The sequence below is a fragment of the Salmo salar genome, chromosome ssa13 (assembly GCF_905237065.1).
Source record: "Salmo salar chromosome ssa13, Ssal_v3.1, whole genome shotgun sequence".
NCBI classification, from domain to species: Eukaryota; Metazoa; Chordata; class Actinopteri; order Salmoniformes; family Salmonidae; genus Salmo; species Salmo salar.
In genome coordinates this window covers 29,829,579-29,901,667 of record NC_059454.1, presented here as the reverse complement: position 1 = coordinate 29,901,667, position 72,089 = coordinate 29,829,579, and the positions used below count along the sequence as shown (strand labels likewise).

The 72,089-nt window shown below is 41.4% G+C and overlaps 3 protein-coding genes across 4 annotated transcripts; 1 reads left to right on the top strand and 2 right to left on the bottom strand.

Moving 5' to 3' along the window:
- Positions 1 to 21,202: 21,202 nt before the first annotated feature.
- On the top strand, positions 21,203 to 23,802 carry szrd1 (SUZ RNA binding domain containing 1). Its single transcript, XM_014135536.2, has 2 exons — positions 21,203 to 22,515; positions 22,826 to 23,802. Exons 1-2 carry the CDS (start codon positions 22,301 to 22,303, stop codon positions 22,962 to 22,964), a joined length of 354 nt encoding a protein of 117 aa, XP_013991011.1. The 5' UTR covers positions 21,203 to 22,300; the 3' UTR covers positions 22,965 to 23,802.
- Positions 23,803 to 24,870: 1,068 nt separating this feature from the next.
- Positions 24,871 to 63,435, bottom strand: atp13a2 (ATPase cation transporting 13A2). Of its 2 annotated transcripts, none has more exons than XM_014135348.2 (29): positions 63,288 to 63,435; positions 55,765 to 55,847; positions 55,350 to 55,517; positions 55,205 to 55,263; positions 54,865 to 54,937; positions 54,661 to 54,740; positions 54,463 to 54,540; positions 54,215 to 54,284; positions 53,799 to 53,933; positions 53,504 to 53,570; positions 53,174 to 53,305; positions 52,771 to 52,932; positions 51,411 to 51,521; positions 51,195 to 51,241; positions 50,851 to 51,039; positions 50,347 to 50,553; positions 50,121 to 50,231; positions 49,241 to 49,397; positions 48,951 to 49,062; positions 48,674 to 48,798; positions 48,217 to 48,401; positions 42,900 to 42,992; positions 42,671 to 42,750; positions 42,255 to 42,407; positions 42,040 to 42,136; positions 39,839 to 40,062; positions 33,629 to 33,780; positions 33,124 to 33,296; positions 24,871 to 25,841 (listed from the first exon to the last, which is right to left on the bottom strand). In XM_014135348.2, exons 1-29 carry the CDS (start codon positions 63,298 to 63,300, stop codon positions 25,674 to 25,676), a joined length of 3,504 nt encoding a protein of 1,167 aa, XP_013990823.1. In that variant the 5' UTR covers positions 63,301 to 63,435; the 3' UTR covers positions 24,871 to 25,673. The 2 variants fall into 2 exon arrangements, with proteins under 2 accessions (XP_013990823.1, XP_013990825.1); XM_014135350.2 differs by lacking the exon at positions 63,288 to 63,435 and adding an exon at positions 56,881 to 57,180.
- A 107-nt stretch (positions 63,436 to 63,542) lies between these two features.
- On the bottom strand, positions 63,543 to 68,198 carry LOC106566856 (succinate dehydrogenase [ubiquinone] iron-sulfur subunit, mitochondrial). Its single transcript, XM_014135351.2, has 8 exons — positions 67,941 to 68,198; positions 66,626 to 66,759; positions 66,408 to 66,493; positions 66,075 to 66,211; positions 65,785 to 65,901; positions 65,308 to 65,409; positions 64,942 to 65,064; positions 63,543 to 64,719 (listed from the first exon to the last, which is right to left on the bottom strand). The coding sequence occupies exons 1-8, from the start codon at positions 68,004 to 68,006 to the stop codon at positions 64,615 to 64,617; spliced, it is 870 nt and encodes a 289-aa protein (XP_013990826.1). The 5' UTR covers positions 68,007 to 68,198; the 3' UTR covers positions 63,543 to 64,614.
- Positions 68,199 to 72,089: the final 3,891 nt, after the last annotated feature.

Below are 72,089 nucleotides of genomic sequence, written 5' to 3'. Positions count from 1 at the left end.
TTCAACGAACCATTGCATTTCTGTTCAAAATATTGTAACAAGACTGTCCAAATGTGCCTAATTGGTTTTGTCACGTCCTGACCAGTAAAAGGGGTTATTTGTTATTGTAGTTTGGTCAGGACGTGGCAGGGGGTATTTGTTTTATGTGGTTCAGGCTGGTTGTGTTAGTAGTTGGGTGTTTGATTTATTATTCTGGGTTTTGGGCACTGTTCTATGTTAATGTATTTCTATGTTTAGTCTAGTCATTTGTATTTCTATGTTTAGGTAATTGGGGTTGGACTCTCAATTGGAGGCAGGTGTTTTCTAGTTGCCTCTGATTGAGGGTCCTATAAATAGGTATGTGTTTGTGTTAGTATTTTGTGGGAGATTGTTCTTGTTTAGATATGTGTGCCTGACAAGACTGTCAAGTTCGTTTTGTGTTTTGTATATGTTTTTGGTGTTTTTCCTTCTTCACTTTAATAAAAGAAGATGAGTGTACATTTTCCCGCTGCATCTTGGTCTCAACCCTACGACAACCATGACAGGTTTATTAATACACTTAAGTTTATAACTGTGCACTCTCCTCAAACAATAGCATGGTATTCTTTCACTGTAATAGCTACTGTAAACTAAACTGTATTTAATCTTTCTGGCAATATCAGATATGTCTATGTCCTGGGAAATGTTCTTGTTACTTACAACCTCATGCTAATCACATTAGCGCACGTTAGCTCAGCCGTCCCGTGGGGAGTGGGGGGTTCACCGATCCCGTAGAAGTTATTCAATAATTTAATCTAAACTGCTCACGCGCATCTGCTCAACCAGGCGCTAAAATAGAATTTGGTTCTATTTTTAACGCTTGATGCGCCGCAAGTCCCGCCTCTCCCATCTCCTCATTCGTTTTTAGGAGCGTATACCCATGTGGGGGATTGAAAGATGAACTGAGGTACTCTCCAGTCCAGTTGGTGGTGGTGATGCACCTTAAAGTTGGTTGCCAACCACCATTTATAAAGTCCAAAGAAGAAGAAGAAGAAGCCTGAAGGAGGAGAGATTACTAGAAACTAAGTAGATTTCCCCTTATCTGTGGATTAGTTGTCTGAGTAGAGAACACACAATTTTGTGACTCAAAATGGGTAAAAATTATACAAAGATCCAGAAAAAAGGACCTTGTGCATTTCAGGTAAAATAACAACCCAATGTTTATATCCCTGGACAAATTAGCTAGCAACAGCAAGCTGGCTAGCTAGCTAAATGTCCATGAGTGTTTCACGTGTTTCGACCTGTCCTCAACTCAATATAAACTCAGCAAAAAAGAAACATCCTCACTGTCAACTGCGTTTATTTTCAGCATGTGAAAATATTTGTATGAACATAAGATTCAACAACTGAGACATAAACTGAACAAGTTCCACAGACATGTGACGAACAGAAATGGAATAATGTGTCCCTGAACAAAGTAACAGTCAGTATCTGGTGTGGCCACCAGCTGCATTAAGTACTGCAGTGCATTTCCTCCTCATGGACTGCACCAGATTTGCCAGTTCTTGCTGTGAGATGTTACCCCACTCTTCCACCAAGGCACCTGCAAGTTCCCAGACATTTCTGGGGGAAATTGCCCTAGCCCTAGCCCTCACCTTCCGATCCAACAGGTCCCAGACGTGCTCAATGGGATTGAGATTTGCAGTAAATCACGCACAGAACGAGCAGTATGGCTGGTGGCATTGTCATGCTGGAGGGTCATGTCAGGATGAGCCTGCAGGAAGGGTAGCCTATTGCGGACAGTCTGAGCGCTCCCTGTAGCGCTGTCTTAGGCGTCTCACAGTACAGACATTGCAATTTATTTCCCTGGCCACATCTGCAGTCCTCATGCCTCCTTGCAGCATGCCTAAGGCACGTTCACGCAGATGAGCAGGGACCCTGGGCATCTTTCTTTTGGTGTTTTTCAGAGTCAGTAGAAAGGCCTAATTAGTGTCCTAAGTTTTCAGAACTGTGACCTTAATTGCCTACAGTCTGTAAGCTGTTAGTGTCTTAACGACCGTTCCACAGGTGCATGTTCATTAATTGTTTATGGTTCATTGAACAAGCATGGGAAACAGTGTTTAAACCCTTTACAATGAAGATTTGTGAAGTTATTTGGATTTTTACGAATTATCTTTGAAAGACAGTCCTGAAAAAGGGGCGTTTCTTTTTTTGCTGAGTTTAGTTGGTTCAGAGTTAATTTTGATATTAAACCTGCGTGTCCTGATCGCATCTGGTGTGGAGCACAAAAATCAACATGTGTGCGATTGCGGATGCATGTCTGTCTTGCCTCATAGTTGCACACAGTGTTTTTGTTGACAAACAACCAAAACATCTATACAACATGATAAAGACTTTTTTCTGGTTGAAATCTTGTCGGGACGTCTTATAAGCAAATCACATTTTGGTTGAAATCTGATTGAACTACTGATCAGTTGCCTAAATGCTACTCACTTAATTGATAACAATCTATATAAACATGTGTAGGGCTGTACCCGACCCAAAAAAATATTGGTCAACTGAGAGTCAATCGATTGGTTGAAATGGTTTTACTTCTGTTTTTCCATATATAAACACACCCTATGTGTTTTAATAAAATCAACACTAACTTTTGAGCTTGTCTCATGCTTTAAGCTCACTGTTTGATGAAATAATTAAGACACAATGACTCAGAGGGAGCTCGACGGCAATTGATTTGGGGTGGACCGGGCTCAGACTTACCGCTCTGTTAAAATTTTTTTTAAACACAGCGAGTTCCTGTGACTAGCGCACGTTGTCTTTCTCGCCTCCCTGCTAGAGTAACCAGGCAACACAGCATAGCAACAGTGTTTATTGCGCTGTCTGTGGTGCTAAAGCTGCAACATAATTACATCCATTTCTAATTTCTTGTTGTTTCTCTGACTGAAAAGTTCTGGTACCAAAATCCCTAATTTGTTTAGGAAAAACATTCCCTATTCCCTCAACCCTTGCTCTCTTTACGTGACACATATGCATCGCATGCACATGACCAATAGGGTCTGACCTATAGCATAATCACAGCAATAAATTGTTTTTTAAATTCCAACACTATAACACATGACAGCATAATGGATGCGGAGGACGTGAAAAAGAAACTCGAAATGGGGGAATGTTTACTGGTTGCTCAGGAGGGAAATAGGAAGTCAGATGTGTGGAAGACATTTGATTTAGGGAGTTTTCACACAGTTTTGAGGTGTAGTTCAAATCAGAGTAAGATTATTTGTTACATTGTATTTTTTTCATCTGGTCAGGTTGGTTTCAGAATGCCAAATGTAAAACACCTAAACAAATCCACTTGTCCATACAAGTAATTTCTTTATTGTACAAAAATGCTAATGTTAAATCATCTGTATAATGAAGCATCACTTGTGTCCCAATCTTCATATTACTTTTGCTATTTAGTAGCCTATAACCCCGGTATAGCCCCGTCTCCCCTAATCTGCATCAGGTGTGCTCATAAATGTGCTGCTATACTCAATGTTTCAGAGATAAAGTTATGATGCTGTATTTCATCAAATACTCATAGTCAAATAACCAATAATAAGCCTGCTGTGCGACTCTGGTTCTTTTCCTGTGTTTGGTCTGGACTGCGTTCTCGCCCCATTTCAAGGCTTCCTTGTCTAGCTAAGATTCTTGAGTCCTTGGTAAATTTACAACTTTGTTCTTTATCTGAGGAATGTATTTTGAATGTAAACCAATCAGGGTTCAGGCCTGGGCATAACACTATTACAGCAACCACTTCAGTTGTTAATGATCTTGTCAAAGCTTTAGACACTAAAATGAAATGTGCTGCTAGGTTTGTGGACCTGTCAAAAGCTTTTGATACTGTTGATCATGCTATTTTATTGAATAAGTTGTCCTTGATAGGCATCAGAGCTCAGGCCTGTTCATGGTTTCATTATTATCTTAGTGACAAAACTCACCCCCTCGTGATTGATTGGGTTAAGTATGATTTTCTTGAAGTACATAAAGGTGTTCCGTAGGGATCGATACTAAGACCTTTTCTTTTCACTATTTATATACATTTTATTGGTCAATCTGTTCATTCTAAACTTCATCTATATGCGGATTATACTATTATGTATGCAATTGCCCCAACTGCTGTGACAAGGCTACAGTCAGATTTTCCAGTTGTGCAGGAAGCCCTTAATGACTTAAAACTCATACTTAATACGGGCAAAACTAGGTACATGTTGTTTAAGTCTTCATAAGATTGTCTCAGATGGATTAGATCTTTACTCATCGGATGGTTCTATAATAGAACGAGTCCCTGCATACAATACCTTAGTATATGGATTGAGGTCAATCATTTAAAAAACATATGACTAAGCTTGTTAAGAAACTAAGATTTAAAGTAGCCTTTCTTTTCATAGAAACAGATCTTGTCTCTCCCTAGTCAGCAGGAAGCAGATTGTGCAGTCAACCTTTCTATCAGTTCTTGATTATGGTCATACTATTTAACAAAGTGCAGCTGCCTATACTTTTTAATCCCTGGATGCCGTTTTTCATAGCGCCCTTTTTTATCACAGGAGACAGTTTTATTACTCATCACTGTATTCTTTATCAAAAGGTTGGCTGGACCCCTTTGAAGTCATGTAGATCACATAATTACACACATTTTGTTTACAAAGCCCTGCTCCACAAACTTCCGACTTATCGAACATCACTGTGAAGATTTAAAATGGCAAGTTATCAAATCCGTTCACTGGGCTGGTTAACTCTGGAGACTCCTTTGGTGTCTAGAGAGTTAGGTACATCAGCTTTTCCTTGCACCTTACATGTGGAATGACCTACAATACACTTTAAAATGGGAGGAATTGGTGCCTCTAGGGCAGGGCTCTCCAACCCTGTTCCTGGAGAGCTACCATCCTGTAGGTTTTCACTCCAACATTAATCTAGTACACCTGATTCTAATAATTAGCTGGTTGATAAGCTCAGTCAGGTTTGTTACAACTGGGGTTGGATTGAAAACCTAAAGGAGGGTAGCTCTCCAGGAGCAGGGTTGGAGATCCCTGCTCTAGGGCATTTCAGACAGTTGCTAGGGGACCTTTTCAACTGAAGAATGTCTTTTTTATATTTGTTTTACTATTTGTGTATAATAACATGTATTATGTGTATATGAATGTGTAGTTTAATGTGTATTGTATTTTGATGTGTATCGAGGTGCTATCCAGGGCTCATCTGGAAAAGAGACCTTGGTCTCAGCATTGACTCCCTGTCAAAATAAAGTTTAAATTAAAAAAATATTATACATAATTTATACATACCTGCTCTGTCAGCAACAGTCTTCTTCTTATAAAACAAGGTTCCAGATAGAACCAAAAAGGTTTCAATTGCTTGCTTCCTATATGGCACCCCTAAAGGATCTATATAGAACCATTTTGTAGTGTTCATTGATCACAACCCCAGGGGTTCTTCTTCACTGAACCAAAATTGGTTCCATATATAACCCTTGGGTAAACATATAGGGTTCTATATGAAACCAATTTTGGTTCTATACTGAACAAAAATATAAACAAAACACTACATGCAACAATTAACGATTTTACAGAGTTACAGTTCACATAAGGAAATCAGTCAATTTAAATACATTAATTGGGCCCTAATCTATGGATTTCACATGACTGGGAATACAGATATGCATCTGTTGGTCATAGATACCTTTTAAAAAAGTAGGGGTGTGGATCAGAAGACCAGTCAGTGTCTGGTGTGACCACCATTTGCCTCATGCAGTGCGACACATCTCCTTCGCAGAGTTGGACTGTTGATTGTGGCCTGTGGAATGTTGTCCCATTCCTCTTCAATGTCTGTGCAAAGTTGCTGGATATTGGCGAGAACTGGAACACGCTGTCGTACATGTCGATCCAGAACATCCCAAACATGCTCAATGGGTGGAATATCTGGTGAGTATGCAGGCCATGAAAGAACTGAGACATTTTCAGGTTCCAGGAATTGTGTACAGACCTTGCGACATGGGGCTGTGCATTATCACACTGAAACATGAGGTGATGGCAGGTGATGGCAGAGGATGAATGGCATGACAATGGGCCTCAGAAATACGTTTTTTGTGTGAATGGAACATTTCTGGAATCTTTTATTTCAGCTCATGAAACATGGGACCAACACTTTACATATTGCGCTTATATTTTTGTTCAGTGTATATAAAACCTTAAGAGGTCTCATATGATGCAAGCATAGAACCCTTTTGAGTTCTATCCAGAACCTTTTTTTCTAAGAATGTAATGGCTTCATGAAACATAGTCCCCTCACTTGACTCCCCACTGAAATATTGAAAAAGGTAACAATTAGCTAATTGCCAATGTCAGACTGAATCTGTAGCTTTATTTGGCATATCCCATAATAAAAATTGGTTTATTTGAAAGAGTTAGCTGTCCAGCTTGTAAAGTGGTGAATTTAAGTATACAGTAGCCTACTAATATTTTTGACCGTTTGGAAGAGTAAACACTAAATAAATTATAACTAATACCAGAGAGTGTGTTCTAATGGGGGAAAATGGTAATGCCTTTATTACAGCATAGATAGAAATAAAATAAAGAATTGTGAAATTGTTCTATCCGACATGTTGTGGTGACGTGAGGCATGGAGCTCACGGAATCAGCAGGCTATTATTAAACAAACTCTCAAACAGGCAACAAAAGCTGGATCTGTCTTATTTCTGTACTGTCACAGTATCCAACGAAGGTGGTGCCCCTCCTCGGTCGGGCGGCGCTCGGCGTCGCCGGCCTATTAGCTGCCACCGATCTATGTTTCTGTGTCTTTTGGTTTTGTCTGTCTATCCCGCACCTGTTTCGTGTCTGTCATTAGTGGGGGGTTATTTAGTGTGTATTTTCAGTTTGGGTTCTCGTGCGGGATTTTTTATTGTCCACTCAGGACAGTTGTTTGTGTGGCCTGTTTCGCTGGCCTGTGTCAGCTTTATTGCCGGGCTGCGCCCCGTGTGCTTTTTCCTCGTGTTTATTTTGGGAATGTGTTTTCCCTGGCGGACTTTATTGAGCGCCCTGTGCCTTTCGGCTATTGTGTTTTTTCCCGTTGCATTAAAACACTGTTGCTCCGGCCCTCTGTCTCCTGCGCCTGATTCCGCATCTCCACTGGTCCTAGAATTCCGTGACATGTACAGTGCATTCAGAAAGTACTCAGACCCCTTGACTTTTTCTACATTTTGTTATGTTAGCCTTATTCTAAAATTGATCAAATAAAAAAACTCAGCAATCTACACACAATGTCCCATAATGACAAGGCGAAAACAGGTTTTTAGAAATTTGTGCAAATGTATTAAACACAAAAAACAGATACCTTATTTACATAATTATTCAGACGCTTTGCTATGAGACTCGAAATTGAGCTCAAGTGCATCCTGTTTCCATTGATCATCCTTGATGTTTCTACAACTTGATTGGAGTTCACTTGTGGCAAATTCAACTGATTGGACATGATTTGCAAAGGCACACTGTCTAGATAAGGTCCCACAGTTGACAGATCATGTCAGAGCAAAAACCAAGCCATGAGGTCGAAGGAATTATTTGTAGAGCTCTGAGATAGGATTGTGTCGATGCGCAGATCTGGGGAAGGGTACTAAAACAATTTCTGCAGCATTGAAGGTCCATTCTTAAATGGAAGAAGTTTGGAAATACTGCTTTGCTTTAACTTGGCCAGGTTGTAAATGAGTTGTAAATGAGAACAGTTGTGAATGAGAACTTGTTAACAACTAGCCTACCTGGTTAAATAAAGGTGAAATACAATTTTAAAAAGACACATGACAGCCTGCTTGGAGTTTGCCAAAAAGGCACCTAAAGACTCAAGCGTCACGTCTGGAAGAAACCTGGCACCATCCCTACAGTGAAGCATGGTGGTGGCAGCATCTTGTTGGGATGTTTTTCAGTGGCAGGGACTGGGAGACTGGTCAGGATCGAGGGAAATATGAACGGAGCAAAGTACAGAGAGATCCTTGATGAAAACCTGCTCCAGATGCCTCAGATCACCCATATTGAACAAATGTAGAACAATTAGACACCCTATAACCCACACCTACACACTCATGTATCAATCTTTTTGATGGATTGTGTTGTGCAGTAAACAGGCTCAGGTGTTTAACTGTGGCTCCTTCCACCTTCAAAGAATAGGCAAGAGGGCCAACAATGGAGAATAGTAAGACACTTCCATTATTTCTATAACTACGCTATATTGTTTGTCCTCGTGTGTCCGTTCATGTTTTTCAGCATAAAGTACTCAGCAGCCACTTAGTGTAGTGTGAACACCAGGTGAGGCCACACATACAGATTCCTGTTGAACACTGTCTTTAACTACCTTATTTTCTCAAGAAGTCTCTCTCCTTTACTTCATCCCTCTCTCCTCTTCTCCCTAAATCCTCTAGGTTATATCAGCTGTGTTGGTGAACCCCTCCAGTATCTGAACTGGCTACATAGAGGGCACAGCCTGATCAGAGGTGAGAGGTCACATGGTCAGGTCAACAGGAATTATTATTAAAGAGATGCTTTACATTGGAATACAGATAGAGATGCAGTAGTCCCAGAGTTAATGATCCAAGGTCAGTTATGAATTTCACCTCCTGATTATTATGATGACTAACAATGTTAGAAAAAAAAATAAAAACAAAAGGCTTACGCATGCTCTCTCTCCCTCCATCTGTCTCTCGTCTGCAGATATGTTTTGATGTGAGAGGATGCCAACCCCCAGTCCCATCATTGCCACCTCACCCACTTTTACAAGCAAGCGTCCCACCTAGTCAACAGCCAGTGGAATCGCGTGGCGCGAAATACAAATACCTCATAAATGCTATAACTTCAATTTCTCAAACATATGACTATTTTACACCATTTTAAAGACAAGACTCTCGTTAATCTAACCACATTGTCCGATTTCAAAAAGGCTTTACAGCGAAAGTAAAACATTAGATCATGTCAGGAGAGTACCCTGCCAAAAATAATCACACAGCCATTTTCAAAGCAAGCATATATGTCACAAAAACCAAAACCAAATGTAACTAAAGTTAGCTGGCAACCAGCATAGCTAGCTAGTTAACGTTAGCTAACTACTTTATAATGGGATACATCTAGCTAGCTAACCAGAGCTTCTAGGCATTCAGCCAGCAACCACCATGGGTTTGGTATTTTGACCTGTTGTGTCTCTTCCTTAGCAACATGTAGCTTAGCCAGCGCGCCAACTGTAGCTAAAATAGCTAGCTACCACAGGTAGCGTTAGCTAGCCAGAAACTAGTAACTTATGTTGTGTTAATTGTTAGCTAACTAAAAAAACGTTACCCTATGTTAGACTAGGGTTAGCCAGCTAGACAAAATTACTAGCTACTGGTATTAACATTAGCTACGCTAACACCGGTTAGGTTTGAGCTAGCCAGTAACGTTAGTTAATGACTGGTGGCGTAGCCAACTAAACTCGACGATTTTCATTGCAATGGCGTTGAGTTGCGACCAGTGTTGGCGGACTGGGATCTCTGAAGTCACATAAATAACGTTTACATTTTTTTTTTTAAATGACCGATTTGCCCGCAATTACACAGAATAATGTTGTTTGTTTTATGTGATGTTACACCTCCAATAAAAGTAATTTCCTCACCATCTGAAATAAGCATGCCCATTTTATAAATGTAGAATTAAGAACAGATAAAGCCCTTGGTTCACTCTAGACTTGGAACCAATACACGTTTTTCAAACAGAAATTTGCATCCTATAGCTCTAACTCCAAAATGTTTTGGGACACAGTAAAGTCCATGGAGAACAAGAGCACCTCCTCCCAGCTGCCCACTGCACTGAGGCTAGGTAACACTGTCACCACCGATAAATCCACAATAATCTTGAATTTCAATAAGCATTTCTCTACGGCTGGCCATGCTTTCCTCCTGGCTACCCCAACCCCGATCAACAGCTCCGTGTAACCGATGTGAAATGGCTAGTTAGTTAGCGGTGGTGCGCGCTAATAGCGTTTCAATCAGTGACGTCACTCGCTCTGAGACCTGAAGTGGTTGTTCCCCTTGCGTTGCAAGGGCCGCGGCTTTTGTGGCGTGATGGGTAACGATGCTTCGTGGGTGTCAGTTGTTGATGTGTGCAAGGGTCCCTCGTTCAAGCCCAGGTTGGGGTGAAGAGAGGGATGGAACCTACACTGTTGCATTGATGCTGTTGACCCGGATCATTGGTTGCTGCGGAAAAGGAGGGGGTCAAAAGGGGGGTGAGTGTAACCGATGTGAAATGGCTCGTTAGTTAGCGGTGGTGCGCGCTAATAGCGTTTCAATCAGTGACGTCACTCGCTCTGAGACCTGAAGTGGCTGTTCCCCTTGCGTTGCAAGGGCCGCGGCTTTTGTGGCGCGATGGGTAACGATGATTCGTGGGTGTCAGTTGTTGATGTGTGCAAGGGTCCCTGGTTCGAGCCCAGGTTGGGGCGAAGAGAGGGACTGAACCTATCCGCACCCCCTGCAGCTACTTGCCCAAGCCTCCCCAGCTTCTCCTTCACCCAAATCCAGAGAGCAGATGTTCTGAAAGAGCTGCAAAACCTGGACCTGTACAAATCAGCTGGGCTAGACAATCTGGGCCCTCTCTTTCTAAAATTATCCGCCGCCATTGTTGCAACCCCTATTATCAGTCTGTTCAACCTCTCTTTCATATCGTCCGAGATCCCTAAAGATTGGAAAGCTGCCTCTTCAAGGGGGGTGACACTCTAGACTCAAACTGTTATAGACCTATATCCATCCTGCCCTGCCTTTCTAAAGTCTTCGAAAGCCAAGTTAATAAACAGATCACTGACCATTTCAGCTGCTCTTAAACGCTAGTAAAACTAAATGCATGCTTTTCAACCATTCGCTGCCTGCACCCGCCCGCCCGACTAGCATCACTACTCTGGACGGTTCTGACTTAGAATATGTGGACAACTACAAATACCTAGGTGTCTGGCTAGACTGTAAACTCTCTTTCCAGTCTCATATTAAACAACTCCAATCGGCTTTCTATTCCGCAACAAAGCCTCCTTCACTCACGCCGCCAAACATACCCTAGTAAATCTAACTATCCTACCGATCCTCGACTTCGGCGATGCTATTTACAAAATAGCCTCCAACACTCTACTCAGCAAACTGGATGCAGTCTATCACAGTGCCATCCGTTTTGTCACCAAAGCCCAATATACCACCCACCAATGTGACCTGTATGCTCTAATCAGCTGGCTCTCGCTACACATTCGTCGCCAGACCCACTGGCTCCAGGTCATCTATAAGTCTTTGCTAGGTAAAGCTCTGCCTTATCTCAGCTCACTGGTCACGATAACACCCACCCGTAGCACGTGCTCCAGCAGGTATATCTCACTGGTCATCCCCAAAGCAAACATCTCCTTTGGACACCTTTCCTTCCAGTTCTCTGCTGCCAATGACTGGAACGAATTGTAAAAATCTCTAAAGCTGGAGACTTTATTTCCCTCACTAGCATTAAACATCAGCTATCCAAGCAGCTAACTGATCGCTGCAGCTGTACATAGCCCATCCAATCTACCTACCGCATCCCCGTAGTTTATTTACTTTTCTGCTCTTTTGCACACCAGTATTTCTACTTGCACATCATCTGCACAGCTATCACTCCAGTGTTAATTTGCAAAATTGTAATTACTTGCTACTATGCTGTCACAGAATATGTCGTACTCGTTGCTGAAAATGTCATACTGGATAGAGAAGGACCAAGGCGCAGCGGGATTGTGGATACTCATTTTCTTTTAATGGTAAAAGGCAAAGCATCCACCGGAAAACAAAACAATAAATGATACTCACAACATGGCCAGTCTTACAGGCTATGCAAACGCAGTGCAAGAACAATTCCCCACAACCCCAAAGACAAACACACACACCTATATAGGACTTCCAATCAAAGGCAACTATACACACCTGCCTTCAATTGGAAGTCCCAATCACCAACACAACATTAAACAAACAAACCACCTGCCACATCCTGACCAAGACTAAGCAATACGCCCTCTGCTGGTCAGGACGTGACATATGCCTACTACTACTATTGCCTTACCACCTCACGCCATTTGCACACACTATATATATTAGAGGTCGACCGATTATGATTTTTCAACGCCAATACCGATTATTGGAGGGCCAAAAAACCCGCTACCGCTTAACTTCTCTAGGGCCAGTGGGACGAAATCGTTCCACCTACGTAACAGCCAGTGGAATCCTGTGGCGCGTTATTCAAATACCTTAGAAATGCTATTACTTCAATTTCTCAAACATATGACTATTTTACACCATTTTAAAGACAAGACTCTCGTTAATCTAACCACACTGTCCGATTTCAAAAAGGCTTTACAACTAAAGCAAAACATTAGATTATGTCAGCAGAGTACCCAGCCAAAAATAATCAGACACCCATTTTTCAAGCTAGCATATAATGTCACATAAACACAAACCACAGCTAAATGCAGCACTAACCTTTGATGATCTTCATCAGATGACACACCTAGGACATTATGTTATACAATACATGCATGTTTTGTTCATTCAAGTTCATATTTATATCAAAAAACAGCTTTTTACATTAGCATGTGACGTTCAGAACTAGCATACCCACCGCAAACTTCCGGTGAATTTACTAAATTACTCACGATAAACGTTCACAAAAAACATAACAATTATTTTAAGAATTATAGATACAGAACTCCTGTATGCACTCGCTATGTCCGATTTTAAAATAGCTCTTCGGTGAAATCACATTTTGCAATATTCTAAGTAGATAGCCCGGCATCACAGGGCTAGCTATTTAGACACCCACCAAGTTTAGCCCTCACCAAAGTCAGATTTACTATAAGAAAAATGTTATTACCTTTGCTGTTCTTCATCAGAATGCACTCCCAGGACTTCTACTTCAATAACAAATGTTGGTTTGGTTCAAAATAATCCATAGTTATGTTCAAATATCCTCTGTTTTGTTCGTTCAAGACACTATCCGAAGTGTAAAGAAGGGTGACGCGCACGATGCGTTTTGTGACAAAAGAATTCTAAATATTCCATTACCGTACTTCGAAGCATGTCAACCGCTGTTTAAAATCAATTTTTATGCCATTTTTCTCGTAAAAAAGCGATAATATTCCGACCGGGAATGCGTGTTTACATTCAAAGAGAGAGAAAATAAAAACATGGGATCCCCTCGTGCACGAGCCTCAGTCTGATGGTCCTCTGATAGACCACTTAACCAAGGCGCTAAAGTTTTTCAGCCAGCGGCTGGAATTACATCATTCAGCTTTTTCCCGGGTTCTGAGAGCCTATGGGAGCCGTAGGAAGTGTCACGTTACAGCAAAGATCCTAAATGTTCAATAAACAGAGCCAAGAAGCCAAAGGAATGGTCAGAGAGGGTACTTCCTGTACAGAATCTTCTCAGGTTTTTGCCTGCCATATGAGTTCTGTTATACTCACAGACACCATTCAAACAGTTTTAGAAACTTTAGGGTGTTTTCTATCCAAAGCCAATAATTATATGCATATTCTAGTTTCTGGGCAGTAGTAATAACCAGATTAAATCGGGTACGTTTTTTATCCGGCCGTGTAAATACTGCCCCCTAGCCCTAACAGGTTAAATCAGCCGATTTTTATTTTTTGTAATAATGACAATTACAACAATACTGAATGAACACTTATTTTAACTTAATATAATACATCAATAAAATCAATTTAGCCTCAAATAAATAATGAAACATATTCAATTTGGTTTAAATAATGCAAAAACAAAGTGTTGGAGAAGAAAGTAACAGTGCAATATGTGCCATGTAAGAAAGCTAACATTTAAGTGCCTTGCTCAGAACATGGGAACATATGAAAGCTGGTGGTTCGTTTTAACATGAGTCTTCAATATTCTCAGGTAAGAAGTTTTAGGTTGTAGTTATTATAGGACTATTTCTCTCTATACGATTTGTATTTCATATACCTTTGACTATTGGATGTTCTTATAGGCACTTTGGTATTGCTAGTGTAACAGTATAGCTTCCGTCCCTCTCCTCGCCCCTACCTGGGCTCGAACCAGGAACACATCGACAACAGCCACCCTCGAAGCAGCGTTACCCATGTAGAGCAAGTGGAACAACTACTCCAAGTCTCAGAGCGAGTGACGTTTGAAACGCTATTAGCGCGCACCCGCTAACTAGCTAGCCATTTCACATCGGTTACACCAGCCTAATCTTGGAAGTTGATAGGCTTGAAGTCATAAACAGCGCAATGCATTGCGAAGAGCTGCTGGCAAAACGCACGAAAGTGCTGTTTGAATGAATGCTTACGAGCCTGCTGGTGCCTACCACCGCTCAGTCAGACTGCTCTATCAAATCATAGACTTAATTATAATAAACACACAGAAATACGATCCTTAGGTGATTAATATGGTCAAATCCTGAAACTATCATCTCGAAAACAAAACGTTTTTGTCTGTCAGTGAAATACGGAACCGTTCCATATTTTATTTAACGGGTGGCATCCCTAAGTCTAAATATTCCTGTTACATTGCACAACCTTCAATGGTATGTCATAATTACGTAAGATTCTGGAAAATTAGTTCGCAACAAGCCAGGCAATGAACGCAAGAGCAGTGACACAATTTCATGTTAGCAGGCAATATTAACTAAATATGCAGGTTTAAAAATATATATTTGTGTGTTGATTTTAAAGAAAGGCTTTGATGTTTATGGTTAGGTACATTGGTGCAACGACAGTGCTTTTTTCGCAAATGTGCTTGTTAAATCATCACCCGTTTGTCGAGGTAGGCTGTGATTCGATGAGAAATTAACAGGCACCGCATCGATTATATGCAACACAGGACACGTTTGATAAACTAGTAATATCATCAACCATGTGTAGTTAACTAGTGATTATGTTAAGATTGATCGTTTTTTATAAGATAAGTTTGATTCTAGCTAGCAACTTTCCTTGGCTTCTTACTGCCCTCGCGTAACAGGTAGTCAGCCTGCCATGCAGGCTCCTCGTGGAGTGCAATGTGTAAGGCAGGTGGTTAGAGCGTTGGACTAGTAACCAGAAGGTGGCAAAAACGAATCCCCGAATCCCCCCTGAACAAAATCAAATCAAATCAAATGTATTTATATAGCCCTTCTTACATCAGCTGATATCTCAAAGTGCTGTACAGAAACCCAGCCTAAAACCCCAAACAGCAAGCAATGCAGGTGCAGAAGCACGGTGGCTAGGAAAAACTCCCTAGAAAGGCCAAAACAAGGCAGTTAACCCCCGTTCCTAGGCAGTCATTGAAAATAAGAATGTGTTCTTAATCTGACTTACCTAGTTAAATAAAGGTGTAAAAAAAATAATAATAATAAAAAAAAATACTAAAAATTAGACTAAAATATTTGGCAAATCGGTGGCCAAAAATACCGATTGTTATGAAAACTTGAAATCAGCCCTAATTAATCGGCCATTCCGATTAATCGGTCGACCTCTAGATGGAACCCGTCAGGATACTCTCGATGGTGCAGCAGGAGGACCTTTTGAGGATCTGAGGACCCATGCCAAATCTTTTCAGTCTCCTGAGGGGGAATAGGTTTTGCCGTGCCCGTTTCACGACTGTCTTGGTGTGCTTGGACCATGTTAGTTTGTTGGTGATGTGGACACCAAGGAAATTGAAGCTCACAACCTGCTGCACCCCGTCGATGAGAATGGGGGCGTGCTCGGTCCTCTTTTTCCTGTATTCCACAATCACTTCCTTTGTCTCGATCACGTTGTGGGAGAGGTTGTTGTCCTGGCACCACACGGCCAGGTCTTGACCTTCTCCCCTGAGGGGCCCCTGTGTTGAGGATCAGCGTGGTGGATGTGTTGTTACCTACCCTTACCACCTGGGGCCGGCCCATCAGGAAGTCCAGGATCCAGTTGCAGAGGGAGGTGTTTAGTCCCAGGGTCCTTAGGTTATTGATGAGCTTTGAAGGCACTATGGTGTTGAACGCTGAGCTGTAGTCAATGAATAGCATTTTCACATAGGTGTTCTTTTTGTCCAGGTGGGAAAGGGCAGTGTGGAGTGCAATAGAGACTGCATCATCTGTGGATCTGTTGGGGCGGTTTGCAAATTGGAGTGGGTCTAGGGTTTCTGGGATGATGGTGTTGATGTGAGTCATGGCCAGCCTTTCAAAGCACATCATGGCTACAGACGTGAGTGCTACGGGTCAGTAGTCATTTAGGCAGGTTACCTTAGTGTTCTTGGGCACAGGCACTATGGTGGTCTGCTTTAAACATGTTGGTATTACAGACTTGGACAGGGAGAGGTTGAAAATGTCATTGAAGACACTTGCTAGTTGGTCAGCGCATGCTCACGGTACACATCCTGGTAATCAATCTGGCCCTGCGGCCTTGTGAATGATGACCTGTCTAAAGGTCTTACTCACATCGGCTGCGGAGAGCGTGATCACACAGTCTTCCGGTACAGCTGGTGCTCTCATGTATGTTTCTGGGTTATTTGCCTCAAAGCGAGCATAGAAGTAGTTCAGCTCATCCGGTAGGCTCGTGTCACTGGGCAGCACTTGGCTGTGCTTCCCTTTGTAGTCTGTAATGGTTTGAAGGCCCTGCCACATTCGACGAGCAACATAGCCAGTGTAGTACGATTCGATCTTAGTCCTGTATTTTGTCTGTTTGATTGTTCGTCGGAGGGCATAGCGGGATTTCTTATAAGCTTCCGGGTTAAAGTCCTGCTCCTTGAAAGTGGCAGCTCTAGCCTTTAGCTCAGTGCGGATGCTGCCTGTAATCCATGGCTTCTGGTTGGGGTATGTACGTACGGTCACTGTGGGGACGACGTCATCGATGCACTTATTGATGAAGCCAGTGACAGATGTGGTGTACTCCTCAATGCCATTGGAGGAATCCCGGAACATATTCCAGTCTGACAATGACAATGACCCGGAGCTGGAGCGCAGAGTGAAGGAAAAGCAGCCAACAAGTGCTCAGCATATGTGGGAACTCCTTCAAGACTGTTGGAAAAGCATTCCTCATGAAGCTGGTTAAGAGAATACCAAGAGTGTGCAAAGCTGACAGCAAGGCAAAGGGTGGCTACTTTGAAGAATCTGAAATATAAAATATTTTGATTTAACACTTTTTTTGGTTACTACATGATTCCATATGTGTTATTTCATAGTTTGTCTTCACTGTTATTCTACAATGTAGAAAATAGTAAAAAATAAAGAACCCTTGACTGAGTAGGTGTCCAAAATTTTGACAAGTACTGTATGTAAATAAGGTATCTGTTTTTAATCAATTTGCAAAAAATTCTAAAAACATGTTTTTGCTTTGTCATTGTTTGTAGATTGCTGAGGAATTATTTTAATTTAATCCATTTGAAGGCAGTAAAGTATCAAAATGGGAAATGTCAAGGGGTCTGAATACTTTCCCAAGTTATTGATGTATGCATGCTCCTCTCAAGTTGAACTTGTTGACTGATATACTGTATAATGCATGCTCCTCTCAAGTTAAACTTGTTTACTGATGCCAAGGTGGCGGCTGCAAAGCAGGGAGCAGCTGCAGGCCAGAAGACTACAATGGTCTATACCTGCCCTGTCTGACAATGGTCCCAGTACTGGTTGATGTGCTGGCCTAAGTAACCACACACACTCAAATGGACCTACAGCTGGGGAAGATTCTTCTGTCATTCACATACATTAGACATGGTGTAAACCACCATTTTGTCAACAAAATGCTGTCCTTAATGCTTAAAAGAGGATAAGTTGTATTGTGTATGGCTCAATTGGTGGAAATGCTGTGATCACTCATCTTTAATGTTGTGATTCACACTCAAGATGAACTCCATTTGAATATTTTCTGACAACGATCTAAAAGGGGTGCAGATGCACCCCATTTTATGTTTATTTCATGGCCAACCACCCCTCTAGATAACCTTTATTCCACACTATGCCTGTCATGCCCCATGTTCCCTCAATATGGAACTCTCCATCTTGACTATAATCCTACGCTGCTTCCTTCACTAGTTGTTCTGATTTGATATCTAGACTCAGTGAAAGATTAGTTGAATCTGTGTGGGCAGCTGGACAGGTAGGATGACTGACAGTGAGGGTGAACAGGTGGTCACGGGTCAGGTGACAGAGGAATGGATGAGACTGAGGCAGGAATTCCTTTAACCATAAAGTGGTATATTTACTGTGTAGTCTGTCCTGCATAACAAAGGAAACAGAATAACATGTATCCAATCAAATTCATAATCACAAAGATCAAATCATAACAATCATTCATTATTAACATAATTTAGGGGATTCAACAATCCAGTTCATTAAGAAGTCAATAGGAATCATCCGTGAGTAATTTAGGCTCGTAACTATTTATCATGAAAGAATAATAAACAATGATCGGTTATTCAATCTATAATCGCCATTAGTTGGATATCAGAGTCGATCAGTTCAACAAACAATGACTTTCTTATTTCACCCTTTCAAGTGTCTTCATGTGTACATGTAATTTCATTACATATTAACCATATCGGTTTGCATAATTGGCCTATAGACCATTCAACGTACACAATATGTTTGGGGAGTGCACTCCGCGGTAATAACTCTAAACAACTGATGGCCCACTCTCCCGATCGCAACAGATAGTTCAGATGAAAGGTAACAGATTCGGTGGATTTACGTGGATTCATGGACGCACAGAACTTCTGGATTAGACGGAGTTAAGGAAAAGAAAGCAGCGCGATCAGGCGATTTCCTCCTTTTATGGAGTTGAGATCTGTCGGACATTTCCACCTGACCTAATTAAAGCGCCCCTGGCCCAGCTGAGTAAGTGGCAATGAATTAAAGGATTATTCCACCAACTCCATGGGCCTTTTCTACACTCAGTAACACGTTTAAAAGTGTTGTGCTGTTTTTGCTACCTTTTTTCCACCTGTGTAATGTACTGCTTATTCTGGGGTTCAAACTGAATGCAGTGATAAATGTGCTGCTCACAATTGACAGCAGCAACATGGACCTGTTAAATTGATATGGATGTTGATATAGCTGCGTTTAGGCATGGCTTCCTTGTTTTTCTGTCTAAAGTGTGTTTCTCATTCTGCTGGAGTTGACCTGGTATTTTATATTAAACCTACCTTACCCATCCAGTAGTTTCTCAATTTTTAACTCACCCACCAAAAATCACAATATGCTGTTTTACATTTTGTTATTTGTGCTGGTCTAATTCCTATAATGGAAAAGCCAAAGAATCTGTGCGCTCTTGGATACTAATAATAGTTCATATGGTGCTCTTCGATGTTCCAGCTTTGTGGCATTAGTGAATAAATTAAATATTTACATTATGTATAAAAGGCATATGTATGCATTGTCTACTATTTTGGTTTCTTTAAAACAATTGCTGGAGTTCAGAGGTTTGATGTGATTAATGGGTGCATTCTTGTCAAATAAATATGCTTATTCATTAATGATTATGGATACATTCTGCAATGAGTTAATCTGGCTTTGAATCTGCAACAGAACATGTCAACTAGTTCTGAATTGCTTTAATACAGCAGTGCATTCTGACACCATAAATTGAAATAGATTTCATCTTGTTCAAAAATGATAAGGGCTCACATTTAGAATACGGGCATGTTGCTAATATCATCGTAGGTAGGTTGCTAGCTAGTTTCTTTGCAAATAAACTAGTGTAGTATTCATGGCACATTGTAAATGTGACAGCTACTAGGATAGTATTACACACAAGACCAAATGCATAAATAAGACATTAGTTAAGGATCCAACCCTTTCTCTCAATTTTCGCCTAAAATGACATACCCAAATCTAACTGCCTGTAGCTCAGGACTAGGGGTGCACATATCGTAATCGGCCGATATTAGCTAAAAATGGCAACATCGGTATCAGCCCGATGTCAATGCTACCGTGCATACCTATATAAACGTAGGTACATGACGCTATGATCCCACGTAAAAATTGGCGCTACACGTGCAACACAGCATTCCTAACCTAGCCCACAATGTCTGCTGTGTCGATCGAGTGAGCAGTCAACAAGTTGGGCAGTCATTTGAAAGTGTAAGAATTTCAACAACAACTCCAAGGCGAAATCCATTAAAGCCACGATAATGGAATTCATTGCCCTTGACAATCAACCGTTCACTGTCATGGGTGATGTTGGCTTTTCCCGACTGGTGGCTATTTTTCCGATGTTGCCCTACCGGAGTTGCACAGTAATGGCGTCACCGCTATTAGCTTCACGACATGCATACTATGGAATGCCGTTTGGGTCTTTGCGTGTCAAAAAAGATACAGTAGCACTGTCAAGGCTGTATAAAAAAAGTCTGCAAACACCGGCCACGAACGATGTGTTTACAATACCGCATTAGTAATAAAGCATCATTTGTTCGACCGCAACTTCTGGGGTAGCTAGCTTGGTACCTAGCTAGCACCTATACAACCAGCCAGAAAACAATGACCAGTAGAAACTGCAGTCATTTTCATTATTCTTAGCAATGATTTAGGAATCCTTGTAAGTATTAGCTAGGTTGCCACTTGTTGTTCGCCTATTGAAATTTAACTTCAGTTCATGAAAATACATAGCCAGCTACTTAACCCTGTTGACCAAAGATAACGTTATAAACAGCCAGCTAGCTTCATCTGGCTAGTCAGGCTTGACCGGACAGGGTTATGAAGCTAGCCACAATAAGGATTAGGCACAATAGTGGAATTTGCGGTTTGCATTCAAAATAAGTGTCATTGACAGTGATGCAAATGAATACGAATAGTAGAATTATGCCATACTTTTATTTTGAAGGCTAACCGGAAAGTCCACTATTGTGGCTAATCCTTATTGTGGCTAGCTTCAGATGGGTCCGACCACCATTAATCAAATAAGAACTTTCTTATAAATTAGGGCTATTTTTAGATGATGCTAACTACAGCTACAGTACTGAAACTGATTGTCGTTTTGCTATGTTTTGGGGGGAGAACTACATTGTTTGCATCCATGACCTAGCTAGCTCTTTTTTTTAAATGTCCAGCACTGTAGGTGCGAGACAACTTTACCAGCATCATAGCATACGTATCGATGAATCATTGTGACATATGAAATACGAGTGATAGTGTAATCAATGTGTAATAACTACGTGAAAAATGTATGTCACAACGATTCATCGATACGTATGCTATGATGCTGGTAAAGTTGTCTCGCACCTACAGTGCTGGTCATAAAAAAGCTAGCTCATGGATGCAAACAATGTAGTTCTCCCCCGTTTTGAAGTGGTTCTAAAATCCCATATTGGAAAACGATTGGATTCATTTTCGTGTTCCACTGCTAGGTTTTATGGGTATTATGACGCGTCCACTGTGGGGCTCAGTCCAAAATAGTTTGTTGAAATGCTTTAACGTTGCGCTTTAAAATCCACGTCTTGGCAAGCTGGCTAACGTTAGCTAACTTATGAATTCATAAAACGTTTGATACTGATTCGTGTGCCCCTCTAGCAGCGATATCAATATTACAGCTAGCATCTATTGAATAATTATGGTGCCAATCGTGTCTACCTCAATGTAAATTTTCCAGCTACTAGACTATATTTCCAGCCTTGCTTTATTGCCACACTGCCAGAATCCAGGCCTCCAAAGATTCAGCCAACCTCCACTCCCCCTTTCTTCCTGCTAACATTACTCTCCCCGGTTACCACTTTCCAGTTACATTTGGCATAACGTTACAAATTTCGCATGCACAATTGCATTTTAACCACAGATCTTTCTGTTCTGTCTCTTAAATGCAGGAAATGGAGAGAAGATTAAAAAAGTTTAAGATTAGCCAGAAAGAGAAGGGAGTAAAATGCTGACACTGTTGGCCCTCGGTTTTATTTTTTTCCTTTCAATTAAGTCTTAGACAACCAGATGAGGGGAGTTCCTTACTAATTAGTGACCTTAATTCATCAATGAAGTACAAGGAGCAAAACCCCGCTGACACTCAGCTCTCCATGGAATGAGTTTGACATGTGCATTACTCAAACAAGTCATAGGGCAAACATTTCTGATAATGGACAGGAATTTTGGAAAATAGGCTCTTAATTAAATCCATTTGCATTTCACAAACTTAACATCACTCAAAACATCTCCTGTCCACCTCACACGCACTAAGCATTTTCTCTCATACTTCCATTGACCTCCCCTCATCTCCCACTGGTACAGCCGCATTCATAGTCCCCTCATACTCACAGCCTTCTCACTGAAATCACCATTCACACTAGTTTGTTGTTTTGCTCCCAGACTGTCCAGTAATTCTACATGGTCACCATCGAAGACGGCCATCATGATCCGGAACAACTCCCCCCACGCAGCCCCTCTGCCCCAGATCCACATTCTGAAGAGACCCTCCAGTAACGGGTCGCCCCAGGGCCAGAACCGCCCCGCGCCACAGGTCAAGTCCCTGGCCCAGCGGGAGGAGGCATACGCAGAGGCCAGGAAGAGAATACAATTCAGCGCCAGCCCTGAAGAGTGGCCTCAGGAAAAGCTGAATGCAGACGGGTAAATAAATACCTTATGCACGCTGTTACCAGTTGACAGTGCAGGGCAAAATGGTGTCCACTGGACAGCTGCCATGATACAACTGTTAATCCCAAGTATAGGCCTACTGTATGTGTGTATACCTGTGGCTGTTCGGATCGGACATCAATCTCTGATTCTGTAAACAAAGTCTGGGTATCTTGTCATTTATCTGCTACATATATTTTGGAAGCCCAACTTTGTCTAAAGCAATGTTTTTGTAGTTGATCACATAATTTATACTGTACATAAGCACCACTGTTTTTGGTCTTCTCCCTACCTCCTGAACCAGGGATTACAAATTCCACCACACCCCCAGAGGACCAATCAAAAAATCATGCTGTCCGCCTACTAGCATGCCTAGATGGCACACAAGCCTTTCGCCAAAACAGATAAGTGGAATAGGGGCCATCCTGACATGGGGAGAGTGATTTAAGAGGAACATGAAATGGCTGGGGTAATAGTAGGGTGTAAAAAAAATACAAAAGGCCTCCAATTCTATGGGATTGTGCTGTGAATCTAAATGCATATGTTCTCCCCTCATGGCTCCCACTGGTAATGTGTGGGATGGCTTAGAGGGGAAACATGCTTTCTCTCTCTCCACCCCACCACAACTGTTTTAACACTGTGACAAAGACATCTTGGGACTCTGCTCACTGTGATGGTCCCTTTAAGTACCCCACCCTACACCCATGTTGCCCAAAGAATCCTCTCCTTGTCTCTTATCTGCCTAAAGTGTGACCAGCAACCGGTCCGTCATGGGAAACCTGAGGTTCTGCTTTATGCAGCTAATTTGGACATCAGCCGTGGACTCTTCAATATGGAAATACTGAGTGCAGAGGATTCCTGAAAACAGAGGAGAGAAGAATAGCGACCGAAGCAAATCAAGGCAATAGAGGAATGATGCAGCTTCATCCAGCCATAATACTGGAGATACTGTTCCTCACGTTTTTATTTTATTTACATTTTGGTTATCGATGATGATCAAATAATCTGTCACTTGCCATTAGTTTTTAAGAGGGTGATGTGTGGAAGTACTGTTTACAGCGGTCTTTTTTTGTTGTCTCAGACTGTCCTGATTTCATTTATTTTTTATTTTTTAGAAACAGTAAAACAAAAGAACAAATGGACCAAAATCCACTTATCTCCATTCTTAAGCAGCTTTTCTGCAAGAGGCGGTAGTAATATTAGAGCAGTATTTAAATTAACATGAACTAAACCCCATTTTAAATAATCCTGTAAATATCAGTTAATTCCAACTGTATACAGTAGGTGGTTCTGGGGGGGGGGTCATATGGGGAATAAATGTACTGCTGTACCCTTAATGCCCCTCATCAATTTTATATATATATATATACACACACACACACATATACATATATATATATATACACACATATATATATACATATACATACATATACATACACATATATATACACACACACATATATATATATACACACACACATATACATACATACATACATACATACATACATACATACATACATACACACACACTGTCAACTGCATTCATTTCTTCTAATGTACTTCACTGAAGTAGGAACTTGGGTGCAATGTCAGACTGTATTTTGGGCAGGGATCGAGTGCAAAAAAACTGATGTCCATAAAAGCTTTAGTGAGCACCTACTTTAAACTTAATGCTACACCGATATCGGGAAGGTATGCCCAAATGTTAAACTAATGTATGTTTGGAATGAAAGGAATCCATGAGCGTCAGCCCAAGTCTGTCAGGTGGTCAGCCTCTGGCCTCTTCAGTATGCCATGATGATATTTGAATGGAGGAATATCAGCACACTATTCCAAAGAACTCAGGAAGTCCAGTTGCCTCTTTAGCAGCCACATTACTGCTTCAGATAGAAATGTGAAAATACTTTTTCATAGTACTGTATCTATCAACCATTCACCTAGTGTTCAGTAACATCATCCAATGTTGGTTGTGAAAACTTTACATGCCAGAGGGTAACTCTGGATATTAAGGTTTTTCTGAAAGTCCTCTGTCTGCACTAAGAGGGGGAGACAGGATCAACAGGGTTTGAAGCTCTGAGTGAGAACAAAACTGCTTGTCAATTTTTATTAAAATTATTTATAAAATAATCCACTGCGTTTCTTTTATATCTCAACATGGCCATGACAGTTTAAAGTGATATTGATTTCACCACAGAAATGATACGTATATCTTCATCCACATTTGTTGTCCCCTATTGAACACATTGATGGGATTAAATTAGCTCTCTTGTAAACATTTCACTTTTCTCTATTGTGTTGCAACCACCTACCTCTGAGAAACATTAATTCAACCTGACAAGAGCATTTAAAAAATAGTTTTATTCCTAATACTATTGAACATTTGAGCTTTTCATATCACTGGCTGGCATTTATTTTATTTAACTTGGCAAATCAGTTAAGAACAAATTCTAATTTACGATGGCCTACTCCGGGCGACGCCCTATGGGACTCCCAATCACGGCCAGTTGTTATACAGCCTGGAATCGAACCAGGGTCTGTAGTGACACCTAACACTGCGATGCAGTGCCTTGCGCCACTCGGCAACCCAGTGGCGCAGTATTGTACTTCACACTACTGTTGAAAAGGAAAAATGTGTGAAACAGACTTCAGAGGTTTGTTCACTGTGACATTGTGGATGTGGCTCAGATCCTAGGCACTCTTTGGCTGGGGAAATATTGAGAGAGTTCGATTAAAATTAACCACGGTTCACCGGTCTATGGCCTGTGATGTAAATGGGCGAATGCGGTGAGGGAGGAGCACCTTTATCAAATTGAACAGTAATCTGCACCGCTCGGTCATGTCAACAATGGAGCATGGTTTATCGATAAAATGTTAGAAAATTCTAACTTTCATTGGGAAGGCAGAAAGCATTCATCTAAAGCAATCACTTTTACATGTGAACACAGAATCCTACTCATTACTTCACCCAAGTCACTTTTGTTTTGAGCCGACTTCGCCATCGGCCAGAGCTGGGCACTTGGCTGACTCATGCCGGGAGGCAGCACGGTTCCAAAACTAATGCTATCGGTTTAGACTCCTCCCACCGAGGCAACCTGGGCCAGATAATCGAATCTCTCAATATTGTGCAATGGGAGGAGAGGCTGATGCTAGCTCAGGCCAATGACTGTGCACTGGGGCGGGACTAGTGGTTGGTCCAGGGGGGGCCAGGAGGGAGAGTCTGACAGGAGGACGTCTAGGCGCTTGTACTGCTTCTTGGACTGGCGCCTCCCTCGGAGCAGACGCAGGCAGTTCAGCATACCTCGGTCTATCAGCATCTACAGGAGAGCCAGTAGGATACAGTCACACAGTCATTGAGTACGTTTAAATGCATAGTAATAATTTGATATTAACCTGATTATGGCAGTATGCAGATTATGCAAAAGTCATGTAAACACCTTACTCTGCGTATCTTAATTGGCTTAAGGTTAAGTTCAAAGTAAGCATATGGGGCCTCATCAATCATGCGTCGGCACAAATCTGCGTAAACCATGTCTGGGATCATTTCCACACAAAATGTGATTTATCAATATGAACATTTGCTTGAGTGCATACATTTCACGTACAGCCATGACAATGCGTAGGCACAGTGCCAAGTGGTGGAATAAGGGAACTGCTTGTCAAGCATAGAATGGGGAAAATGTGTGAAGTTGTGAGTAATAATTTAAAAAAAATCTACTTCATTGCATTTTCATTGAATTCATGCAACATACTGTATCTTGTCAGGCTATATCACATAATTTCACCACAGTGGATTTGCTACGATAATTAGGGCTGAACCCAAATAGTCGACTGGTCAGTCGACCAAGCAAATATATATTTTTTCATGGCACATGAGAGCCCTGTCTTATTTGTGCCCATCTTAGTGAACTAATCCATAGTGGAGACTGAGAAAAAGGCTCTGCATGGTCAATCTGACATCTGCAGTGGCCGTATAGCATTTACTGTGATGAGGCCTCCGCAGAAGTCTGAGCAAACATACATTTTGCACATCGCGGAGTAGAGCTATTGTCAAAGTGAGTACGTGTTCATACAGGACCTCCCGCCCACACCTACCATCAACCAATCATGTCAATGCGGAGCTATAAGGAGCCCTCCGCCTTGATTTGGCCTCCAGAGGTTCCGCAGTTGCGTCACACCCGCCATACGAAGCCACCAACCATATTTAGTCTCAAGCATAAATTGGCTTTAATCCATTGTGGAGGCCACGGGGATGGCACAGTGCAAGAAGAAGTGTAGTGTGGCTGAAATGCACAATGCACCTCTCTCTCCAGAATGCGCGCTCTCCCGCCAATTTGTGTACATTCATTGTTTCATAACTTCATTGTGTGAATTGTTTGCGTCTATCAATTCCCCATTACATATCACCAGTAGTATATTTACCGTTAATGCCTAAATCTGTTTGTTTGGTTACGGTAATTATTATATTGTTTGCAGAGCACACAACCTATGCTACACTTTTGAGAAACAAGTCAATTTAGTCAGTCTTTTGTTTGGAGCGTTCACAATCAGGTAAAAGTAGGCCTATATGCTCGTAAGCCAATCAGTGTTTCTGATTGGCTTAACGCACTACCACCAATGAGCTGTGGAGCTTTTCAAAGTAGGCTAATGTTTTCTTCACCTTAAACGGCAAGCAAACAAAGTCTGTTTTTACATCCATTGAGAATGACAATAGTTCCTCAATGTATTTGAAAAATCTTTACAGTTCTCTCCTTTTCGATAACCACTCAGCGTGAAAGGGAAAAATGTCATTCTCTGATCCTTTGGCCTAAGATAGTTGATACAACGTTTCAAGTTCGTTGCAGACAGGGCCATGCATAGCCAATGTGATTTATAGGATATTTATTTTTATCAGGATATTTTCTACTTGCAGGCTGCAATGGTCTTATTTGTTTGCTTTATAGGCAATTTTTACATAGTTGGCAATAGAAGTTAAACCTAAAAAGTATCATTTCCATTTAGATAACCACATGACAATGATTTTAAGATGCAAAGACGTTATAAATTTAAATTAAACTGTGCATATGAAAACCATAACTGGCAAGAAAAATAGGCATTTCACACGAGAAAAAACATTGCTGACTCCTTGTGTAGCCTATAGAGCCCCACGTGGAGGTGTAAAACCTAGCTGTCAAACAGGGAAATGGTTCTAATTGTTTTTCCACTATTCATTTTTCCCATAGAGGATTTTAGAAAGACTTAAAATAAGGGCTGTGTTTCGTGTAGGCTCACCGTGGCAGTGTCTATCGACTTAGTCCATATATTTGGCTCTATTTACATTCAGATTTGAAAATGCTAATGAGCATCAAAGTAAACAAAAATAGATAACTTGCACAAGACCATTCACAGAATTGTCAATTTAAAGACATTTTGCCAATTTATTCATTACTACATTTAGGTAACATTAGATAGTTAATCCAGAGATTCTTACATTTTCCTCGATTCGGCAGTCTCGTCCAGACCAACATGGCATTTGTAGTTCTTTATCATAGCAAAATTAGCATTTCATTTTTTGGGGGGCCAAGTATAACTGATCAAATTATGAAAAAGACAAGCATTGTAATTTTGAACTCCATAAAGTGAGTGACAATGACAAGCCACCGGGATCTAACAACTTGGATGGAAAATTACTGAGGATAATAGCGGCTGATATTGCCACATCTTCAATCTAAGCCTATAAGAAAGTGTGTCCTTAGGCCTGGAGGGGAGCATAAGCAATTCCGATAACCATGAATAGTAAAGCCCCCTTTACTGGCTCAAATAGGCGACCAATACGCCTTTTACCAACCCTTAATAAACATTTGGAAAAAATGGTGTTTGACCAGTCACAATACTATTTTACTGTAAACAAATTGACAGACTTTCAGCACGCTTATAGGGAGACACTCAACAAGCACAGCGCTTACACAAATGACTGATGATTGGCTGAGAGAAAGATTGAGGGAGCTTTTTTGTTAGACTTCAGTGCACTTTTGACATCATCAATCATAGTCTGCTGCTGGAAAAACGTATGTGTTATGGCTTTACACCCCCTGCTATATTGTGGATAAAGAGTTACCTGTCTAACAGAACATTTATCCTAAATATTTCCAACTAAAACATTGTATTTGGGACAAATCATTCACTAAAACCTAAATGTTAAAATTAAATGTGGTAATTTAGGAAGTTCAGGTGACTAAACTGCTTGGAGTAACCCTGGATTGTAAACTGTCATGGTCAAAACATATTGATACAACAGTATCTTAGATGTGGAGAAGTCTGTCCATAATAGAGCGCCGCTACGCCTTCTTAACAACACTATAAACAAGGCAGGTCCTACAGGCCCTAGTTTTGTCGCACCTGGACTACTGTTCAGTAGTGTGGTGAGGTGCCACAAAGAGGGACTTAAGAAAATTACAATTGGCTCCGAACAGGGCAGCACGGCTGGCCCTTAAAAGTACACAGGGAGCTATCATTAATGATACGCATGCTAATCTATCGTGGAAGAGAGATTGACTTCGTCATTACTTGTTTTTGTAAGACGTGTTGACAAGCTGAATGTACCGAGCTGTTTGTTTAAACTACTAGCACACAGCTCGGACACCCATGCTTACCACACAAGACATGCCACCAGAGGTCTCTTCACAATCCCCAAGTCCAGAACAGACTATGGGAGGCGCACAGTACTACATAGAGCCATGGCTACATGGAACTCTATTCCACATCAGGTAACTGATGCAAGCAGTAGAATCAGATTGATAAAAACAGGTAAAAATACACCTTATGGAACAACGGGGACTGTGAAGACACACACAGGTACAGACACACGCATACGCACACAAGCACTAGCACACACTCTACACACACATACATTGTAGATATGTGGTGGTGTAATAATGTTATATGATGTAAGTGTCTTAATGTGTTTGGACCCCTGGAAGAGTAGCTAATGGGAATCCCTAATAAATACAAAAATGTCATGTCATGTCGTATTTTAAATTGTATATAACTGCCTTAATGTTGCTGGGTCATTTGTGTCTTATTTCATCAAACAGTGTGCTTAAAGCATCAGACAAGCTCAATGCATATATAGTTGATTCTATTAAAACACATACGTTGTGTCTATGGAAAAATATACACTGCTCAAAAAAATAAAGGGAACACTTAAACAACACAATGTAACTCCAAGTCAATCACACTTCTGTGAAATCAAACTGTCCACTTAGGAAGCAACACTGATTGACAATACATTTCACATGCTGTTGTGCAAATGGAATAGACAACAGGTGGAAATTATAGGCAATTAGCAAGACACCCCCAATAAAGGAGTGGTTCTGCAGGTGGGGACCACAGACCACTTCTCAGTTCCTATGCTTCCTGGCTGATGTTTTGGTCACTTTTGAATGCTGGCGGTGCTTTCACTCTAGTGGTAGCATGAGACGGAGTCTACAACCCACACAAGTGGCTCAGGTAGTGCAGCTCATCCAGGATGGCACATCAATGCGAGCTGTGGCAAGAAGGTTTGCTGTGTCTGTCAGCGTAGTGTCCAGAGCATGGAGGCGCTACCAGGAGACAGGCCAGTACATCAGGAGACGTGGAGGAGGCCGTAGGAGGGCAACAACCCAGCAGCAGGACCGCTACCTCCGCCTTTGTGCAAGGAGGAGCAGGAGAAGCACTGCCAGAGCCCTGCAAAATTACCTCCAGCAGGCCACAAATGTGCATGTGTCTGCTCAAACGGTCAGAAACAGACTCCATGAGGGTGGTATGAGGGCCCGACGTCCACAGGTGGGGGTTGTGCTTACAGCCCAACATCGTGCAGGACATTTGGCATTTGCCAGAGAACACCAAGATTGGCAAATTCGCCACTGGCGCCCTGTGCTCTTCACAGATGAAAGCAGGTTCACACTGAGCACATGTGACAGACGTGACAGAGTCTGGAGACGCCATGGAGAACGTTCTGCTGCCTGCAACATCCTCCAGCATGACCGGTTTGGCGGTGGGTCAGTCATGGTGTGGGGTGGCATTTCTTTGGGGGGCCGCACAGCCCTCCATGTGCTCGCCAGAGGTAGCCTGACTGCCATTAGGTACCGAGATGAGATCCTCAGACCCCTTGTGAGACCATATGCTGGTGCTGTTGGCCCTGGGTTCCTCCTAATGCAAGACAATGCTAGACCTCATGTGGCTGGAGTGTGTCAGCAGTTCCTGCAAGAGGAAGGCATTGATGCTATGGACTGGCCCACCCATTCCCCAGACCTGAATCCAATTGAGCACATCTGGGACATCATGTCTCGCTCCATCCACCAACGCCACGTTGCACCACAGACTGTCCAGGAGTTGGCGGATGCTTTAGTCCAGGTCTGGGAGGAGATCCCTCAGGAGACCATCCGCCACCTCATCAGGAGCATGCCCAGGCGTTGTAGGGAGGTCATACAGGCACGTGGAGGCCACACACACACTACTGAGCCTCATTTTGACTTGTTTTAAGGACATTACATCAAAGTTGGATCAGCCTGTAGTGTGGTTTTCCACTTTAATTTTGAGTGTGACTCCAAATCCAGACCTCCATGGGTTGATAAATTGGATTTCCATTGATTATTTTTGTGTGATTTTGTTGTCAGCACATTCAACTATGTAAAGAAAAAAGTATTTAATAAGATTATTTCATTCATTCATTCAGATCTAGGATGTGTTATTTTAGTGTTCCCTTTATTTTTTTGAGCAGTGTATATATATTTTAAACAATCAATTGTTCAAAGGAATGCCCTTCCGGTGAACCAATTTTTGTTGTTGTTGGACAGCCCTAATAATAATCCATATAAAGTACAGTAATTTGTTCAATTAGAGGCACGTGTGAAAATTAAACCATTGTTGAAATACTATAAAAGACTGCGATAATGGGAAACTGAATTAGAGATTTGGCATACGCTGCATTTCGCAGAGAGTGCGGTTTTTGGAGACGGGTGGGATTTCTTTTTGCAGAAAGTACTGATCGGCTTATCAGATATCGTTTTCCAAAACCAATTTATAGGATTTTTGCAAGGATTTAAGACCTACCTTAAAAAACAAACATGCCATTCCGGTGCACATCAAGTGCTATCCAACCTCGGGTTTTGGGCAACGGGTACTTTTCAGTGGGAGCCAATGTTTTGGATGCAATCAGCAAAACGAACAGTAAAACATATAATTTCCATACAGGTGAAGTCAAGAGGGGTTTCTTTGCCATGATGCCATCAATGGGTTCCCAAATACGAACGGAGCAATAAACAACACCAACCTAGCCACCATCCCAAAACTATTTCAACTATGTGAACAGAAAAGACTTCCACTTTTAAATGTGTAGGTGATGTGCAGAAGATGCTGCTGAATGTGGTGGCAAGGTGGCACACACAACTTATTCATTCTGTAGAACAGTAATGTTGGCCTATACGCCTACAGGAGGGAGCTGTTGAGGATGGATTATTGGTGAGTGTTGCCTACTCATTTGAAGTATATTTGCCATTGCTAAAGCGATGTGAATTTTCATAATGGTTTTTACTGGTCAAGCCACAACTGAGCAAGCCAAAAAACGTTTTAGTTGTACTCAATCTCTGACACTAGCAACTCTTTTTCAGTCTCAGATTTCTTTTTTCTCCGGTGTATATTCCACACAGGCTTTTAAAAAAGGATGATTTTGACTATATGGTTAATTAGGGGCGTTTCGAAATGCAAATAGCCAAGGTCATGCACAAGCACGGAGTCTAAGAACCATTTGTATATATCACAGGAGGTTGATGGCACCTTAATTGGGAGGAAGGGCTCGTGGTAATGGCTGTAGCGGAATGGTATCAAATACGTCAAACATGGTTTCTATGTGTTTGATTCTATGAGTCGTCCTCCCCTCAGCAGCTTCTTGTGGTATTTATCAATGGTTATCTCCTACCGCTGTGCGTAAGACACTCGTAGGATTGTTTGATAAATCCCACTTTTTCCTATGTTATGAACATTCTCAATTCTGTTCTTAATTAAGTAGTATTTTAGAATAGTTTCTACACAATATTGATAAATGAGGCCCCTGGTTTTCTAAGCAAATTTCAAATGATTAAGACAAGTAAACACCTTAAATTGGCCTTGCTGCGGTGTATTTGGTCTGCGTATGTGCTAGCTCCAGCCGAGTGAGCCTCCCACTTTTGCACAAGTGAAATGAGTTCGGAACAACTGAATGTATGCCTCTTTGAAGTAGTTTTCACATACACATTTTATATATGTCCAAACTCAGAATAAAATATGCTTCCGAAAAATAACATGGTCGCTGTGGTAGAGCGTTTATTTTGATTGCCGATTTTTCTGCATTTATCAGAGTGCCATCAAGTAGCCTGATTTCAGATGTGTCCATGTAAACAGGATTTTTTGGGGAAATCGTTCTTGCAAAGCATGTAAATGTTTTAATCAAACTATTCTATTAATCTGACTATCCACAATAAATCGCATTATTGTGTGCAACCATACTCACTAAGGGCTGAATCCTAACATGAGATTACCTCAAGGAAGGAAGGAAGGACAATTTTTAGAACAGGGCCCTAGGGTTGGCTCTGCATACAGTACCTCCAATAGGAAGCAGAAGACAAAGTTGAGTGAGGCCAGGGCCACCAGCAGGATTTTGAAGTTCATATCAGGGATGTCGTAAAGCTTCAGCAGCTTGCGCAGGAAAGGCACGGGAGCTAGCACCAGCCAACTCATCAGAGCGAACAAGACCAGCAGCACACACACAAAAACCACTGTTAGGAGAGAAAAAAGATGGGCATCATGTACGAGACCTTGGCAGCTACTGTGATTATCAGAGTTCACTGCTTAAAGAGATAGTTCACTCAAATCTAAGTGTCAGATGGTTTAGTACCTACCTATTGGTTTCAAGTGGATTTAAAACCACTTTTTAAATTGACCAATCAAGTAAACTATCCCTTACAGCACACTGAATGAACGTCAAGGGGGGAAGGAGACCCAGCAACAGGTGCTTTTTTTGTGACTTTGATTTGCAAGGCACGTTCATACAACGTTACCGAACCACACATGATGTGATATGTCTGGAGCCCCTTGGTTGGTGCCTCACCGTTGTAGTACAGAGGTCTCTTGTAGGGGTATCCTTTAGTCACCACCACCGCCATGATGATGTACTGGTACCCTGACAGGTCAAACACACTGGTGTCCTCAAGGTTGGGCAGGTTCGCTGCTCCTGACATTGTTGAATTGAGAGGAACAAACCTGAAAGGATGGAAGAGAGGAATAATTCATTAATTTACCGAGACGTTCCCCCAAAATGCACTGCATTTGTTGAAAGTCATTGAGCTGCTGTGTTTTTCATACATAATTTTAAACCTCAATGTGACTGAGTCAGACCCAAAACCCTTCTTATTATTCCTTTGGTCCTTCTCAAGGATCTATTCCAATGAGAAACCCTTCATTTCCCCTCCTCAAAATATCAGAACATTATTCTGTGTCATTAAGAATAAGGCTGGGAATTGTCAGGGACATCACGATACTCAGGTGCTGATACAATATGTATTGAGATTTTATTGGGATTCTATGTTCCAAACATATTGCACACTATATGTCTGCCTCAGATGGACAAGAGAGAGCAATAAGTGCTAAAAACATGTTGGGAAATGAGTGCTAAAAACATGTTAGCTCACCATTTAAAAAGAACATGGAGAACAAGCTATAGGATGAGTTTTGGAGCAGGTACAGCCGACTAAACTAGAGGTAGCTAACGTTAACTACCTACAAATTATTAAAACAAATATTTTTTATTTTAGAATCGATAAGTGGAGTCAGAGTATCGTATATAAAAATCGGAAAAATAATATTGAGATACTGTTTCGATCCCCCATCACTAATTACTAATATTATTAGGGCTGACCACATTTAGTCGACTGGTTGATTGTTTGGTTGATAGGCTGTTGGTCGACAAAGATTTTTTTAGTCGAGCAGTGGCAAATGTATATAAAAACAATTATGGCACACGAGACAACTGTCTGTTTCACGCCTGTCAGAATCCATTGCGGAGGCCGCCGTGATGGCACACCAGTATCACCAGTAGAACATCTACCGTTAATTCCTAATCTACAATGTTTGTTTGGTTTATTTCTGTTAATGCATAAAATATTATTATTACAGTCTTACCGTTGTCATTGTCGGAGTGTGCACGTTGTTTGCAGAGTACACAACCTTGGCTACACTTGTGAGAAAAGTTTGTTTATTTCATTCCATTTGTGAATTTATTCATTGACTTTTGTTTGGAGAGCTCTTTTCAATCTTGAGTAAGGACACACAACTGATTACGCATATAGAAGTAGGACTAGTCTACCTGGCCTGAGTGCAAATGTAGGCCTATAAAATGTACCCATTTGGGGATCTGATACTATTTCTGATTTTCTTAACTCACCATGAATGTGGAGCTTCTCAAAGTATTTTTTTCTTTGCATCAAACAGCAAGTAAACAAAGTCTGTCATTATCAATGGATGTAAAAACAATCAGGGCTGGCCCTCCCATTAGGCAGCCACCTATGGCGGCACTGACAATTGGCTGCCACCATCTGGCCCCCTGATCGGCTACTACAACGCCCGCGGCACCCCAGCCACCAGCTCATAGCGTTGCTGCAGTTCCCGCCCCCACCCCATTCCCGCTTCTCCCGAAGTTCACTTCCTACTATCATCGGTAGCTATGGTGCTGTGTATGTTTTTATGGGATTATCTAATTGTGAAATATTAATAAAAATGAATCTGCCAATTAAATTATTGTATTTTTTGGGGGCGGTTGTGTGTGACGAAAACGATTAGTGATTAAGGCAGTAGCATAACCTAGCCTGTTAACGTTAGCTAGCTACTACTAGTGGATATAATTTTAGCTAAAAGTAATCTAGAGAGATTTGAAACTATTTGCTACCATGTCTAAGAGACAAAAACTATCAGGAAGCGAATATATATTTTTTTAAAACAATGAGAAAAGAGGCACAATCTCTAAACCAAAGTATTCGCTGGTGAAATGTATCAGTGTGCAGCAATGTCCATCCACCAGTGTGGAGAATGACAAGCCTAGGAATGGAACCAGGGACTGGAAGAATCTTTCCGCCTCCTCAGCTCGCATGAGAAGTTGCATGACCACCTAGATAGTTTCCAGAGGTAGAAGGAGCAGGAGATCAGGCTGGTGTCTAAGCAAACTCAGACGATTTGATTTCAGGACCATGGACAGCTACCGAGAGAAAACATCACTGACTGCAATGCAGCACCACTGCAGAGGAAAAGGCCAATCAAGGCGGAGACAAAAATAAATAAATGCTGAAACTGATGTTGGACAATCAAATTCGATATGTAAATAAACAAAATTCGTTAATGCTGGGTCAATGACATAAAGCTTATTTTACACTGCTCCAGCGAAATGACGCCCACCATGCATTTATGAAAGCACTTGTTTCCAAAGCTCAAATGATCTTACTCTGTTTTACAGTTCTACAGGAATATTAAAATACATAAAGTTGAAGTCTGAAGTTTACATACACTTAGGTTGGAGTCATTAAAACTCGTTTTTCAACCACTCCACACATTTCTTGTTAACAAACTATAGTTTTGGCAAGTCAGTTAGGACATCACATTTGTGCATGACACAAGTCATTTTTCCAACAACTGTTTACAGACAGATTATTTCACTGTATCACAATTCCAGTGGGTCAGAGGTTTAGATACACTAAGTTGACTATGCCTTTAAAAAACTTGGAAAATTTCAGAAAATGTCATGTCTTTAGAAGCTTCTGATAGACTAATTGACATTTGAGTCAATTGGAGGTGTACTTGTGGATGCATTTCAAGGCCTACCTTCAAACTCAGTGCCTCTTTGCTTGACATCATGGGAAAATCTAAAGAAATCAGCCAAGACCTCAGAAAAACATTTGTAGACCACAAGTCTGGTTCATCCTTGGGAGCAATTTCCAACCGCCTGAAGGTACCACGTTCATCTGTACAAACAATAGTACGCAAGTATAAACACCATGGGACCACGCAACCGTCATGCCGATCAGGAAGGAGACGCGTTCTGTCTCCTAGAGATGAACGTACTTTGGTTTGAAAAGTGCAAATCAATCCCAGAACAACAGCAAAGGACCTTGTGAAGATGCTGGAAGAAACAGGTACAAAAGTATCTATATCTACAGTAAAATGAGGCCTATTTCGACGTAACCTGAAAGGCCGCTCAGCAAGGAAGAAGCCACTGCTCCAAAACCGCCATTAAAAAGCCAGACTACGGTTTGCAACTGCACATAGGGACAAAGATTGTACTTTTTGGAGAAATGTCCTCTGGTCCGATGAAACAAAAATCGAACTGTTTGGCCATAATGACCAACATTATGTTTGTAGGAAAAAGGGGGAGGCTTGCAAGCCGAAGAACGCCATCCCAACCGTGAAGCACGGGGGTGGCAGCATCATGTTGTGGTGGTGCTTTGCTGCAGGAGGGACTGGTGCACTTCACAAAATAGATGGCATCATGAGGGAGGAAAATTATGTGGATATATTGAAGCAACATTTCAAGACATCAGTCAGGAAGTTAAAGCTTGGTTGCAAATGGGTTTTCCAAATGGCCAAGGACCCCAAGCATACTTCCAAAGTTGTGGCAAAACGGCTTAAGGACAACAAAGTCAAGGTATTGGAGTGGTCATCACAAAGCCCTGACCTCAATCCTATAGAAAATTTGTGGGCAGAACTGAAAAAGCGTGTGCGAGCAAGGAGGCCTAGAAACCTGACACCAGCTCTGTCAGGAGGAATGGGCCAAAATTCACCCAACTTATTGTGGCAAGGTTTTGGAAGGCTACCCAAAACGTTTGACCCAAGTTAAACAATTTAAAGGCAATGCTACCAAATACTAATCGAGTGCATGTAAACTTCTGACCCACTGGGAATGTGATGAAAGAAAGAAAAGCTGAAATAAATCAATCACTCTCTCTACTATTATTCTGACATTTCACATTCTTAAAATAAAGTGGTGATCCTAACTGACCTAAGACAGGGAATTCTTACTTGGATTAAATGTCAGGAATTGTGAAAAACTGAGTTTAAATGTATTTGGCTAAGGTGTATGTAAACTTCTGACTTCAACTGTATGTTAAATATGTTATATAAAAGTGTTATTTTTTTATTGTAATTGTAACAATTATGGGGTTGTGCCATGATAACAGGTGGGATATTATTATTAAGAAACTCGGTTTCCTACTATAGGTAGTAGGTTGCATAGTGATAGCAACATTGTAACTCCCCGATGCAGAGGTTAATGTAAAATTCCCTTCTGCCTGGTAAGGGACCTCCTATATGTGCACGCGTGCACCAAACATTTTTATGGGCATAAACATAAAAGTTCATATATATTGAAGCCTATTTCTTCATCTTCCAAAAAATAAGTGGTAAGCCTACCTGTTTGACACACACAATTATCCTATTCATAGATGTCGGTATAGCCAAATACTGTCGCATGCACTGATTAAATACCTCCGTGTCTGGGAAGGGCTTGGTGTGTTTGACTAAAACCAGGGCTCGAATTGAGTGAGGGTATCACATATCCTTTTTGCCCTTTTCTTTAACAAAGAGTATCTATTGTTTGCTTTATATTTGGAAATAAAATCATAAAACGTATCCAAATTATATCAAGCGTTCTTTAACAATGCTTAACTCGGTGATGCCTTATGGTAGAAACAAGCTCTAAAATGCTCGCGAAAGACGTGACTCCGATGCATATGGGGATATATTGATTCCTCTCTATGACAATCTGAAGCTAAAACTGCAGCCTATAATATTCGAGGAGACATATAAAATAAAATTGACTTTGCTATTCTGTCCCTATTAATTGAGCTTTTCTCTTTCTGAAAAGAGAAGATGTTTGTTTAAACCCAGGCAGCTTTTAGGGAAGCACTTTTGTTGTTGGGTTATACAACGGACGAGTAGCCAGCAGTTGAAGCTTACAGTTTTCTGTGTCAGTAGAGCCTCTGTCTGGGTAGAAAGGTGCCATGCTTAGATTCATTGGGATGTCTAAGATGTAATTATTTTTGTCTCGCCGAGGGCGGCAGAACGTCCAGGGCATTGGTGATTTTATCAATGTAATCAGATTGAAAATATTAGACTATGTTATTGACATTGAACTGATTATATAGCCTACTAACCAGATGTGTTAAAAATTGTTTAATTTGTAGCATAGGCCTATTAATTGGGCTGCTATTATGTTCTGTTCCTCCGACTTTTAGCTGAGAAATAAATTGGCCCAAGGCCAAACCTATTGGGGGGGGGGCAGATTTTTTCCGGCCCTGATGACAATAGTTCCTCAACATAGCCTATTTGACAAATCTTTCCAACTCTCCCTTTCGAATACCACTCAGCATGAAAGGGGAAAAAAAGTCATACTGTGATCTGGTGGAAACGTCATAAAATTGGCATACCTGATTACTTCTTATCCCTTGCGCTAAATAGCCTACTGCAGTGTCTGTCCGGAGCTCACTGGCGCTGGAAACTGAGGGCCCAGAATATTTTCTACAATGTTGCAAGTTTGCTAGCACAAGTTTCCCACCAGACCAAGTTAATACAATAGTTGATACAATGTTTTAAGTTTCATGCAGACAGGCCATGCGTAGCCAATGTGATTTATAGGATATTTATCCGAATATTTTCTACCTGCAGGCTGCAATTTTTTTTATTTGTTTGCTTTATGTAGGCTATTTTCACATATTGGCAATGGCAATAGAGTTACTTTTAGATTGGTAACATTTTCATTTAAATTGAATTTTGATGAACCACATGATATTGATTTTGAAATATGAAGACTATAAATTAAACTGTTCCACGGAAATGTGCATATGAAAATCATAACTGGCACACAGATCAGTAGAACTGGTACGATAACTTGGCACTCCAAATGCAAAAGGCTGGTGTAGCCCAATACTGGCAACTTCAGGAGCATAACAGCAAAATCTGCAGCGGGGGAGGATGGCCGGGAACAGGTTTTTTTCTTCTGGTTAGGCTATATTGATCTCTGGCGGCCTCTTTAGTAATTTGTGTCTTAACAAGCTCAGTAACCTACATATAGTTGATTCATTCAAACATAGGGTGTGTCTATATATGGAAAAATACACGTTTTAAAATGTCGACCAAAATGTTGACCTATCGAACAGATTGCTCTCGGTCGACAAAGATTATTATTTTTTTTGTCGGGGACAGCCCTAAATATTATACAGTATTAAAGGTGCTATACAAATCAAGCTGATCATAATCACTATTCATAAATGGTTCTTACCAGTCCTGGGAGGTGGTGATCAGCAGAGCAGAGACCTGGCCCAGGATGAGAAGTAGGGTGTGCAGCGTCAGGCTAGCCAGGACTGGCAGCGCCAGCAAGCTGGCTGGGGGCCGCTGGGGGTGCAGCTCTGTGCTTGGGCCCCCTTTCCCCATGACGATAGCCAGCAGCGTCACCAGGACCATGTCAAAGAACAGGAACTGCAGGTCGGCCAGGTTAGTCTTCTCCTGAATGGGGTACAGAAAATAGAATCAACACGTGCTATAGGTGGGGGAGGGTAAAATAACATTCCAAGGCTATTCTTCAGATCCAGAAAAATGTGTTGTGATACAGTTGAAGTCGGAAGTTTACATACACCTTAGCCAAATATATTTAAAATCAGTTTTTTACAATTCCTGACACTTAATCCTAGTAAAAATTCCCTGTCTTAGGTCAATTAGGATCACCACTTTATTTTAAGAATGTGAAATGTCGAGAGAATGATTTATTTCAGCTTTTCTTTCTTTCTTTCTTTCATCACATCCCCAGTGGGTTAGAAGTTTACATACACTCAATTAGTATTTGGTAGCATTGCCTTTAAATTGCTTAACTTGGGTCAAATGTTTTGGATAGCCTTCCACAAGTTTCCCACAATAAGTTGGGTGAATTTTGGCTCATTCCTCCTGACAGAGCTGGTGTAAATTAGTCAGGTTTGTAGGCCTCCTTGCTCGCACACGCTTTTTCAGTTCTGCCCACAAATTTTCTATGGGATTGAGGTCAGGGCTTTGTGATGGCCACTCCAATACCTTGACTTTGTTGTCCTTAACATCTTTGGGATAGGGGGCAGTATTTTCACGGCCGGATAAAAAAACGTACCCGATTTAAGCCATTTTGCCACAACTTTGGAAGTATGCTTGGGATCATTGGCCATTTGGAAGACCCATTTGCGACAGAGCTTTAACTTCCTGACTGATGTCTTGATGTTGCTTCAATATATCCACATGATTTTCTTCCCTCATGATGCCATCTATTTTGTGAAGTGCACCAGTCCCTCCTGCAACAAAGCACCGCCACAACATGATGCTGCCACCCCCGTGCTTCACGGTTGGGATGGTGTTCCCTCGGCTTGCAAGCCTCCCCCTTTTTCCTACAAACATAACGATGGTCATTATGGCCAAACAGTTCTATTTTTGTTTCATCACACCAGAGGACATATCTCCAAAAAGTACAATCTTTGTCCCCATGTGCAGTTGCAAACAGTAGTCTGGCTTTTTTTAATGGCGGTTTTGGAGCAGTGACCTCTTCCTTGCTGAGCAGCCTTTCAGGTTATGTTAATATAGGACTCGTTTTACTGTGGATATAGATACTTTTGTACCCGTTTCCTCCAGCATCTTCACAAGGTCCTTTGCTGTTGTTCTGGGATTGATTTGCACTTTTCGCACCAAAGTACGTTAATCTCTAGGAGACAGAATGCATCTCCTTCCTGAGCGGTATGACGGCTGCATGGTCCCATGGTGTTTATACTTGCGTACTATTGTTTGTACAGATGAACGTGGTACCTTCAGGCGTTTTGAAATTGTTCCCAAGGATGAACCAGACTTGTGGAGGTCTACAATTTTTTTTCTGAGGTCTTGGCTGATTTCTTTAGATTTTCCCATGATGTCAAGCAAAGAGGCACTGAGTTTGAAGGTAGGTCTTGAAATACATCCACAGGTACACCTCCAATTAACTCAAATGATGCCAATTAAACTATCAGAAGCTTCTAAAGCCATGACATAATTTTCTGGAATTTTCCAAGCTGTTTAAAGGCATAGTCAACTTAGTGTATGTAAACTTCTGACCCACTGGAATTGTGATACAGTGAATTATAAGTGAAATCTGTCTGTACACAATTGTTGGAAAAATTACTTGTGTCATGCACAAAGTAGATGTCCTAACCGACTTGCCAAAACTATAGTTTGTTCACAAGAAATTTGTGGAGTGGTTGAAAAACGAGTTTTAATGACTCCAACCTAAGTGTATGTAAACTTCCGACTTCAACTGTACATACAATAATTAAGTTAAAAACATGCTATAGTATTTTGGCTAAAGTGATGAAACATGAGAAAGTATACACAATGAACCCCTCCAAACTACTGCACACATTATCTGGCATATTTCCTATCTTTCTTTCCAGGGGTAAAGAAACACTATAAGCTTGGCAGAACAACTACTGTAGAACTCACAGTGTAGAGGATGAGCACAGAGGAGAACTGGATGAGACTGTACAAGGCCATGTACTTGAAGAGACTGAATGATGTCACCAGAGAACACCGGCCCTCCCTGTGAGACAGAGGAAGAATCACCCTTGTTAAAAAGAATGACAACGGCACATATTATTTTTCCTATGACATTACTGTTGGATGTCAGGCTACTCTTGAACAGAGTGTGGTGACCTTACCGGATGAGTAGAGGCACACAGCTGATGTTGTCTGACTTAGAGGTGAAGGGAGAGGCCACGGATGCCTCTGCCTCTGACAGAGACACGCCTACATCTGCGGCCCTTAGAGCTCCGCAGTCGTTGGCCCCGTCTCCGCACATGCCCACACGGTAGCTACACAGGGAGGGAGAGAGGGTGAAAACTTAGGACTATTCCCTTTTCACACTACCGAGCTGTGCCGAAGAGAGCCAATCAATGGAAGAATCTGCCTGTCTGTCCATCTATCCTTTCATGTACCTTAATTTGCTACCGAGTTCCTTTGTGTCTTCCTCCTTTTCCCTATGCATGACTCTACCCTCCACCTCTCTCAATCTAGGCTGGTCTCTTCTTCCCTGACTGGTTTCCTCTGTTCTTTCCACCTCTGCTCCCCCTCTTACTTCAGTTTCTGCAGCTCTGTGACCAGCTGAGTCTTCTGTTCAGGGGCCATCCGTGCGTAGACCGTTCCCCGCATCAACACCTGAAAACACAACGCACTCATAATGCATTGTCTATTCTACATAATAGCATCATACTGACCATTCAGAACCATTTCCCCAGTAAGTGTTAAAACTATTCAGCTAACTGGGTGGCTGTTGAGTAGAGTGGACAATGGGAAGGTGGTCTCACCTTTGGCAGATACTCAGGGAAGTGGTCACACAGGGCGGAGAAGGACTTTCCATTGATGGCCAGGTGATAGTTGATAACACCCTGGTACAGACCCTGAGAAAGCAAGGGGCGGTGAACTGGAGTATTACAAACAGTACCTTCGTAATAGGTATAGCACAAGGCATAGGTCTGTCTCAAAATAAAATTATAACATGAAAGAACAGTGGGCTGGATCCTAACATCCACTTCCTAAAATGTTTCACTTAGTCTCCCATTGACATCAATGCATGACTAGACTTGTGGCGGTCATGACATTTTGTCAGCCAATGATTGTCAAGCAAATAACTGCCGGTCTCACTGTAATTGACCGTTAATTAAAATAAAAACATTTAGCATCTCCTGGCTTCCACGCAGAACCTACAAGCCACCGATGCAGACCTTTGGAACATTTACATTTTAAAAAGACTAATTAATCAATGTAATATAGCCTACACCATCACAATAAATCCATTATTTATTTTAGACAGGTCTAAAGAAACATGATATGAAGAAAATGTAGTCTATTTCAGAAGAACAGAATAGCATACTCTGAGTTGTCCTTATGTTAAGCCCTGATTTGGCTATGCCATATGGCTGTGGGCTACACTGGTTCCTTTAGCAGACAAGATTTTCTTAGAATTCTGTGGCATTATTTTATAGTATGAAGAATACAACTGAACATAGCTGAATAAAATAGAAAGGATATTTTCTCCAAACGATTTGAGGGAGTGCGCACATGCGACTATTCTGTGTTGAGCAGTTAACAAAGAAACAGTCATTCCTATATGCTTAATTTAGTTATTTATGTAACTTTAGTTGTGATACAAATATTGTCCTATATGTTATGATTTTTTAATACATAACACTAAGGCTTCATGATGCGACTAATGATGATTTGACAAAAGTTGCATAAAAGGCATGAGCTCTGCCTTTTGTTTTTGTGCAGGCTATACACACGTCATCAGTCTCTCATTCACAATTTGAAAAGCACTTGATAATGCCTCGAATTTCTCGGCTGCATCCCCTTTGGGCTCCCGCAGTCTAAGACACTGCATCTCAGTGCTAGAGGCATCACTACAGACCCTGGTTTGATTCCAGGCTGTATCACAACCAGCCGTGATTGGGAGTCTCATAGGGCGGCGCACAATTGGCCCAGCATCGGCCGGGTTAAGGTTTGGCCAGGGTAGGCCGTCATTCTAAATAAAATAAAAAATCTTAACTGACTTTCCTAGTTAAATAGAGGTAAAATAAAAATTGTATAATTGTGTGTCAGTAATGCCCCCTAAGAAAATCCATGCCTTTTATAGCCAGTGTCCATTGTGCCCTTGGGCTGAATATAATAATTCCCTTCTCCTGACTGTGTGCCGAAGCACCTCTAACTCACATGATTTGGTCTTTCTCACAGGCTACAAGTGAAGCCCGACACATCGGGAAGGAAACTGCGTGCGTCCTTGACCAATTCCGAGGTGCATATTGAAGATATTGGAAGAACTGTCCACATTTACTTTTTGTCAGCCAACAAGATGAGTAGGCCTAACGAACAGCAAAAGCATTAGCCTATGTCAATCTACTATCCTCCATTGTACAAAAGTTGACCTACCGTAATTTCCGGACTATAAGCCGCTACTTTTTTCCCACGCTTTGAACCTCGCGGCTTAACCTGTTAGGGCTAGGGGGCAGTATTGACACGGCCGGATAAAAAACGTACCCGATTTAATCTGGTTACTACTCCTGCCCAGTAACTAGAATATGCATATAATTATTGGCTTTGGATAGAAAACACTCTAAAGTTTCTAAAACTGTTTGAATGGTGTCTGTGAGTATAACAGAACTCATATGGCAGGCAAAAACCTGAGAAGATTCCAAACAGGAAGCGCCCTCTCTGACAAGTTGTTGTTCATCTTGGCTCTTTTTATTGAAGACTGAGGATCTTTGCCGTAACGTGACATTTCCTACGGCTCCCATAGGCTCTCAGAACCCGGGAAAAAGCTGAATGATATCGAGGCAGCCTCTGGCTGAAACACATTATCGCGTTTGGATAGTGGCTGGTCAGAGTACTTAGACTCACGCTCGTGCACGAGATGTATTTATTTTCTCTCTCTTTGTACGTATACAGGCTTTCCCGGTCGGAATAGTATCGTTTTTTTACGAGAAAAATGGCATAAAAATTGATTTTAAACAGCGGTTGACATGCTTCGAAGTACGGTAATGGAATATTTAGAATTTTTTTGTCACGAAATGCGCCATGTTCGCCACCCTTATTTACCCTTTCGGATAGTGTCTTGAACGCACGAACAAAACGCCACTGTTTGGATATAACAATGGATTATTTGGGACCAAACCAACATTTGTTATTGAAGTAGCAGTCCTAGGAGTGCATTCTGACGAAAAACACCAAAGGTAATCAAACTTTTCTAATAGTAAATCTGAGTTTGGTGAAGGCTAAACTTGCTGGGTGTCTAAATAGCTAGCCCTGTGATGCCGGGCTATCTACTGAGAATATTGCAAAATGTGCTTTCACCGAAAAGCTATTTTAAAATCGGACATATCGAGTGCATAGAGGAGTTTTGTATCTATAATTCTTAAAATAATTGTTATGTTTTTTGTGAACGTTTATCGTGAGTAATTTAGTAAATTCACCGGCAGTGTTCGGTGGGAATGCTAGTCACATGCTAATGTAAAAAACTGTTTTTTGATATAAATATGAACTTGATTGAACAAAACATGCATGTATTGTATAACATAATGTCCTAGGGTTGTCATCTGATGAAGATCATCAAAGGTTAGTGCTGCATTTAGCTGTGGTTTGGGTTTATGTGACATTATATGCTAGCTTGAAAAATGGGTGTCTGATTATTTCTGGCTGGGTACTCTGCTGACATAATCTAATGTTTTGCTTTCGTTGTAAAGCCTTTTTGAAATCGGACAGTGTGGTTAGATTAACGAGAGTCTTGTCTTTAAAATGGTGTAAAATAGTCATATGTTTGAAAAATTGAAGTTTTTGCATTTTTGAGGTATTTGAATAACGCGCCACGGGATTACACTGGCTGTTGAGTAGGTGGGACGCAAGCGTCCCACCTAGCCCATAGAGGTTAAACAATGACGCGGCTAATATATGGATTTTTCCCGCTTTCAAATTTCTAATTTAAAAAAAAAAAACACATTCTGTGACGTGCTCAGTTTTTTGGCGGCATGAAGCTTTCATTAGACCAATGAAATTGCCGAACGGGTTAAGGTCAAACAACTTTTTTGTTTACTGTTTAGGTTAAATCGAGCGCGCTCAAACTTCCCATCATTCTGATTACGGTAGTCATTTTGTCACCCTCATCATGGCAAAGACACGGAGAAATGCATATGATGCAGCTTTCAAGTTGAAGGCGATTGATCTGGCTGTTGGAAAAGGAAATAGAGCTGCTGCACGGGAGCTTGGTCTGGAGCAATGACTTTCTTGGTAGGCTACTGTTTACTGCTAATTTTTATTTATTTTTACAAGCCGTGTTTCGTTAAAGCCTATTTATTTTTGTTACAAGCCGTGTTTCGTTAAAGCCTGTGTAAAGTTCATTTGTTTCAATGTACCGGTAGGCACCTGCGGCTTATAGACATGTGCGGCTTATTTATGTTCAAAATAATATATATATTTTTTTATTCAGTGGGTGCGGCTTATATTCAGGTGCGCTCAATAGTCCGGAAATTACAGTATTCTATTCTGTGCGAGAAATAAATATTCCAAACATAGCCTGGGACAGTTGTGGGATGCGATAGATCCCAAATTAATACAACCACTAGCATCAAAAAAACAGTTTTAAGCAATGAGCCTGACACACAAATTCAGAACGTTTAGCTCAAAATGTTGATAAACTATTAGGCCATTTCTTCACATTATAAGTGCAGCAATGTGGACACGGCAGCGCAAAAGCGCAAATGTTCAATTCAATTCAATAATCTTCCCCAAACATGAAACTCACATGCTGTGTATGCATGCCAGTTAACCTGTTGGGGCTAGGGGGTCCTAGGAGTGTCATCTGATGAAGATCATCAAAGGTTAGTGCTGCATTTAGCTGTGGTTTTGGTTTTTGTGACATATATGCTTGCTTTGAAAATGGCTGTGTGATTATTTTTGGCAGGGTACTCTCCTGACATAATCTAATGTTTTGCTTTCGCTGTAAAGCCTTTTTGAAATCGGACAATGTGGTTAGAGTAACGAGAGTCTTGTCTTTAAAATGGTATAGTCATATGTTTGAGAAATTGAAGTTATAGCATTTTTGAGGTATTTGTATTTCGCGCCACGCGATTCCACTGGCTGTTGACTAGGGTGGGACGCTAGCCCAGGGAAGTTAAGGCTCTACACTCGTTGTAAAGCCGATTAATGTGCTTCATTTTAAGAAGTTATTTGGCCACTTTAGTTGTGATACAAATCTAATCAAAACGTATAGGCCAGGCAACATGAGGTGTGCGACTACGATTCCTAAAAGTCTAAAACAAAGTTATGCCTGTTTCTTGCCTTAAACTGGGCATATAAGTGATAAAAAAAATATATATATATATATTTTTTATCACTTATATGCCCAGTTTAAGGCAAGAAACAGGCATAACTTTGTTTTAGAGATATATATATATATATAATATGTGATAGGCTAATATTGTCACCCATCAGATTATTCTTGATTTTATCTCATCTTTACATATACTAAATAATGTGTGTGTGAAATTCATTTTGATTTCGAATGGACGATTATCCACCTGTCTCAAAACGGGGGGCAAAAAAATCCATTTAATCTATGCACTTAAATAGCAAATGGAGGATGCTTTCCCCGTGGTTAATTTTTATGCCAGCCAGATAGGCTATACTCCTGTTGTAAAGAAGCAATGAGCTTAATATTAGGACATTTTAGAAATAAATATAGTAGGCCTTAGCCTATAGAAAGCTTATGGGATCCTCCTATTTCTAATGGAGGCCCTCACTGTTTTCTCATGCAATTGCATAGCCTATAGAAATGTTGCACAACAAGAGCTCATGGGCTCTCAATAAGTTTTTGATTACAGTTGTATTGATGTCAGAGTGATTACAGGGACAATAGAGTGCTGAGTACCAGGCAGTTAGAAAGTTTGGTAGGCTTCTAATGACTATCAGAAGCCTAATTATCGTGACTCAGTGGTCACATGGAATTTGAATGTCATCATGACTCGTGACCGCTGGTGTGGCAGTAATACGGTCACCGTAACAGCCCTATGAATGACCAATTGAAAATTCGACTTCAGTGGAAGTTATGAATCGCACTAGCATGAGGTAAAGACAAACCTGAGTGTACATGTTTATGGAGCTCTGTGTAGCTGTGGCCTCCGTCCCTCCTTCCCCCAGGTGGAAGCGCAGTGAGGGCATAGACTGGCCCGTCTGGGGGGTGGCGTGAACAAAAATCACCCTCTCGTTTGAGCCCACCATCCCACAGGTTTGAGCCACATTGACTGCAGTCAGAACGTTGTCACCTGTGAAGTAGGAAAGGAAATACTTAGGCTAGATGGCCTGCTGTGGGACATACTGTAATATCTTTGAGTGAGAGGATTGGACTTAAGAGTGTATGCCTTAGAATGGGTTGCTCTGGAGGGCCAAGCGTGTGCATGTTTTGTTCTAGCCCAGCACTAACCCTCCTGGGGGGGGGGATCCTGTACACTGCGGTCCTCTATGGCCATGACTGATATTTCTAATAGTCAAATTATGTTTGGGTTACAAAGACAGAAAAGAGATATGCTATTCATACCAGTGACCATGACAGTACGAAGATGTGCCAATCTGAGGGTAGTGATGACCTCGGCACTCTCTGGCTTGACCAGATTTTTCATCACCAGCAGACCCAGGAACTGCATGTCTAGCTCTACCTCTCCCCTGTGGACACCAACACAGCTCCATCAACACCTACTGACGTGATAGTTCACCAGCGGAGCTATAGGCACAGGTTTAGAAGAATTCATTGAGGACTTGGGTAGTAACTAGAAGGGACATAACCGCATTTGATGTTCTTCATAAAAATGTCTTACCGTTCAATGGTGCTCAAGTCAGTCTGCCCATGCAGAGTTTTGTAGCCGAGAGCTAGCACCCTGAAGCCGTCACTTGCGAAAGTACGCAGGGTGTTTGAGAATTGTGCAGGCACTGCAAGTCACGGGTTAAAAGACAGTAGAAGTAAACAATAACCCAAAAAAGACAGACTTAAAACACAATTACATCACAAACCAGTGTCAATGCTAATCTTACAGCAACTTATTCTTTCTGTGAAATATGTATTTCAATTCATAGCTCTCTCCACCCTGTCTCCCTCTCTCTTCCATACCGCTTTCTCTCAGGCAGAGGCTGGCCACCATCTCTGGGGCCCCTTTGATAAAGGCGAGGGACGACTGTCCCTTGGGAGCCACCGTCACCACACTCATCCGCTGGAGGGACGAGGAGAAAGGGAAACGCTGCACGAGGGCCACCGCCTCATGGATGGACTGATGGGACAGGAGAGAAGAAAAGCATGGTTAAACTCCCTGGCTTGAATCCTTCATCATAAGGCCTTCATAATGGTGTTAAAGCGATTTCACAGATGTCATGATAACTGGAAGTCAGTTTATGACAATGGCCTTAACACTCCTGACACAAACCACTAACTACTGTAGGTCAGTGTTTCGCAAACACAGTCCTGGCTACCCCAAGGGGTGCACATTTAGGTTTTTTGTCCTAGCACTACACAGCTGATTCAAATAATCAACTCATCAAGCTTTGATTATTTGAATCAACTGTGTAGTGATAGGGCAAAAACCAAAATGTGCACCCCTTGGAGTCCCCAGGACCAAGTTTGGGAAATGCTGATCTGGGTAAAGGAATTCAAGTGTACCCAATGACACAAACATTGCAGAGTTCCTATGAATAATGAATGAATAATCTGAGAAGAACCCAAGAACAAATAAAACCTTGTCAGTAGATGGGGAAGGCTAGGTAGGTCACTATTAACCTTGTGAGCCAGACTTGAAGTCTGTCACTACGGAAACAGGCCCACATAGCCCTAGGCCTTGATAGTGCAACTTTTTCATAGTGCCAACCCATTTGGTGTCCACAGATCTGGGCCAACAATAAAAGCTAAGAGCTTCTTCCACCACATTGATTGAATTCACTTATTCAATTCCTTCAGATCTGTGAACACCTCAGGGGCCATGACCACGTGGGATACTCACTACACTCTCAGATTGGAGCTGAGGGGCAGGGGGTCGCATCACTGCCAGAACCCTGTGACCTCCGAACTCTGAGTCTAACGTTTTGTCATCTCCTGCAGGCTCCTCCAGCTCCTGGCAGGAAAAGTCAGTCAGTCACACAGATGAAATACTCAGCCCCTATTGAAGAAATTACTTTGCACCTAGTACAAACACTCCATAAATATGGTTCTTGGTTTCTCAGTCTTACCCAGCCAGTGGACTCGATCATCTTGAGCTCTAGAGGGTCTCCCAGGGGTTCTCCCCCCAGCAAGGCCACAGAGTGGCAGCAGGCCATTGCAGAGAGCATGGGCCCCTGGGGCAGGAGGCGTGGGTCAGGGACCAGCTCAGAGAACCCAGCTCCACTACCCTCCATCACCCCCCACACGTCCAGTCCCTCCTCAGTCAGAGTGCCTGTCTGAATAGAGAGGAATAGAGAGTAGAGACACACTTCCTGCTTCAAAATAGTTCTTCACCAGGGTCATATTCAGTTCAGTAGAGCGTAACGTAGCAGAGCGTTTTGCAAAGAAAAACAAAAACTTGTGTAGTAGCTTCGTTTCAAAATGTTTTCTCCTGTTGTGTGCTTACAGAACATGACCAAGAGATGATTTCAACTGCTGTCAGTCCTCCTAGCTGCGTCCGACCCAAAACACACACACACACACACACACACACACACACACACACACTAGAGCATACTGGTTTGGGGCCTCACCTTGTCAAAGCAAAAGAGCGAGACCTTCCCAGAGATGTTGATGCGCGGGGGGCTTATGCAGAAGACCCCTTCTCTCTTCAGACGACCCTGGGCGTAAATGGTACCGGTGGTGATAGCAGCAGGGAGGGCAGGGGGCACCACGATGGTCACAATATCCAGAGCCCGAATCACCAGCTCCCACCATGTGGTCTAGAGACACAATTACATCTTATTAAGAAATAATCCTCAGAGGGTCAAATATTTTTGTCCAGCTCCAAGATCACCACATTGTTGTTTGTTTATCTAATCAATGAGGGTGAAAATGAACTCATGGTATTAATAAGGTTGGTATGGCAAATACTTACGTTGGTTCTGCTTAGGATCACGATGCTGTATACTGTGCCACACAATGCTGAAACACAATTAAATATTGGTTCATGCTGAAATGATATGTTTACACAATACAAGGGGCTAATTGGTAATACTTTTATACTTCTCAAAACTTGTCTAGCACCCATTTAAAATAATTCAAAAGTGAGTTATTTTTACGACGTGCAACTCTACTGTGTGTCGGGGCTTACCTACACCCCCCAGGAAAAGCAAGAACTTAATAGCGTCTTGGTAGAAGCGGAAGTTGATAGGTTGGGGGTAGAGGATGGAGCTGACCAGGTCTCCCTTGGCTGTGAAGAACCCTGAGGGACAAAAACCAACAACATTGAGTGGAGGACAAGCACAGTCCTTTTATAATGTAATATGATGAGGTCTCATTATGTACATGCATAAGAAAGCGCATGTGTATTTTGTATGTATGTATGTATATACATACAGTACCAGTCAAAAGTTTGGACACGCCTACTCATTCAAGGATTTTTCTTCATTTTTACTATTTTCTACTAGAATAATAGTGAAGACATCAAAACTATGAAATGACACATATGGAATCATGTTGTAACCACCAAAGTGTTAACTGATCGCCACCCAGTCATCAAGGCAAAGGGTGGCTACTCTGCATGTGATGTTCCCACCGTGAAGCATGGAGGTGTGATGGTGCTTTGCTGGTGACACTGTCAGGGATTTATTTAGAATTCAAGGCACACTTAACCAGCATGGCTACCACAGCATTCTGCAGCGATACGCCATCCCATCTGGTTTGCACTTAGTGGGACTATCATTTGTTTTTCAACAGGACAATGACCCAACACACCTCCAGGCTGTGTAACGGCTATTTGACGAAGAAGGAGAGTGATGGAGTACTGCATCAGATGACCTGGCCTCCACAATCACCCAACCTCAACCCAATTGAGATGGTTTGGGATGAGTGCAGAGTGCAGAGTGAAGGAAAAGCAGCCATCAAGTGCTCAGCACATGTGGGAACTCCTTCAAGACTGTTGGAAAAGCATTCCAGGATTTTTTAAAAACATTAATTTAACTAGGCAAGTCAGTTAAGAACAAATTCTTATTTACAATGACGGCCTACCCCGGCCAAACCCATCCCTAACCCAGACGACATTGTGCCAATCGTGCGCCGCCCTATGGGACTCCAGATCGGTTGTGATGCAGCCCGGGATCGAACCCGGGTCTGTTGTGACGCATCTAGCACTGTGATGCAGTGCCTTAGACCGCTGTACCACTCAGGATCGCCACTCAGTCATCAAGGCAAAGGGTGGCTACTTTGAAGAATCCCAAATATAATATATTTACATTTGTTTAACACTTTTTTGGTTACTACACAATGCCAAATGTGTTATTTCATAGTTTTGATGTCTTCACTATTATTCTACAATATAGAAAATAGTAAAAATAAAGAAAAACCCTTGAATGAGTAGTTGTGTCCAAACTTTTGACTGGTACTGTACATACATCATGCATATGTACAGTGTGTGTATGTAACTGTCTGTTGTTTGACCTTTCATATTGGTAGTGTAAAAGTATCCATCTCACCTGTGCTTGTGACCACGGCAATGGCCCCACCCCTTCCTGGCCGGCCCCCTTTGGCCTGGATGCACTGCGTGCCGCAGAAGAGGGTATGTCTGCGCTGGGCCTCAGGGCTGTAACGCCCCCCAGCAGCCGGCAGCGGGGTCTTCATCACAGGGACACTCTCACCTAGAGGTAAGGTGGGTGGCTGTTACAATGGATTCACATTGCTCACTACTAAGAGCTTCAAAAGGATCGAAAATTAGTAACTGTCAACAGAGGAGACATTCAACGAGTTGATCATTGGCAAGTTCAACTAGACATTTTGTGACGAGAGTTGAGAAAGTTTCAACTTAATGCACATTTCAGCCAGACCTCAGTGTAGTTCATGACTGAAGTCATTTTGTGATCGAGTTCTGTTTGGCCTCACCGGTTAGCATGCTCTCGTTGACCATGCACTCCCCGGCCAGCAGAGCAGCGTCGCAGGGCAGCAGCAGCCCCTCCTGAGGGATCAGCACACAGTCCCCCGGGACCAGCTCCACAGAGCTCAAACTGTCCTCCTCTGAAAGACAGAGCCAGGGCATCAATCGGCTCATACTACAGCAGAGGATGCAGACTTTTGTTTTGGGGATTTGCGTGTATCGTTAGGTATTACTGCACTGTTGGAGATAGGAACATAAGCATTTCGCTAAACCCACGATAACATCTGCTTAAAATGTGTAAGCTGGCTGTGGAAGACAAAAATGGAGGGAAAGCTCACCCCCGGAGCTTCTGCGCACGGTAACATTGGTTATCTGCTGAGCCATGCTACGGATCGTGTTGCTTTGCTGTGGAACCACAGAATCGACAATTCAGTGGTGAATATGTAGACAGCTAGATGATAGTGTGCCCTATAACAGGTAATAGGAAAATATGAATATAAAAAGGAGTGTTCCATAATGTATCACCCATGATAACAGAACCATAACAATATCAAAAATACCTATTTGTAAACTTATCTGAAAGCTTTCATGGGAGCACAGAAGACATGGGAGGAGCCTCCTGGTGTCACTCACCCTGCGGATCTCGTAGAGAGACAGACATATGGAGATAAGGGAGATGATGACGATGCAAGCAGCATAGTAGTAGTAACTATCTGTCAGCCACAAAGCAATGCTGAACACCTGGAACACGTAGAATGGGTTGAGCACCTGCAGAGACAGAGGGAGGGAGAATAGAGGGATGGATGGAGAAAGCGAGAGAGGGATACAGAGTGAGCAGGCCTTAAACTTGTATTATTGTATGTAACTGTTGGTAGATTATAGTTTACGTGGAATAATGAGATCTTAAGCCTAAGTTTCATGATTCGGCTTTTGTAAATGCATATTTCCCTTATGAATATAAACAAGTGCACCACTGCAAATGGTCAGTAAATCTAGTCCTGTACATGTAAATCAATGAGAAACCGTCAATCGTTGTTCAAGCCAATCACCTCCTCAATCAGTAGTCGCATGAAGGACTTCACAGGCACATCGATGAGATTGGTCCCGTAGACCTTCCTCCTGAAAGATGGAGAGAACTGGAGTCAGACACTGGATGAGGCAGCAAGGGGGGGGTGAAGTGTGTGGAAATAAAAGTATGTTTGATGTAAGTGTTTGAGGTAAGCCTTTAAAAAGAGCTAGGTCCAAGAGAGGACCCTTGAGGAAAGGGTGTGTGATCCCATCATGTGGAGCAGTGTACCTGGTGTTCTGCTCCAGGCGACTCAGGCCCCCCCCGAAACGATAAATGTCGGCACATGTCCAGTCCTCATTGAGGACACTGTGGAGGAATAGGCAACTGTCATTACATCAACATTTTACGTTGTTATATATATATATATATGCCACTGACTCCAGTCTAACCCAATAGCCCACACCTGTTTACACCCCCATACAGTACCTAACACGACAGAAGGCTCCCTTCCTGGCCATCCATACGTAGCGCAGACCCTCAAACAGGTAGTAATGCAGCAGCGGTACCTGAAAGCCATTCAGGATGCATAAAAGCTGCAGACTTCTCTAGCCATTGGCTCTGTAGCTGCACCTTCAATACAATTTAATTCAATTCAACTTTGTTCATACAACTTTACTACCCCTTCCTTACCTCCTCTTTGTGTAGCTGGACAGTATCTCTCCAGTCTGAACTGTCCTCCGCCTCACTCCCTGCCGTCTCCAAACTACCGAGAGCACAAGGAGAAACACTACATCAGAAGTCAGGACGACCAACATGAGTTGTTACAGAACAACAGATTCAACTACATACAGGAGTCATTGTACAGGAGTCAGTGCATTCCAGCTGACCAATATCCAAACACTGAACATTTGAAAATGACAGTTTTTGTTATGGTAGCACTGACAGAGCAATTCTATTATGGCTAATAATATGGGAAATCTTTAATGTCAACATACAACAGATGGTCTGATGATAAAGACGTGTATCTAACCTGCCCTCCTCCAGCTCTTCTGTGAGGACCTCCACGACATACTGCTGTCCGAAACTGTCCTGAGAGAAGATCAAGAATAAAACCATTAACCCAAGTGCTGCTTCCCAAACTACCAAAAAACACTGAATCGTGACAATGACATTACCCTCAGAAGCAGAATATCGGCGAAGGCCAGGGGACAGGAGTTGCAGCGAGCAAGGACCCCTAGACGAGGGCGCCAGCGAAACAGCACCAGCAACAGACCCAGCGACAACACGGACCCAATGTGACACAGCCAGACACGCCAGCGCACCCATCTGAACCCCTGGACATCCTGACACACAGACAGAGAGAGCAATCAGAGTAGATGTCATTCATTCAAAAGCAGTACATTGATTTCCAGGTGTCATTTTGCATTGCAGACAAGTTGATATGGAACCCATTGTTCAGCACCAAATTAAATTTAAATAATTGTCCTCTTTATTGGTGTGGGTTGTACTAGTAGCTTTATGCTAAACAGGGAGCAAAGAATTTAAGTAGTCAGTTAACTGATGTTTAATTGATGAGCTAAAGGCTCCTACCATGTGTGTTTCGGGTTTGCGGTGGGGTTCTCTCCTTGGACTAGGGGAGCAGAACCCTCCCGGTGGCTCCTCCTCCGGACTACCTGTGGAACAGGCTTGAGGTTGGTCAACAGACACAGTCAACACAGTGACGCCACTGCAAACACAACATAACACTGCACTGCATGTACACACCCATTATGTTAACATTAACAGGGCACACATAAGCTGTAAAAGTCACCAATGTCACACACAGCTCACATGAAAGAAAGGCAAATGTACACTAGCAGTATGAATGAATGAACCAATTGGGAATCAGTGTAGGGGGTCCATTCCATTTTTCATTCAATCAGCTCAAGTGAATGTAAACATAATTAATTAATAGAAAAATCCTGATATATCGGTGTAATCATTCATTTACATATTAATTGACACGGGTGGGTATATGATTGATGTGGCCTAGATACTGAAACAAATAAGAGGGTGTTGTTCCATGCCTAGTTTCAAATGCAGTAGGGTTTATCTATTTGGTTCTACAAGTTAACAAACTCATACATTTTTCAAGATAGAGCTTTTGTAATAAAACAAGGAAGACCAACGGGTTACAATACTTATTCAGGTTATAGAACATTAGACATTTTTGGGGGGCACATATTCAGTTAATAAACTATCCAGTTACAGTAGATAGATTTAACTAATTACAGGCTATCCAACTGCTTGCCTGCACAATGTTAAGCGAAAATAGGATATTTGATAAGCCAACACTAGCCTAGATATTATCATTACCAGTTTATACCAGGAAAAAGTCATCCGACAACAGCTATATTATTATTCCCTTGGAAAGACAACCCCTCTCCCCTCCCTCTCTCACTTCAGCAGCTACGACCGCTAAACGATGAAAAAGAGACCCTTCTGAATAGAACACCATAAGTGCGGTCGAGGTCAGGGTAAAACTAATTTCATCGACTCGAATAGCCTATCGAAATAAATAATATATTAACAGAAACGTTGGCAGTGTTGAAGCTGTTTTGGCTTCCGGGTATACACGTATCAGTAACCTGTTTTAGTTACGATGTAAATATCATCACAGATGTTGGCTTTCTATTTATTTGAAATATCAACGAAAGTACTACTTACCTTATTTATCTGGTCATAATTATATCCGAAACTGTGATTTGAGTCGTTGGCAATGCTATTTTTGCGTCGCGTGTCAAAAGCGCACCTGTGTTTACCTGTCTACGTAGCAATGCTCCGATACGCATGTCTGTCCAGTTTCGCTGTCGAGTTCCACTACCATTCATTATGGCCTACACACTAATAATAACATATAGGCCTACACATACTGTATTTCCCTCGTTCATTTGAAATACAAACCAAAGAATGTTGAACGTTTTCCTAGTCTAATCTAAATTGTACCACGGTAAAGTCTACACTTGTATTCGGCGCATGTGACAAATACGGTTGGATTTGATTTGTAGTACTGGCACACAGTAGTGGCTTCAACTTCTGAGGTCCTATCAGGTGCTAAACACATGGGTATTAGCCTGTCTGGGATAGTATTGAATTAATTGTCATCTGATTGATTCCTTTGAGAAAGATTTATGGAATGATATTGCATTATTAGGCTACATTGCTTTTATATAGAAACAAAGTCACTATGTGTGGGCTAATATACATTTGTCATCAAATTAATACTGCCAATATCTGGAATCGCCTTCACAATGACCACTTTGTTTCCATACACACCACTTTTGGCTAGCTCCCAAACTTGTTTATAGGGAACCTGAAAGGAGCATACCACCCCACATCCCACTGCTGACTTGCTTTGGCAGCTAAGCAGGGTTGGTCCTGGTTAGTCCCTGGATGGGAGACCAGATGCTGCTGGAAGTGGTGTTGGAGGGCCAGTAGGAGGCACTCTTTCCTCTGGTCTAAAAAAATACCCCAGGGCAGTGATTGGGCGACATTGCCCTGTGTAGGGTGCGGTCTTTCGGATGGGATGTAAAACAGGTGTCCTGACTCTTTGCGGTCACTAAAAGATCCCATGGCACTTATCATAAGAGTAGTGGTGTTAACCCCAGTGTCCTGGCTAAATTCCCAATCTGGCCCTCATATGTTCACCTAATCATCCCCAGTTTACAATTGGCTTATTCATCCCCTGTTGCTGGAATGTGTTCTCAGTCAACTAAAATAAAAAGGCCTGTGGTGGTGCTCTTAGAGCTGATGTTTTTGTAGGTACATAAACCACAGCGTAGTAGTATTTTCTTATAAAACTACATGCTTTTAAGGATTTTACAGAGCGGAAACTGCAACTCAACGGGCTGACCGACATGAAGCAATAGGCCTCTTGGTGCCAGTGTAGGCTAATAGTAGGCTAATGTAGTAATATTAGTTTCATTCAAAACATATGAAGCCCAAACCAGTCCCTATAAACTAGAGTTCTCCTGGCTTCAAGTAACTATTTAATGACATAGCACAAGAATCCTAAACATCTGGATCATGCTGCCTACAGTAGTTTCAGGGCTAACGCAAAGAGGAACTAGGCTATTCTGTTAAGTTAATTATAGTGTGTGTCATCTAGGTCAATGTTAACATAATCTTGTTCCTCCACACCATTGAGTGAACCAATTAAAAGTTTGAAATTTAGTTTTTATATTTTATCTTACCATTGCTCATCATTTCTTGAATAAAATGTTCACACTAAGTAGCCCATAATGAATGTCCCTAAGTTCCACTTCTTCAGTAAAACCTAATATGTTCATTTCCAGTTGAAGACACAGGAAATGATAGTGCTAAAAGTGACAGCACTGGGCAGAAATCTTAGCTCACGAGACCTACGAGTACTGAGAGGTAAAACCAGTCATTCCTCCATTTGGAAAGCCCTCAGCAAATGTCAAATCGGACATCATCTCTATCTCCCACACCCAGGAACTCGTAAATCCAGGGTAAGAGAAAAAAATGCTCCCTGCATAAGACTAGGCCCAACTGCCGAGGGTGGTTTGATTTGGCCCCTCAAATTGTTTTGTTGTTGAATTTTCATTGTTGGACATAAAATACTTTTAAAAACACCAGGAAATCAGCTCCAAGTGATTTTAATTTTGTAAATCTGTTCAAGTATTTCCACGCAGAATAGAGAGAAGTGATTTTATATGAATGTAAGCAAGGTTTGAAATGATTATGTTTTAGTCAAATATTATATCGGATTGGGCTTCTTGTGGTTAATTTGCAGTCTACAAATGAAATGTTGTCCCACTCTTTTTCAATAGTTGTGCTAAGTTTCTGGATATTGGCGGGAACTGGAACACTCGATCCAGAGCATCCCAAACGTGCTCAATGGTGACATGTCTGGTGAGTATGCAGGCCATGGAAGAACTGGGACATTTTCAGCTTCCAGGAATTGTGTACAGATCCTTGCAAAACATGAGGTGATGGCGGCGGATGAATGGCAATACAATGGGCTTCAGGATCTCGTCACGGTATCTCTGTGCATTCAAATTGCCATCGATAAAATGCAATTGTGTTTGTTGTCCGTAGCTTATGCCTGCTCATACCATAAACCCACCATGTTCACAACGTTGACATCAGCAAACCACTCGCCCACACGACGCCATACACGTTGTCTGCCATCTGCCTGGTACAGTTCAAACCAGGATTAATCCGTGAAGAACACACTTCTGCAGCATGCCAGTGGCCATCGAAGCTGAGAATTTGCCCACTGAAGTTGCTTACGACACCGAACTGCAGTCAGGTCAAGACCCTAGTGAGGACGATGAGCTCGCAAATTAGCTTCCCTGAGACGGTTTCTGACAATTTGTGCAGAAATTCTTCAGTTGTGCAAACCCACAGATTCATCAGCTGTCCGGGTGGCTGGTCCCTCGATGATCCCGCAGGTGAAGAATCCGGATGTGGAGGTCCTGGGCTGGTGTGGTTACATGTGGTCTGCGGTTGTGAGGCCGGTTGGACATACTATCAAATTCTCTAAAACTACGTTGGAAGCGGCTTATGATAGAGAAATAAACATACAATTCTCTGGCAACAGCTCTGGTGGACATTCCTGCAGTGAGCATGCCAATTGCACGCTCTCTCAAAACTTGAGACATCTGTGACATTGTTGGACCTGCTGACTAGTGGCCTTGTAGTGTCAGCTAAGAGTCAGGACATTTGGAACTTATATTCATTGGGGAAAATGGTTATAAAACTAGGATTGGGGAGGGTAATCTTTGTCACATTTATGTCTCATCTGTACATTCGAACAGCCTGAACAAAGTGCTGCAGACTCACTGATCTATCACCTTGCATTCCAAACAAATATCCTAGCGTACTTATTAGCCTAATGACATGCACATCTGTACAACACCTTGCTTTTAGAAGTTGACCCAAAGCCGCTTCTCTAGTTGGAGATAATGAAAAGGCAGTCCAGCCAACTTTTCCTTTAGGCAAAGCATGCAGATCAGTTGCCTAATAAATCAGACTGTGATACCAATTCTTGTTTCCTTACAAGATAGAATATTGAATAAAATTACATTTTAACTTACTCTATCGGTTGTCTGTGCAGTTGGACCTTCAGCTGGTCGAAATTTGCCATAAAATATCCACAGGTATTATTAAGTATTATTTGCCCAACTTTTTAGAGCACCGGTAATGCTGTTGAAATTTCAATCAATCAAATGTATTTATAAAGCCCTTTTTACAGAAACCCAGCCTAAAACCCCAAAGCAGCAAGCAATGCAGATGTAGAAGCACAGTGGCTAGGAAAAACTCCCTAGAAAGGCAGGAACCTAGGAAGAAACCTTGAGAGGAACAAGGCTCTGAGGGGTGGCCAGTCCTCTTCTGGCTGTGCTGAGTGGAGATTATAAGAGTACAGTGCCTTGTAAAAGTATTCATCCCCCTTGGCGTTTTTCCTATTTGGTTGCATTACAACCTGCAATTTAAATAGATTTTTATTTGGATTTCATGTAATGGACATACACAAAATAGTCCAAATTGGTGAAGTGAAATGAAAAAAATAACCTGTTTCAAAAAATAAAAATAAATAAAAAACGGAAAACATGGTGCGTGCATATGTATTCACCCCCTTTACTATGAAGCCCCTAAATAAGATCTGTTGCAACCTTCAGAAGTCACATAATTAGTTAAATAAAGTCCACAATCTATGTGTCACATGATCTGTCACATGATCTCACTATATGAGATCAGGCCTGTTCTGAAAGGCCCCAGAGTCTGCAACACCACCAAACAAGTGGCACCACCAAGCAAGCAGCACTTGAAGCCCAAGCTCTCCAAACAGGTTAGGGACAAAGTTGTGGAGAAGTACAGATCAGGGTTGGGTTATAAAAAAATACCCAAAACATTGAACGTCCCACTTAGCACCATTAAATCCATTATTAAAAAATTGAAATAATATGGCACCACAACAAACCTGCCAAGAGAGGGCCACCCACCAAAACTCATGGACCAGGCAAGGAAGGCATTAATCAGAGAGGCAACAAAGAGACCAAAAATAACCCTATAGGAGCTGCAAAGCTCTACAGCGGAGATTGGAGTATCTGTCCATAGGACCACTTTAAGCCGTACACTCCACAGAGCTGGGCTTTATGGAAGAGTGGCCAGAAAAAAAGCCATTGCTTACATAAAAAAATAAGCAAACATGTTTGGTGTTCGCCAAAAGGCATGTGGGAGACTCCCCAAACATATTGTTGGATTCGGGATAAACTTTGAACATTGAGATATTAAATAAATGATAGATCAAAAGCATAGAATATAAGGAGTGGAAGAGACTGGGTTTTATGTCAGAAGATAAGGGTTTACTGTAGAAAGACAGATGGCTTTGGAATGTGTTGGGTGGACGGGAGGAGATCACAGGATTGCTATAGGGGAGCGGATGGACATCTGTGGATTAGATCGAAGGAGGGGTTGAGGTCAGGAGGTCAGATCCCTTGAAGGGAGTAATAAGGGTTTATTATCCTGTTACCCTTTTCCTGTGGAACCATAGGATGTTAGGATTGGAGAGAAGGAGGAGTGTCTAAAGTGGGGTATATATACTTGTGATGGTGAGAATTTTTGTTTGTTTGTCTGAATACAGCTGTGTCGATCCTTTGGGAATAATTAAACTTGGTTAAGCTTCTCTAGTGTCTGAGTTATTTACTCTGAAAAATAAGAACCTAACAGTTGGCGTTGTTGGCAGGATTCACCACAATTTGTAGTCAAACCAAAGAGTCCAGATCAGTGGAGCAGAGCTGGCAACAAAGGTGAGAAATGTTTTTTTTTGTCTGAATACAGCTGTGTCGACCCTTTGGGAAGAATTAAACTTGGTTAAGCTTCTCTAGTGTCCGTGAGTTATAGAAAAACCTAACAATATGGAAAAAGGTACTCTGGTCAGATGAGACATGTTCGCAAATTCAGCTTGTGCTGTTGTAACCATGTCTCATGATCATTTCATCGTGAGAAAGATTTAGTTGTGCTTGCAGTTTAAAAAAAATCATAATAGTTCAATTTTGTTGAGCTAAACCCTATTCATTCCAAATTAATTATTTATTAGAAAACTGATTGAGTCTTGACAGGTGAACTGTCAGAAAGAGTTTTAAGCAGTCAACTCCCATAGCTAGACAACAGAGGTAAACAGCCTGCTGCAGTGTCAGCTAGCAACAACTGTGTTCACAATAAATGGTTCAACTACTGTTGCTACAGCTGGTCAACACTGACTTTGCACATTTACCAAAAGCAAAATGTTGGATTAGTTTGTAGCTCAACACCAGTGTTATCCAATACAAATACTGCAGAGAAGCATTCAGCTGCAGATTATGGGTGCCGACTCCGTGTGGTCTGTGAACCTCAAAACAGATGTGCTCAGGGTTTAGAAACTCTGTGGTGTCAGTGTGCTAGGCACTAGCTCTTGTCGTCGCACTAGATCTGGTCCAGAGCGTTATATTAACCACTGTCGCTATTGCAGCTAGCTAGTACACACGAGCTAGGCTAGCTAGTTCACGTCACTACTTTAGCTAGCTAGCATACACTATCTAGCATTCTAGTTAACGTTAGCTTCTAATTCTAAATGTAATTTCACCACCTCTGCTGTTGTTGGAGGTAACGCACCATCCTATCTGGCACCAGTCCACATCCGGTCTCATTGAGTCTATATTTGCTGGAGCCAGAAAATCAAGAGCTTGCTAGTTACTAGCTCAACGATTTATGTTGCAGTTGAGCGGCGAATGGTGTGGGCGGAGCTCTGACGTCATATAAAAATCAGTTTTTATCAAAAACGACTGGATTTCAGCACCCAAAGAATAGCCCGCAATTACACAAAACAATGTCATGTGTAATTTCGGGCTATTCTTTGGGTGCTGAATTTTTGTTATTTTTATAAAACTGCATTTTATGTGACGTCTGCACTTCAGTCCGCCCACGCTAGGTATCGCTCAACTCCAACATAAATCGTTGAGTTTAATCGGCTAAATTAGGTAGCTACATACATTAACGCTAAAGCCAATGTTCATTCCTCAAGCAGGATTGTCGGGGGGGGGGCGTTACTGCCATACTGCAAAACTCACCAAGCGTGTCCATCCTTCCTTTAGTCACGATAATTTAGTAATTGATACCATAATTAGTTGCCAGTTGTGATGTCTTTGACTAGCACAACATGTACCCGATACTAGCGAACCGTTATCTTCCGTTTTGCCTCTCTATCCCGTCATGTGACACCCAAACGCATTTCTACGGAAGCCCATGAATAGTTTGACAATAATAAAACAGAGTTTATTCAACAACAAAAAAGTTAATAAATAAATAAGGGTTGGTATGCAATGTGGTTTGTTTTTGTTTATTTTGATCATTAAGCATACTGTATACAATCTGAAAATGACAGGGGAGATCTTTTCGGAGGCGTTGCCACCAAAGTAGAGCCCCACACCGAGACATAAAATCAAATTTCGCAATACATAATATTTACGAGATGTAACATACATTTTTCCCAACTCCATTCCCCATGGGACAATGATAAATCATAGTTTTGAAAACATACTTCCATTCTGAGTCGATCTTTGGCCCAAAAACTATTCTAACAGCCATTAACCAGATAAAGTATCAAACCTTTTAAAAATCAACTAAACCATTTCAGTTTCGTTCATGAAACCTATCAATGTGTTACAATGGTAAATTAAGACTTCTACTTCCTTTATTGATAAGCATTGATAAGCATTTAAATAACATTTAACTGGTTTTCCTTAAAGTATTATGTATATACATACAGTATATCCAATGAACAAACATCAAATTGTCATCCAGAGCTCAATATGGTCGGGGGTGCCGGAACAGAATTAAAAATCATTTATACACTGCAAATTGACCACAACTAAGCCCAAAAAAGATTGTATTTGAAAATAGCAATAATTTCAGACCTTGATTACATTGAGACACAATCACATCTTTTTTTACTCATGGGAATACTTGAACAGATTTCCTAAATGAAACACATTTTGTTTTGCTGAATTCCTGGTGGTTTAAGTATATTTTTCTCCAAACACTAAAATCCCCCCAAAATATGAAATACTTGTAGGCTAGTACCTGTTGCCAACCCCTGCTGTACAATCTATACACACACTGAGTAATAAGCTCTATCACCACATCAAACATTACTTTTGTATGTATTTTAAGAAAAAAAAGTATTTTTCTAGAGGGAGGAGCAGTTATTCCATTTCTCCCTCTGTCCTTTCTCTCCTCTCCTCTAGCACACATTCACTCTCACATATATAAAAGCGGCAGTATCTTCTAGACTGCCTGTATCTTTTTTCATGTGCGAAGCCTAATGAAAGGGACAGACACTGTTGAAAGGATAATGTGTAATCGAAAGTTCAGCATTAGAGTCATTACTAGTGGATTTCAAGTCCGGTGGTTTTCCACAATGTTCACGGGGTTAATGACTTTCTCTTTATATGTTGCCATCATTTTCTTGATCTCAGCAATAGCCTTTCCTGGGTTGAGTCCCTGTGGAATTAAAACAAAATAAAAGGTAAATAAAGATAGCAAGATGAGTAACATGACAGAAAGGGATCGGCGATAACTACTTTTAAGCTGCATGAGTTGTATAAATGGTCTGAAGTCCACTGTGCTGAACTCTACACTAGTCTTATTACTGTATTTAGAAATTGTGGTTTGGTTTAGCAAAGGAAGACTAAACCAGATGCAGTCTATTCAAATGTTGAGTACCTTGGGGCATGTCTTAGTGCAGTTCATGATTGTGTGACAGCGGTAGAGAGAGAAGGGGTCCTGGAGCTTCGACAGTCGTTCCTCTGTGAACTCATCACGTGAATCAATCATCCAACGATAGGCCTGTTGAGGAGGGAAACGCATTAATCAGATTAATTTACTTCATACAGCAATATCATAAAATGCTAATCTCTGAGATGGAGGTGCCAGACAAACTAATTAGGTGAATCAATCATCCAATTATATGCCTGTTGAAAATGCATTCACACGTCAGCTTTACTTTGTTTTCAGACATCGGTTCTCTCTGTCAAAAAAGAAAAAGCATAAAAAAAGATTAATATATTGACTTAAAAACCGAAAGCATACCTGCATGAGGACAGCAGGGCCCAGATACTTATCTCCATTCCACCAGTAACTAGGGCAGCTGGTGCTACAGCAGGCACAGAGAATGCACTCATACAGACCGTCCTGGGAGAGGAGGACAATTAGAGATCAGATTGATTTTGTCATGAAAACTCCTTGCGCTCTAACAATATAACAAATGTTCAAATATACAAAGTGGTAAGTTGAAATGCCAGAAAGGTGTGGCAAAGTGTGGTTCACGTGTATAAAATTATTTCCTTCGCAAGGGCGATACAAGGTCTCAATGCAGCAAATTACATTGGTTCAACTGACTAGATCACTTCAACCCTACAAAATACTACATTGTCCCTTTCTGATATCTTAATGAAATGAATGAATGAATGTACTTGTGTTTCAGACTAGACATGGAAATTGCATATGATGCATTGATAGTAGAGCTACTGAAATCTGCTGCCACTGGCCAGGGGATGAAATATGTACCAGCTTTTGCCTGTCTTCCACAGTCTGGTGGTACTGCTCCTTGCCCTCCTGAGACTCATCTTTCTTCTTCAGGAAGGGCTCGATGGACTTGTACTGGGCATAGAAATTACTCATGTCCTGTAGAGGCACACACAATACATGTACACCCTTAGTCAACAAAATATAGGCTACCACATGGTGACTAAACATTGCATTGTTTTATTCAGTGTTTGTCTTTTAGATTTGTTATTTTTTAATGCAGCTATAATAATCAGTATTCATTTACTTCTAAATGTAACCATAATACTCACCGGCACCAGATCTTTGACAACGTACATGTGTGGGAGTGGGTAAATTTTGATCGGTTTGCTTGTATTGCTGTCTATTTTGTTTAAGCAGGCCAGTGTGTTGCCTCCGTTGATGTTCATGGCACATGAGCCGCAGATACCTAAAGCAAGATGCATGTATATCACACCACTGAAAAGGATAACTCCACACCAAGGCTCATTTCATATTTCATGACGCTCTATCATTGTAGAATAGGATACACTATATCTATAGGTCTATATTTTATGATTTCTACTTTCTACCCATGATGACACCCACTTTTCTCTCCACTCTGCAAATTGCTCTTCATGCCTTACCCTCTCTGCAGGAGCGTCTGAATGTGAGCGTGGGGTCCATCTCATTCTTGATTTTAATGAGGGCATCCAAAACCATGGGGCCGCAGCTGTAATAGTAGGGAGAAGGATTTGTTAACAATGCAGATATTAATCAATGAGAGCAATTCCATCAATGCAGACTACACGCTGACATTGATAGGTTTTAAACAAGTGAAGACCTATACTGTCGTTGTACTTACTTGTTGAGGTCAATTTCGTATGTCTGCATGCGTGGCTTATCCCCCATTGTGTCTGGGTCCCAGCGGTAGATCTGGAACTTCTTGATCCTGGGCTCAGATGCCGGGGCGGCTGCAGTCTGTGTATAGCGCACCATCTGGAGACAAGACATAGACAACATGTATCAATGTAGGAGGAATTACATTTTAAATTAGGCTTACATTATTGTTTTGGGTGTTAAATGCTGGTTTAAGTATCTAATACTACTCCCTATATATAGCCATGTTATTTGTACATGTTATTTTTTATTCGTTATTCACTACTTACATTTTTTAATCTTATCTTTAACTCTGCATTGTTGGAAAAGGTCCTGTAAGCATTTCACTGTTAGTCTACAGCTGTTGTCTACGAAGTATCTGACAAATAAAATTTGATTTGATTCATACAGCTGTTTATGGGCTTTGCTTTGATATCAATAGATAGGCAAGACATGGGGTGAGTGAAAGTATACTACACCAGATTTACACAATAGAGCAACTGAAATTAAAATGGATTTCAGTCGGAAATAAAAATATCTATGTCAAAAAGACACAGAGCTGTATATTCATATGGGGGTTTTACGCTAAAGGGAAACATCTACTTTCATAACAAGGTAGACATTTCTCTCTAGCGGTAGGACATATGTACTGCTCTGAGTTGTTATATCACCCTCAATTTCAAGTTTCATAACTAACATTTTGGCCACAATACATTCGATAAGGATAAATAAACCTTCAATTAAGAGTCACGCTATTATTATTTTTTTAATAAATAAATGATGAAAGAAAATACAATTTAACGGATTATATGAAAGAAATCTCTAATATGAAACACAATTTGCGCAACAGTCCTTCACAAAAGATACATAGGCCTATAGACCTAACTGAAACATGCTCTATTTCAAAATCGATTAGACAAATAATGAATATTTCGTAACTGAATATATTATTATTTAGACTTTAACAAAGTTACTCAAATTAAAGAATAGCTTCTACTTTGATTTTGCTACTGTGCTTTACTCTGATGTAAGGTAAACCTCCAATTGACAACAGTTTGAGTTTTCTTTTCACAGGAACTGTCTAGTAAGCCATATGAACAACAGCCTACTATCTGAAGCCATGCCATAAACCAGACATGGACCTATTGACAGCTAGTAAAAACACATTGCATTGCCAGGCAGGCAGGTGGTCTACGACTACCCTATTGATAGGGGTCTACCTATCCCAGTCATAGGTCTTTTCTTTCCATTCGCCAACTTCATTATTCTTCTCCTTTAAAAAAGCACACTCCTTTACTTACCACCATCGCCCCAGTGTTCCGTAATGCCATGGCGTTTCGGGCTAGAGAGGTGCACACGACCGACATGCTTATATTTTCAGGTTGAATATTCTAACCGATACAGCGCGGTGCCGGTTCCAGCTTATGTATCTTGTCGCTGTCCCGCCCCAGGCATGACGTCAGTTTATGTCACGACTCAGGAGTAGCCAACTTACTGAAAGCTATGGGTGCGCTGCAGGCTATTATGTCAGAGACTCTTTTACAACTCTCATGGCTTAGACGGGGTCGGTTATATACAGTGAGCTCCAAAAGTATTGGGACAGTGACACATTTTTTTGTTGTTTTGGCTCTGTACTCCAGCACTTTAAATTTGAAATGATACAATGACTGTGAGGTTAAAGTGCAGACTGTCAGCTTTAATATGAGGGTATTTTCATCCATATCGGGTGAATCATTAAAAAAAAACTCAGGGACACAAATTTCACTGTGGACATTCTGAAATTGTATGTTTTAGCAGTTGGAGTGTGAAACAAAACGAGGCAATGTGTGCTTTAGGACCATGCGGAAGCCTCCGAGTGAAGTGATCGGGTAGGCTGTTTGGAGTGTTGTCATCCCCCTTCCCCACTAAAACCAAAGTTGCACCCCTGTAGAAATTACATGACTTTTTGCACATAGTTCCCCCCCATTTATCATGACAAATTCACTTATATGTGTATTAAAGTAGTCAAAAGTTTGGTATTTGGGCCCATATTCCTAGCATGTAATGATTACATCAAGCTTGTGACTGCAATCTTGTTGGATGCATTTGTTGTTTGTTTTGGTTGTGTTTCAGATTATTTGTGCCCAGTAGAAATGAAATGGTAAATCATGTATTGTGTCATTCTGGAGTCACTTTTATTGTAAATAAAAAAATAGAATATGTTTCTAAACACTTAAACATTGAAGTGGATTACTGATAGTCCTGAATGAATCGTGAATAATGATGAGGGGAAAAAAAGTTACAGAAGCACAAATATGACCCCACCCCCCAAGACATGCTAACCTCCCAAGTTGTAATGGTGAGAGGTTATCATGTCTTGGGGGTATGATATTTGTGCATCTGTAACTTGCTATAATTTCTAAACTGTTCAAATTAAAAAGATGACAGTCTGCACTTTAACCTCATAGTCATTGTATAATTTCAAATCCAAGGGGCTGAAGAACAGTGCCAAAACAACAAAAAATGTGTCTGTCCTAATACCTTTGGAGCTCACTGTAGAAGGTTATTATTGTCAGATATAATTGAGGGAAGTGTATGTATTGCTAGCTGCATTCACTATCAAATTTGAAATCACATAATCTAATCAAGGATAGTGAAAATCTCTTGCATTGGTAACTTTGTTCCACTCTTGTGTTGTGCTTTAAGCATATAGCCTACACATGCATATAAAATGTATACCAATGCAATTATAAGACCACTGCGCCACTCGGGAGGCCCAAGGCACGCTTAACCAGCATGGCTACCACAGCATTCTGCAGCGATATGCCATCCCATCTGGTTTGCGCTTAGTGGGACTATCATTTGTTTTTCAACAGGACAATGACCCAACACACCTCCATGCTGTGTAAGGGCAATTTGATCAAGAAGGAAAGTGATGGAGTGCTGCATCAGATGACCTGGCCTTCACAATCACCCGACCTCAACCCAATTGAGATGGTTTGGGATGAGTTTGACCACAGAGTGAAGGAAAAGCAGCCAACAAATGCTCAGCATATGTGGGAAATCCTTCAAGACTGTTGCAAAAGCATTCAAAGGGAAGCTGGTTGAGAGAAAGCCAAGTGTACGCAAAGCTGTCAGCAAGGCAAAGGGTGGCTACTTTGAAGAATCTCAAATATAAAATATATTTTGATTTGTTTAACACTTCTTTGGTTACTACAAGATTATATGTGCTATTTCATAGTTTATGTCTTCACTATTATTCTACAATGTAGAAAATAGTAAAAATAAAGAAAACCCCTTGAATGAGGAGGTGTGTCTAAACTTTTGACTGGTACTGTACATATTCAGGTTATCGTGGATGTTTAACGAGTCTGCGATTATGGACATCCTAAAATCTATATATCCCCTAATTCTTATTTCTTGTATTATATTGATGGTCACCACCATCACTTCATGTGTGTTGCTGTGCTCAGACAATTTCATAATCTCTCCTCAAGAAGGTAGACCTATTCCACTTCCCCAGCCTAATGTGCCTAAATGCTTGACAATGTAATATGTGCCTTATTATACTATGTACACTGGGATGAATGTAGTTGTATTACATGTGGTTGCATAACAACCATCTATCCATCTCCTTGCATGGGCATGCTGTGCCCAAACCCCATGGCATACCATTTTGTCAACAGAGCATACTTAAAGGATACCCATTACACTCTGGCTGGTCTGGAGAGAGCCATTGCCACACACCACCAGAGATAAGCATAGTGAACAGTGTGTATGTCATGGTTCCTCCTGGCACCATATTTCATGACTGTGTCCCTGTTAAAATAAGTGTGCTTTCTGTGGTCCTTTGCAGAAGCTTGAATTGTTTACTGTGTGCGTTCATTTCCTGAGTGAGTTTGAGACTTAGTGTTTGCTGTTTTTTCAAGTGTACTGTGATCCTGCGGCACTAACTCCGCTATGGTTCGTTGAACAAAGCTTATGGGAAAATGTAGTTTTTGGATAAACGCTGAATATAAGGTCTGTGGTAAACACAGGTTTCTGAAATCTTATACGTTTTGTTCTATGATAATCTAAAAATCAACTGAATTTAAGGATATGTAATCACGCACAAAGATTTTATAATTCATAAAGGTCATGTTAATGGACTGATATTTCATAGAACAAAACGTATAACATGTCATAAGCCTGTGTTAATTCCCAAACCTATTCTTTCTCCATTCATTTTGCCCATATGAATGGCTGAATGAACTAGAGGAAAATCATTTAATTGTTTTAGGACTTCAAGCTTGCGAGCGCTATAACACACTTATCTCAAGGATGAAACTAGTTCCAAAGGCTTGTTCATGTATCTGAAGTTATCAAAAGAACTATGGCAAGCCATATATAGCCTAGAACTTTATCAGACTTGAGAGCACTGGATATTAGGTTTCTTTATGATGTATACAGACAACTATACAATCTAAGGCTGTTAAGAGTTTAGGAGAGGAGTGGGTAATCTTACCCTCTGTGCACCTCATACTAATCACCAAATCAGAGTTTCAATCAAGGGTTGGATTAGTAGAACCCGGTGTGTTACTGATAGGCTGGAGCAAAAGTGATTAAATCATGTGGGTAACAACTTACATCTTATAAGATGTTTTACAAGTATGCCTACTGTCTAGCCTACATACTGGAAAGTGTAGTCAAGGCTTAGTCTATTTTCTCGGATACAAGTTCAGAAATTAGTCTCTAGAAATGAGAGGAGTGGGTGGCTATCATGTACCTGTCAATGTCCTTGTGTGGTATATAGGCCTATGAGTGTACCATTTCTATTTTTCTTTCAATGGTTGTTTATGTTATGTGCTCTGAGTTCTATATGCTTCCCTTCAGGCCACCTCAACACGAGGAGCAAGAAGACGACTCCATATGAGTAATGTCCTGAGTAATGTGGAGATTGTGTTGCGTGAGGTACATTTTGCAATCTAATGCAAATATACCATTGCGATATCGTTGCAGAACATGAACAATGAAACTTTGGAACAACTGACTACTGCAACAAATATACATTTAACGTCAATCAACTATATACAGTATGGCATGAACTAGAGTCGACTGGATCAACATACTGTCTGCGATAGGCTTTGTGGGACATTTCAGTGATTGAAAGAACAAAGGTGTTCTTCATGGGGATGTTGTCTGTCCTTCCACTTGTTCAAGACACATTCCTGTCGATGTGTGCAAGAGAGCATGTATGGCCTGCATCTAGACCAGGGATGGTCAACTTTGATCTGAACACGTCATGAGTGGCCACAGTGGCTTGAGGGTCTGCGTACCCCAATAAGCAAAACATTTTAGTGGCCCCTCTCTTGACAGCAGCCAGAAAAATGTTTACGTGTGAAAGTACATTTCCTGCAATTCTACACATTTTGCAATGGAGTGGAGAGAAATGTTTGTGGTTTTGAATATGATATCTGAGTAAGAGTGACTAA

Excerpts from the sequence above, each read along its gene's own strand:
- szrd1 (XM_014135536.2), top strand. The coding sequence starts at position 22,301 with ATGATCCGGAACAACTCCCCCCACGCAGCCCCTCTGCCCCAGATCCAC. Across the intron at positions 22,516-22,825 it reads GAAAAGCTGAATGCAGACGG|GGATTACAAATTCCACCACA; the intron begins GTAAATAAATAC and ends CTCCTGAACCAG.
- atp13a2 (XM_014135348.2), bottom strand. Across the intron at positions 53,571-53,798 it reads CTCTCTACGAGATCCGCAGG|CAAAGCAACACGATCCGTAG; the intron begins GTGAGTGACACC and ends GTGGTTCCACAG. Across the intron at positions 50,232-50,346 it reads TGATCGAGTCCACTGGCTGG|GAGCTGGAGGAGCCTGCAGG; the intron begins GTAAGACTGAGA and ends TTTTCCTGCCAG.
- LOC106566856 (XM_014135351.2), bottom strand. The coding sequence starts at position 68,006 with ATGTCGGTCGTGTGCACCTCTCTAGCCCGAAACGCCATGGCATTACGG. Across the intron at positions 66,494-66,625 it reads TACGAAATTGACCTCAACAA|CTGCGGCCCCATGGTTTTGG; the intron begins GTAAGTACAACG and ends CTACTATTACAG. Across the intron at positions 64,720-64,941 it reads GCACTAAGACATGCCCCAAG|GGACTCAACCCAGGAAAGGC; the intron begins GTACTCAACATT and ends TTAATTCCACAG.